Raw genomic sequence first — 72089 nt, forward strand, 5'->3', positions numbered from 1 at the left:
AGATTGGTTAATATGTCATGAAGAATCTCAAAGAATAGATCTCAGACTTAATGGAAAAATATATACTAGTAAATTAAATGATTCAGTTTGATGTTGTGATCAGATCATCATCATGACAGAAGTAAGGGTATATAGCACAGTTCAAATTGATTAGAAATGTAATGTATTTTGCCTACGCTACCAGGAAAAGCAAAAAAGAACTAACCTACTGATTTCACAAAACAGTTAATTTACCTCATTCTTTAAAATGACATCTCCTCCTTCCCCTCTCAATCAAAAATCCAGAATCTATGAATATGCAAATATTGTCCATTTCAAAAGTTGACCTACTGGATAAGCTGTCTCCTACTTTGTGTATTTGCACTGGAGGCTTCAATCATTGACCATGATTGGCTTGTGATGCCACAAAATCATGTTCGTAGGTAAACACCTTAAACTCAGATTTAAGGTGAGCTAGAAAATCATCCTCCTTTCAGATGAATGTGAAAACAAACTCTGCACATACATCATTCTGCACTGTGAAGAGAACAAAATCCAACTGAAGAAACAAGAAGAACACATTTTTGAGTGGAAGGGGACTTGAAAGAAATTGACGCCTCAGTGCTGAAAGCATCAATGCTTTATCCTCAACCCACAAAAGGTCCATTTTTCCAGGACATATGCAGGTGTTTGTGCATGCCCAAGAATAATTGTTAGTGAAAGCATGTTTTCCTGTATTTATATATGCAGGTATATTGTTAATGTTTGCCTTTGTGCGTGTACCCACATGTAGCGCAGGTGGGGATTCTTTGAGAAAACACAAGGCTGGATGATACGCAGGCTGCTCTTTGTAATCTCAGGTCCATCACTCTGAATGCTAGTCAGTTAGAGAAGGAAAAGAATAAGACCCAAATAATTACCAAACAAGATAATCCAAGCAATAAAAGCATGAAGGAAGGAACAATGGGAGGACAAAGGAGGGAAAAATGAATGAAGGACAAAAAAAAAAAAAGAAACCAAAGCAAGGAAGCAAACAAAAAGAAAACAAAGCACAAATAAAAAACAGCAAACATGCTTAATTTATTAATTGTATCCATTTCCAGTGCTAGTTATTGGTTGGCACAAGTTATTGGTTCTCAATGAAATGATGCTGGAGACACAGAACAAATGAATATCCAAACTATGGAGGATTCAGTGTGACACCTGTTGCTAACAGCATATGGATGAGAGCAGGTGTTCTGGCTGTGAGACTGGCCGTGCCTGCTGGTGATGAGCAGATACTTTGCAGGTCAAACAAAACACAGACATTTCTTTTTCCTCAGGTTGAGAAACCCAAACAAAATAATCATTACTAACAGGTCAGTAACCTTTATCACACCTCTTTTCTCAGGACTACTGATGGAATCTGAAGGGTTTAAACATGTGCTATCATGACAGCACGCCTTAGATACATGATTTTTGAGGAGAATATTTTGGCTGAAATTATGTGACATTAAAAATAACACAGACAGATCTGTGACAACACCCATATTGAGACATTACAAAGCTATGCGTTTCCACTTGCTATTTGGAAAAAGACCAAAATGAGTCTGACAGTCAGCCAACTGTTGTCAGTTTGTGTACTCTGTATCTCCCACAACAGCGCCTCTGGATATGATGGTAAAAATGAAGCTGCAGCTCGGTTTTAATCAGCTAGTTGTAAGTGGGAGATGTCCCAGTGTCTGTGACCAGCTGGAGGGTTGGACTCATTCCACAGAGTGGTGGATGTGCTGGAGCAACGTAAGGCTTCTGTTTCCTCTTCGGCATTTTTAATTTGCTGTCTTAAGCTGTCACTAGACTGTGGCCAATGAGAAAGCATAAATAAAATCTTGTCTGATAATATTTTGGTTTTTCATATAATAATCTTGTCAATCAAGGATTATGCTTAAGGCTAAACATATATAGAGTCATGGAGTTGGGTTTTAGGGTCGTACAAGAGCATTTTACAGATTAAATGTTGTCATGGCTCAGTATAAGAACAATGATGTTAATACCTGAAGTAAAGTTGTTCATCTGCATGAATTTCAATACCATGACCCCCTTTCCAAAAAGGCTAAAGGAACAGTAATTTAGTTTGACTGTTCTGTTCTAAATAAAGGAGAACTAAGTTTGATAGTATGTTTGCACTCAAGAGTTTCAAATTTACACTATATATGTTTATACTGTTTATACTTAGAAAAATTATGTTATTTATAGTTTTAAGAGAATATGTGACTTTTTAAATATGACTACAGGGTTAGTTGTTGTATTTACATTATTTAACAAGCCTTCAGTTGTAGTACAGCCGGCAATAGAGCGTCAAGATTAAGCAGCCAGGCTACGTCATGTTCAGGGGGCATGTGCTTGTGATTGGATTGGGAGGGTGTATGAGCGGGACCTCAATACTGCAGCTTCAGCCCCCGATCATTACATCAAATTACAAATAACATCACCAGTGCAAGATGGCAGCGCTGTGATATTTGTACAGTGGGAGGAAGATATGTGTCGTCCATCTTATACAGTCTGTGTGGCCATTGTGATCCTTTTAGGATTTTTATTTTCAAAATAGCACCTGCTATAGTGTAAGGTCCTGTTAATGTGTAGGGGCTTTTATTATTATTTTTTTAATTATTTTGTTTGTTAATGAATGTGTGGTTGAGTGTGTGTTAGTATATACTGTAAGTGTGTGTGTGTCTGTCTGTCTGTCAGTGCGTGTGTGTTATTTTGAAAATCTATCTTTTTCCAAAGCCCCGTGGTTTGCCTCCCTTACCTCATTGGGACTCTTATTGTCAAAGTTTAGCAATCTTATATCCTCTCAGTCTTGCTACTTTTGGAGGAGAATACACAGGCTGTAGAAACGGCCCGGTGACTCCAAAAACTACTACACACCACCACTGAAAATTTTCAAAATGTCAACCCTAGAGATAAGACAAGTATTAATATGATGCATGGAAGAGGTGCGGAATCAAAAAATAGAGGAGGTAAGTGATTTCAAGTTTTTAGGAATAATTTTAGATCCACAACTCAAATATGATAAACATGTAAAGAAGATTTCAAAAACAGTAAACACCATCACCGTCCACAACCAGACACCTCACTTATACAATCAGGCACTGAAAATAATGGACAAAAAGCCTGTTCAGTTGCATCACTGTCACATACTGAAAAGATACAATCTACTTACCTTTGAGAGCTTTACTCATTTTTGTTTTCTCAAATTAGTTTTCAAATGCATCAACAGTTTAGCCCCAGAGCCTTTTTCCAAATATACCCAAAGACAGAGTGAATGGCAACTGTAAAATACTACATCGCAGATCTAAATTTGGACAATCAGCTTTCTCCATAGAGGGCTGTCAACTCTGGTACACATAACCAACTGAAATCAAATTAATTCCACATATAAAATCTTTTACAACAAAGGTTAAGTGCTGGCTAAAAGCAAACCAGAGCTGTACCCATTTTTAGCTAATTGTATTGTATTGTTAATTTTTTTTTCTCTTTCAAACTACATCACTATCAATGTATTTCAATATGTGTATTATTGTACTTCCATATCTGTAGTGTATACATGTAAAGGCTGACATTAAAAATGTCTTCATGAGAGGAGCGAGCACAGATATTAGACTAAAGGTGCCCACACATGATCAGCAGTTCAAATTATTTCAACTTTGACCTCGGTTGCTGTTGACCTTTCAAAGTGCAGCCAATGAGATAACAGCTGTATGTGACGTAGCACCTTTTGATGACGTAAACCTGAGCTGTGCTTTGCCTCTGCACCAGGCGTCTGCACTATGCTCTGCGCCGTACCTCACGGTGAGCGAAGAGCAAATTTCTTATCATCTGAAGGCAGCTTAACAATATAATCGTTGAATTAGCCAATTGCAGACAGGTGTGCCAGTTTCTGTACAGAGGCTGAGTCACAGGTTACAATGATGGCGGGGGCCCCCTGCAGCAGGTTGTGTCTGTAAGGCGAGGCACACACACTATGGTCAGGGTATATAGGCAAAATTCAAACACACACTCATAGCTCTAAAACTATAAGTCCTATCTAAATATTTCTTCTGTTTGAGTGGCACAAGGTTTTACTGAAGACACTGATGTATTTTATGTGTATACATTCCTTAAATCAAAGGAGCTATAGCATGAGATGTTTTACCCACGTTTGTGTTTTCAATGATAACTTCTGCAGAAAGATTAAAGCTAGTTGAAGTTACAGTGAGTGACATCACTGACTCAATACACACTAATGTAAAAGTTTGAAGACCAAAAAAGCTGAAAATGTAAACAACGATAAGTCAAAAACTTGAAAAGACAACAAAATGCTGATTTAAAATTATAAAGTTGAAAGTCTCTAGATGCTTACAAAGTTTAAATGATGACCGTAACCCAAAGTATGAAGAAGTAAGAAGCTGATAAAAAGATGAACGTTTGAAGAAGGTTGAAAGGTCTTCCCACAGGAATCCATTAAAAACAAAAAGATGAATAAATTAAAGGGTATAAAAGGAAACAACAAGAAAACTAATAGACTGCATCACCTGAAGATTTGTTTTTACATTTAAACAAAGTTTCTACACCAAATGGTGCAGACGGATTTTACTTTTAACCAGTAAAATCTCATAAATCTCTTAAATCCACCTTCAGTCAGCAAGAGAATGATGGCGTCGTGGACAAGGATATAAAAATAGGAAGTGAGTAATAAATGAAAACGTTGTCACAATGTGCAGAAAAGGTAGCATGTTAACATCTGGTATCAAACGTCTATGATTTTGTTGTGACATTCACTATACTCAGAAAAGCAAATTGCAGCCATCTGGCACCATGATTCAGATAGTGCTCAGCTCAATTAATCCAATTATTTTACAGTTCATCTCTACTCTGATCAGATAAAGACCTGATTATGAATCATTCTCATAATAGTAACGCCATACACATTGAGACTCATATGGTAATTGTTTTTTGAATAGGTCCATGATTATATCTTAACACGTCCTCCATCCATTAAATATATTCTTAAGAGAGCTTTGAGATGTTTTTTTTTTTTATCTAATTGAATCATGATTTTAAAAAGACTAACATCTAGCTACTTTTGAATACTTTGCTAGAGTAAAAGATGTGATATGTGGAATATCCTGGTTTACCTCTGCCATGTGCAGATATTAAAATACCTCACTGTACAACAAAAGTAAAGAAAGTTGATGACCTAAAGGGAGAATTTGTGTCAGCTGAAGCTCAGTCATAGTAACTGGGCACCAACACTGACAGTTGCATCTTACAAACCAGTGCAGTTTCATTGAGGTCTATTTTTGTCTGCGTGACAACAGGGTGCTTGAAGCTTTCTTCAAAGAAACTGCAAGAAACAACCAATGCCATCAAAAAGGCTACATTGACATTCAAACATGCAAAGAATTTAATGGAAAAATAAATCCTCACTCTGTCTGTGGTGTTACTGTATGTGTGTGGCACGCTGAGCACTACAGTGTGAGTTTATGTGTACATAACCTGTCTGTATCCATTTCATACTCTATTTTTTTCCTTAATTAAAAAACAAAGACAAAGCAAGATCAGTGGGTTAGCCGGCTATCTTTGAGCTTCACTCACATTTTCCGGTATCACGTAACTGGCTCACTTTTAGATCACCATGGTAACCTACTGTACTGTATGCTGAACTGCTGACCTGCAGCTAAACAGAGAATCAGATCAAAACCTGCCAACGACCAGATTACTGACCAATCAAATCCCTGGAAACATGGTCATCATTCCTACAAGATCTTGACATGGACAAAAGTCCTGAGTTTATAATAATATGACAAGTGATAAAGAGCGATATAAACTTTAATAGATCAATAGAATCACTTTGCTGTTCCAGGCTTTCATGTGTCACTCTGGGTTTAAAACAGAGCTTCTTATTCCTTAACAGCTGCTCAGAATAACATGAAACAACTGTGTGATGATAATATCAAATAAAAACTAAATCCTCTGTTGTCTTTTTAGTAGAAAAATAATCCACACAATGTTAATTAGCTCCCACTATTATAAATGCAACATTTTGGTCAATAGGCCTCATCAGGCATTAAATATTTTTCTATTTTACACTTTGGCAGCAGAAACAGTGACAACTTTTAACTTTTTTATGTGCATCACATATTCAGAATAGACAAAAAATACTTACTCTACACTAAAGACACATATAATAATTCCCACACTTATTTTAAGCCTTGCCCTTACTTTTACTATTTGGAAATTATTTCTGCTGTCTCCAGTTGTGTGATCATATTGTTTACATTTCATAAATATCAGTTAATGCAGTCGCTGTAACCTCATTTATCTGCAGGTATCACCGTTTCATCTCATTTTATATGAAGTACTTCATTGATGGCTCTGATAATGTTGCTCATAATTAACATACATACACGTTGAAGTATTAACTTTGTGCTTTTCCATGAATTTTTGGACAATGAAGTCTGTATATACGAGAGTAGAAACCTTTAATTCAAAACATAGCATCGAGACATGAATTGATGTCCTTAGGTGGCATTTTGAAGTATTGGTCCATTGATATAGTAGTAAATATTACACCAAAATTAATTTAATTTGAATGCAGAGCAGACAGCTGTGAATCAGAAAATGTGCCGTGTCCCAGTAAAATCACTTCAATGTTCAGGAGATTTTCTTCATGTATTTCTATAGAGCAGTTCAGGGTTTCTGTTGAACCAACCATGTGCTGCAGAGGCATATGTCCTGACTCTGTGTATTGGGTTTGTTTCCTCTGTTGTTTGGGTATATTTCTATAGAGCAGTTCAGGGTTTCTGTTGAACCAACCATGTGCTGCAGAGGCATATGTCCTGACTCTGTGTATTGGGTTTGTTTCCTCATGACCACCCATCAGCAGCAACAACAGTGGGCTACACTGGAAGGCGGCATCTCTCGTTTTACGCTTGCGGAGACAGAGAGAAAGAATAATAGAGATAAATCTCTGTGTACTACTGGGCCTGAGCAGAGGCAATCAGTCATGGTTGAACTGTGCTATGACTTCAATTTCAGTGAGAGGAAACTCATCCTGCTATCTCATTTGATTGCACAATAGAGAGGCCCACTGCTGGGACTGCTGGGACTTTATCTGGTAAAATGGAGAAATGCAACATTTTTTGTGAATGATATTTCTTTGTCAGTGTTACAAAGAAATAGATACATGCTACACTATGTATAAAACAATGTATAAAAAGCTGCAAATGTTTCTACACATACAGGTCTTTGTACTTTATTTTTTACTTTTACTATTACAACAAACATGCAGAAAAACAATACCAACCAATACACAAACAGATAAAAACTATACTACTGCAAATACGCGAATATGAATGCTAGTTTACTGGGAACACTGAGTGGTGCACATTCGGGCTAATGTTAGCTCCTTTAGCTAAATTGTACTAACAGGGCAGGTATCACAATCAAGTAACATCAAACTTACCGAAATATTGCAGCAATCGTCTTACACAGTAGGAGCCTCGGAGCCAGAGAGAGCAGCAGGCGAACCAACTGTCAATCACAGCTATCAATCAACACCCACATAGCAGACATCAAAGCCTAATATAAGTCTTCAATCTTACTAATGGAGCAGTAATTTCCAAAATGACGACCAGCACGCTTATTAGAGGGCCTGAATTAAGTGCTTGAGACGATAATGACTTGTTGAAAAAAATAATTGACTTAGTAGTCCTAGAGAGAAGTTGACACTTTTTGAATGGGAGTAAATTGGAGCCAGGATCTATCAGCTGTCATTGGAATTGCACTTTAAGGTGCCTCAAGCCTCAAGCTGTGATAGTTGCTGCTTGGTTAAAAAGCTTGGTAAAAGTTACAAAGGTCTGGATACTTTTTATTTTAAGGTTTTATTATAACATCTTGATAGTGTAACTATGATGCCAACTTGTTAAAGGGAAACTTCAGTAATTTTCAATCTGGACCCTATTTTCCCATCTTTTTGTGTCTAAGTGTCTAATGGGAATAATCATTTTTGAAATTGGTCCAGTATCGAGCAAGAGCGCTGCAGCCGGCAGCTGCAAAATAGGCTGCAATGTAATCCGATGGGGCAATAGCACCCCATCAATCTGCGTCCACTAAAAGTGCTTGTCTTTGTCACTGACAGGCTTTGATTGTTAAAATAAGTGTCTGACAACATTATGGAAAGGACCATACAGAGAAATAAAGCATTTTTCTTTACCTTTCACTTGATCTGGTCTGTTTGTTATTGTGTCTAACCAAGTCTCGCTCAAGGAGAAGTCTCATTCTGAAATCACGCGAGAGTTGAGTTGTCAAAATCAACTAAATATTCAGCCATGACAGATTTGGAGAGAGGAGTGCTGGGAGGAGTTTGTTGTGTTGGAGTAAAGAAAACATAGCTTAGAGTTATCTAAAAGATTTTTAAAGTCATGGCTGAATGACTTTCAATTGTTTCTCAGTAGCTTAAAGTTCTGCTGAAGCCTTATAGACTGTTTGAGCCTTAATGTCATTTGTGCCTATATGTACAATAACAGTGTGGACAGTGGGTTGTCGGTCTACAACAGGAGGGATTTTTTAAACAATATCCGGTCTTGGCACCAGAAAAAGACTTCTAAGACCCTGCGCCTTATTACAAAATCGTACATACACATAAAAACAGTATGTTGTCTTTATACTGCCAACAACATCAGATCAGGTTGGACCTCTCCTGTACACATACTATTATACATATGTTAATTTTATCTGTCTCCTTATTAGTGAGAAATGTGGCCACTGGATCAGTGGAAAAGGATAAAATGCCTTTATAGTTCACAGCAAGTGTGGATGTTTTCCTTCTGTCATGTTTTATGTCATGCCAGCACTGTTTTTCCCTTTCCTTTTTAGTTCCCTCCCTACACATCTAAAAAAAACAAGCTCACACACTTTCACACACTTTCACACATGCCTGCTAATGGATGCCCGTTGCTGCTGTGATGTTGCTTGTGTTAATTGAGTGAAGGCTCACTGGTGTGTGTGTGTGTGTGTGTGTGTGTGTGTGTGTGTGTTTACTTGTGTGGTGCTGCTCTTATGATTCAGAGTTTGCAGAGCAAAGAGGCAGTTGACACAACACACACACACACACATACACTCTCTCTCTCTCTCTCTCTCTCTCTCTCTTTCACATACACGATAAATACTTGATGTTCTAGTATTGTCCAGCCACAGACTTGTACTATGTTCTATTTGCATAATGCGTTTTCTGTATGCAGTATGTTCGTAAAGGAATTTAAAAAAATAATAATAATCATGTTTTTAAAAAAAATGCATAGTTGAATGTGGTGTGGGTCTATTGTCCCATAATGTAATGAATATTGGAAATAAAGGACCTGTTTTCAAATGTGCCTTCTAAAAAAACGATATTATCGCTATAATAGCATCGAATGTATCTGTCTCACATTACATCATGTTCTGGGCACATGATTACTCTTCTTAATATTGTCGACATGCCTGTACACAACAGCTGCTTCTCGGCAGCTGCAGGGTTGGGCCGTAACGCGTTATTTATGTTACCTTTGTTTGACATTTTACCAGTTGACTTGTTTGCCATCTTAGCGATAGTGTGATAGAGAATTGATTTCAGTTTGATCTCTGAACGTTCAGTAGACAGACTGATCCTTGCTAGCTTGGTTTGTGGGCTGGAGGTGTAGGGACGGGGTTAGAAGCCACCAAAAGAGGAGAAATGCAACTCCAGGTAACTCAAAAGTTGTCTTGTTTGCATGTTGTTTGTCTTCTTCTTTGCTACATTTAGGAATCATTACTTCAGGTCAGAGTTGGAGAATGTGAGAACATGTGAGAACAATGCAGCTTCACTGAGAGAATGTGACTCTGTGTTAAATACCTCCAAACTGAAGGCTTATTTAACCACAACATCTTATTTTCTTTTTCCTCATATGTTAAACACAGAGGGTGTAACATGCTGGTGTGAAGACTTTAAAAGAGGCACCTTTGATGGAGCTTTGCTGTGTAATGAAAGCATAACGATGTAACTAATTACTTTTGACGTTGAGTAGTTAGTAAAATATAGTGTAAGTGCTTCCATTTTTTAAGTAACTTTCCCAACACTGGTTGTGTGCACGTGTGCAGCAACCACCTTGTGCATGTGACTAAGAAATAGAGAATAGTAAAAAGAAATCCTTAGTCTTTGGCAAATCACTCTGTGGTAATGAAAATGTATTCAGAAGTATATTAATGGGGCTATAACATGCTTTTTGTCATTTATATACTGTTATAAATTCTGATGTCTATGTTAAACATGGTTCCAAAATATTGGGTGAACATTTATAAAAATGTTGCCTTCAAGTCAAAAGCCAGGGCTTCAGCCTGCTCACAGCGTCACCTTTACTTCTCCACACAAATGTCTCTCTGTAGCCTTTGTTGCAAAGGTTGTTGCTAAGGTTGTTTGTGTTGATTAATCGCAGATTTCTGATCAGATCTCAGCTGGAACATGTATGGATGTATTTAAGAAGTTCACACTTTCAGTAAAGGACAAGAAAAAGAAGTGAAATCCTACTACTAGTGTTTCTTTTATGTAGCCTCCAGAAGTCAGCTGAGGGCAGCGTTGCCAGATGGGAAATGTTAAAGTATCGTACCAGAGGCTTAAAATTATCATATTTTGAGGAAAATTATTGTACATAACTGAGAGAACAAATAGGCGTTAATGTGTAATTTCAGAAACCATGTATTTATTGACACAAAGGACTTTTTGACTACACAAGTCTCTACAAGTCTAGCCACATCGTTGAAAAAAATAAAAAACTGCTGACATATTTATATGATGTGTGGACTCACATCGGGACTCACTCAAATAAAAATGTACCAACATCGAAAACAAAAGCATAGCTCATAGCGTACCTCACCTTCTTTTTCAGCACTCATTTTCTTTACTTTTTTTCACATGGATGCAAACTCTTGCGGGAGAATGATAGCCATGCTCGTAAGTCACGTTCATCATCACAACAAGCGTGATTGACTGGAAAGATGTCACGTGAGAAGAGATGCATAAACACAGACATAGGATCCATATTTTACTATACTGATCGTGTCAGGAAATTAATTCAAATGAGATAGCCTAGACTGATTACAACAACTAATACCAAGTGTCACAAAATGATCAAATTATCATACTTTATGTGACTTTTGGCATTATTGATCGCACATCGTACAGAGGGCAAAATTATTTTACAAATACAATAATTATGGTACATCTGGCAATGCTGGCTAAGACGCAGCTTCTGGGAGCTGATGGCAGGGCAGGGAGCTGGCAGCTAACCAGTCAGAACAGAGTGGACTCATGTGGAGGGGGTCCTTAAAGAGATGGGAGCTAAAACAGCCTGAGGCTGAACTGAGGGACTGCATTAAGAGCCAGAATAAGATAGATAAGGAGTTTTTTTGAAACCGTAAATCATACAAAGATATTTTAGTAGAGCACTGTTATAAAAATATAGACCTGTAAATGTGTGTATGTTCCCTTTAATGATGCATTCAACTCACAAATCATGACTCATGGCTCCCTCTTACATGATAATACATTAGCCGCTTTAGATAATAAAAAGTATCTGTATCTGTTGATAACGGTGATTCTGCCTCTGATGTTGGTTGTTGGTATCAGATTGGAACCAAATTTTGTGCGATCGCCCACCCCTGCCCAAAACCACATTAGATACAGAGCCCGACAGCGGCTTATGTAGAATCTACTATGTGTGTGCTGGCAGGGCCAACTGAGATATATCTTCTATGTATGGGGCCGAGGCACTAGCTGTCATCAACACAATCGATGCCTTGCATCATTTCTGGACAGAACTGTCCGAAAAGATTTCTTAGGCATGATTGTATATATAGAAAGAAACTTAAATACCTTCCTGTTTCTTGTCAGATCACCTCATTCAAACATTTTCTACCACGTATTGATGCTTTCACGTCAGGGAAATTACGGGAAAGACATCTGCAATTCTCAGTCCCTTGGCCATTGTTATCAGGTGTTTTGACAGTAATTCTCCTTTTCACCGGACATGAGCTTGCTTGTTCATTTGACCTCTGAGAAAGAGAGAAGATTATTCATGTGTAACCACTATTCTCCAGAAAGTAGCTTCATTGTCTCTAAACCTTTTCTCTCCCCCCTAATGAAATGACTTGATGGATTTTCCCTAAGCCATGGGCTCTTAGCTGGCTGAAACAATTATTGTGTGGATCAGTTTTGTTCTCTGTCCCTTATAATGGCAATCTCCTTACATTTCTCTTCTTGATTTCCTCTGCGGTTGAATCGACTGAGTGGAACAAGACTAGAAAATGACATATATGGTCCCGGAGATGCAGTCACATCCTGTTGCATTTAAACATCACACTCTCCACACATTGTGCCAATCAGCATTAGTGGATATTCTGCTATTTCTCCCGGGGCATGAAACTGTGAACACTATCTGTTAAAATATAACACAATCGTGAGTGGTGTCTTCACTTCTGCTTTACCTTTAACCTTCTCTGAGCTCTAACTTACCTTAAAAAAAGGATATGTCCTCCCTGTGTCAGTTTAGATGTGCCCCTCTTTGGTCTCAATTATTGTCTGATGGGATTTCTAATGATATCTCATGTCAGAGTGGATCTTTTTTGACACATTTTTTTTTTTATCGCACAGAGCCTTCACTGAGGCTGACAGCAATGTAATGAAAAAGGTGGAAATACCAGGCGGATGCATTTTATAGCCCCAACTCAGCCTGGGGTTTATCTGAGGGTTTATGGCAAAATGGCACAAGGCAAAGATACAATGGTGTGTTTATTTGACATTGGGGAGATAAGCAATGCGGTTGTGAATTGATATGACATTGAAAACAACAGTTTTCATTCAACAATTACATTATTGTAGTACCACTGAAGCGCTGATGACTCCAATTATTTACTGTGACAAATAAAGCCAAGAACCTTAAAACATCTTATAGATATCAGGCAATAAAAATGGAGTTAATTTCAATTTGAAACACTGTCAAGTCTAGTTACTGGATTTTAGCAAGTTGGGAGTCTGCGTGCAGTGTTACATCAATGAAGGCGGCTGTCTGAATATGTGCCTTGTATACTGGGCAGGACTGGTAAGCATGGGCAGCATGCTAACTGGGGACATGAAGGTCAGAAAAGACCAAACAGCATTTGCTGCGATAAGCCTGCTCAAATATGACTCAAAACACCTGAAACCAGGCGTTCAAATGCAGATGTGTTAGCTGATGATGATGAGTATTATTGGTTCTCAGCCCACTTTATATTACATGTGCTTTGATCACGTTTTAAAGAACTTATCTTGTTTTAAGGAGAAAACTGGCCTTACCAAATTCTGCTCCATAATATGTTAGTTCATCGCTCTGTATATTGCATGCTACAGCAGAATATTTATCTTTCTGCCACCCACACAAGCCCTGCAAACACTGATTTAGATAAATGAATCAGTAAAGCCTTACATGAGACCTACATTTCACCAGTGGAAGTCATATCATGCGGATATTACAAAGTAAGTCACAGAGTCTGTTATTTAATCAGTTTTCTATTGGATTTGCGACATTGTCAGAAGTGAAATCACTTAATTTCAAAATTCCTCCAAAATGCAATGTCACAATTTTGAATCATAGTGCTTTAATTATTTGATACCAATCAAAAAGTTTCCCTGGGAGCCATCTGTTGTACATCCAAATCACAGACTCACCAAAAACTTCCTCTAGTTATTGTATCTTCTGATCATTAAACAGATGGTTGGAAATGACTCACTCTGAAGACTGAAGCCACATACATCATACACTCATTAATTTTCAATAGCGCAGCTCTTAGAGCAGCTGGCACGGTTAAACTCACCAAAACATTACCACACCGACACTAGGACTGGGAGTAAATGTGGCCATGCAGGATATCACAAGCACTCTTGAGTATTCTTAAAAAGGCACTCAAATGCAAATCGATTCAATCTTTATTCATATGCAAATAATAGCTTTGTGGTTTCACCTTAACATGTCTGCAGTCTTGAATTTTGATCAGGAATAAAAGAAAAAAAATATGGAGCACTTTTACCCTCTGATCTATTTTTAAGTACAAAGTCTCTTAGAATTCCCTCCTCTGGAGTTTTGCTGTTGTTGGATTCAGGGCAGCATTACTCAGCTGTGAATATGACTCAGACATGAAGCTCCACTTCTAGGAGCAGCCAGTGTCTGTACCTCAGCTGAGCGGTACGATGCAGCTGCATGAGAAGGCACTTTCTGTTTGTTTATTTTATGTAAGTAAAGTGCCTCATGGCTTCATTTTCTCCTAACATCTGTGTGTCTCTACTTCATTTTACTATATTACATATCAGAAATTTACCATCAAATAGTGACTACATTTGAAGATTTCTAGCACATACTACACACCTGAGATGTGTAAATGATGTCATATCTTAATTACCAATCTGCTGATTTTTCTGAAGCAATTGCGGGTTGCTAGCTGGCTCTTTAAAAGGGGACATATCATAGTTTTTGTGATTTTCTACGTTAAACGTGGTCAAAGGTCCAAAATTTTAGGTGAGTGTATGTAAAAATGCTCCCTACAAGTCCAAAGCCCAGGCTTCAGCTAAGGTTGTTGCTTAGGTTTTTCCATGGATTGTTCACGTTGTCCACTCGCATATTTCAGATAAGATTCCAGCTCGAGCATGTACAGAAGTACATGAGAAGTTTCCATTTCGAGTAAAGAACGAGAAAAAATAGTGAAATCCGGCTACTACTATTTGTTCGCACAACTTCCTGAGCCACCAGAAGTCCGCCGAGATGCATCCCCTGGAAGCTAACTACTCAGAATAGAGTGGGCTCATCAGTAGGTGGGGCTTAAAGAGACAGGAGCTAAAACCGCCTGTTTCAGACAGAGGTTGAACTGAGGGACTGCATAAAGTACCAAAAATTAGTTTTTTGAACTTTAAATCATGCACAGATAAACCAGTAGAACCCCAGAATATAATTACAGACCTGGAGAGGTGCATGATACCTTTAAGCTGTTCACGTAAAGGCCAGATTGGATTAAGTTCCTTTATTGCTTTGAATCTGGAATGATCCGGTGCTTAGGTTATGCAGAGTGCTGCCAGGGGATTATTTATTATTGCACAAGGGAAAAGCTGGCACTTCTTTGATTGGTACTTCTATGAAGTGCAAGAAAACCCAGATCATTAATGTACTATTAAATGCACATGCATGTGTCTGTCATGAGTGGCTGTGCTTATCTCTACATTTCTATCACTGAATGACAAATAGAGTAATTGGTAAATTGTCTAATTTTGAAGGAAAGAGGTCAGCGTCTATATAGTTGCCTGTGTTCAAACACATACACAGACACATATGGAGTAAATGTTTACCAGCTCAACAGATGGCTGCAATATTATAGACTTGGTGATGCCATAGTATGTGATTGACATTTTTGCTATAGACATGGAGCATATGGAGCAGAGCCCTTATGGTGGATTACACATGATATGAAAACAAACAAACAACTCCCACCATTGCTATTTATTAATGTTGTCATGTGAAAACCCTCTAAATCCAGTTTTGATGACTGCGTTCAGTTCCTAATAGAAGTGACAGCACCACTTGGCGCTTATAAAACCTTTTTCTGAACATGTATAAATCCTAAAATGCAGGACCAATATACAAAAATCAAGGCTGTTTGCCAAAAGCCCCTGAGGGTCCTGAAAACTGTATTTCATGGAGAAAAGTGGTTTTCATCTAAAGGAATTGATGCACTTTTTAAAATACTGCTGCAAATGCCTTTGAGACAAAAAACAACAACAATATTTTACAGCCCACAGCAAAAACAAACAGAGCATTCCTGGACAGAAATAGACAGTTTTCTTGAGGGCATGGGGAATACCATGACATTTTAGTCCAACTTTCCCATGATTCACATTATACGCCAGTATTCAGCCCTATAGTTTCACTGGCAGAGTTATGAACAAGCCTGTCAGGCTGCTGTTTAAGTAAAGCTCAGACAATAAAATGTAAGGGCATATCTCCAGTATTCATTATCACTGGATGTTTTGTTTGCTGTGATCGGAATTTGTGATGTTTGAACACCCACTAATGTGTTACACCTGCAACACATTTATGTGATTAATGAGCAAACCCGAGGGAGCTTGCAGTGAAACACATTGTTTGCTCTTTTGTTGGCACAAAGAATAAGAAATTGAAATGATCAATCAGTTAAGTTTTCTCAGTGTGCGGTGGATGATTCATTATGTATGAAATTCAGTTCCTGCTGCTGATTAAAAGAAGTTGCTGTGCATGAGTGACTTCTGTCGCTGTGGATGTGACAGCTTTACTGTAAATACATATCATGTACATCTAGCTTTCCATCACTTCACCTTCCTCCTGCTCTTAAATTCTCAAAATAACTCAGTAGACACATATTTGGTCTATCCTGACTTGTCTTCTTTTTTAGTAGGGTTTAAGATTTTGCATCATTTTGCACATGATGGAACCCCTTCAATAAATGGTAAAATACACCAGATGCACTTTCTTCAACACTTTCTTCTGTATTACATGAAACATGAAACATATCCAATCTCCAATGAGAAATTGTGCTTCATCCAGTCTTTGATTAATATTCTACGGGGACTACTTTTAGTCTGTGAGACTGGGAGAACCACCCGCCCTGACATTGGGGTTGTGTGATGTCAGCCAGTGCACTCGTCTTCCCTTCCTCCCTCCTCTGCTTTCTTGTTCATCCTACGCTCTGTGGCTTAATCACAAGGTCTCTACGCAGTGTTTCGTGTATGGCAGGTTTGTGTCTGCCTCTCACCCACTCACTGAGTCTCCCAGGGAGATGAGGTATACACACACCTCCAGACTGGGGATCCTTCCAAACTTTGTGAATACTTTCCACTAATTGCCCTTGGGTAGCTCTGTGAATACATGTAATACTGTAAATGCAGATTTGACCCCCCCTTGGGGAATTATAAAAGTCACTGGAAGCAGCTTTGATTGGTGACCTGACTGACCTGACTGGTCATGACTGTTTCTTTTTGATGGAGACAATCCAGGCACTTACTATCAAAGTGGGGAAATGGAAAGAAAGAGATTAACTAGCGAGCATGTGTAGGATAGATGATGGAAATTCATTTTATAATGAAGGTGAGGAGGATGGAGAGGAGTTGCCAGGATAAATGAGGAAGATACAGATCCCCAGAGTGTTTCAGCACTATCACAACTATTTAAACTTGGTGAGGTGCTACCTACTTTTTCTTGGCTCCTTTTCTTCTTTTCCCACTCCTTCTAGCAGCTCTGCAATTAAGAAAGCCTTTAACTCTCAGCCCTGATGCTTTTGTAAAAAGTCTTTGTTCTGTTGCCACATCAGCTGCAGCAGTGGTGGGTGGAACACATCTTAGATGATTTTTCAAATTAATTATTCTCTTACTCTTTGACTTAATCAGCGTGGGAGAATAAAGGTGTTAAGATTGGGCAGACTTGTCTTGTGCTCAAGTGAAGACTTGCGTAACTGTCTTGTGATCCTGGTTTGGTGCCAATTATTTCCAGTCGGATAGTAGTGAACACACGCATAATAAATGTGTGAGAACAAAATTGGTGAGGTTTTTTTTAAAATGTCAAAATGCACAGCATTTATTGCAATAAAATCACAAACGTATTTAGCAAAAATCAGACACAGTTTTGACAAAAATAAATAGATTTTACGCCTCTTACAGGCTTTATACTCTCACAGTAAATTTAAAGACAACATCCTGATTTGCTAGTGTTGTCAAAATGAATCGTTTTTACAACCCTGACGTCACATAGCTGCTCACATGGCATGAGCTGGAATGTTAATTGCACATCACTGAATAGTTGCTACCACATTCAAATAATATTTGACCCTGTTTTGCCTGATGCAACAATACAACATGGTGGTATTACAAAGTTAACATGACTTAAAACTTTCTTACAATGTGACCCAACAGGCTCTATTATCACATTTAACCACAGCACAGAATACCAAGAAAATGACAGAATGTGAAAGGTTTCCTTTGTTGTGTTTTGATTAAATCAGAGAGTTCATAAAGTCTGAAAGGCACTTTAAAACTCAGGCCTTACAGCTACATCATAATCTCAAATAAACTGTCAGTGAGGTGCGTGACTGCACTGTCAAAATGTGTTTTATATTTTCCCTTGAACACATACAGTACTTTATACAGCTAGAGAATCATCTTTGAGGTCCGAGGTTATATGCTTCAACTTTACTGACAAAATTCTGTCGTTCAGTTCAAGTGGGAAGTAAAACTCCTTATATTTAAAAGGTCCAATAAGTGATTTTTGAGACCATATAATTTGCAGTTTCTGTCATATATATATAGTATATATATGACTGAGGTAATGAAAAGACATCTACCAATCTGTGTTTAGTTTTATTCTTATGTTTATACATTACTGATTTGACCAAACCTTAAAGGACCAGTGTGTAGAATTTAGTGGCATCTAGTGGAATGGACTTGGCAGAAATGGAATATAATATTCATAACTAATATTTTAATTAGTGTATAATCACCTGAAAATAAGAATCATTGTGTTTTCATTATCTTAGAATGAACCCTTTATATCTACAAAGGGAGCGGGTCCTCTTCCACGGAGCCCGCCATGTTGCACCGCTATGTTTCTACAGTAGCCCAGAACAGACAAACCGTGGCCACCGTAGGTTCTCCTACATGCATGGAAGGGGAGGGTGGGGGAGTATTCATTTGGTTGCAATCCGCAACATCACTGCTAGATGCCACTAAATCTTACACATTGGTCCTTTAAACTGCATCAGAAATCATTAATACTTAAGGTTTAGTTGTTAACTTGTCAATTTGGGAGTGATAGCACGTTCCTGTGTTGTGATTTTAGAAGTGGGGCATTTGGATCAAAGATTGTGCCTTTAACGACTGCTAACAACTTAACCACCAAAATGATGTTATTTGACACAAATCTACCAGTATGCTACAAAATTCATTAATCTCATTGGAGACTGTCACTCTTTGCAGAAAAAAGACAGTGTTATACTTGTACTGAAATACTTAATGCCATACAACTTACATACACAACCTACAAAAGTGGTCGTTCTATTCTTCTTTAACGAGTAATTAGGCGACAAGCTCTGACGTTACACCATCACAGAGAGGTCAATATACTGTCATACCCCTCGTCTCATGAGTGTATACCTCGAAGTAAGATGTCAAATCCAAGACACTTTCAGTTGGGGAAAAAATACCCTCCTTGTCTCTGCAGGTGATGACCTTCACTGGCTGAGCGGCTTGTTAGCATTAGAAGGTGGTTGGATGTTGTTGGTGGCGTTGGAGTTGGCATCGCTTCTCCTTATGCTGCTCTCCATCCTGAGGGAGGAGGAGTTGAGTGGACTCCTCTTGAGGACTTTGTTAGCCAGGAAGCTGCAGGTCTTCCTGTACTGGTGACGGAGCAGCGAGTAGACAAACGGGTCGCTTGCTGCCTTGCTGTAGGCCAAACATTTGGATAGCACGCCCCAGTGAGGGTTTATGGGTCCTGGGGAGAAGAGCTCTACAATTCTAACTCAAATAAAGCAAAAAAAAAAAAAAAGTCACACACAATGAGAAAAATAATGCAGCAGTGCAGCAATTGAGCCAATTCTTAGATCAGTGCAACTGGAGTGGAAGACATCTAAAGCAAATGAATATCCCCCAGTGCTTTAATATTGTGAAAATGTCACTGAAATGTCATCACTGAGTTGGGGAATGTGAACTGATGGGTGTAATTTTTGCTGCTTCTTGCAGATTAAAATAATTTTACGATACATCCAGTGCCTATTTTGTCCTAATAAATCAAATTATAGCCATTTATTATTGAGCATTGTTTTGTTGGTAATCTGTCTTCTTAATTAGTGTGATCTCCTTAAGTCTTACATGTCTCACCACCAAACGGCTTCTAATGTGCTTCCCTTCTCTTTCCATTCCACAAATCTAGCAGCTTTTGGCAGGTTGCCGCCACTAATACTGGGGCTAATACTAATGACAGCCAGTGATACGATCACTGACTCATTTTCTATCTCTCTCTTCCTCTGTTTCTCTCTCCCTCTCATCTTCCCCAGTTGTGGAGGCTTGGTGACAAGGATTAGAAATGTGTGTAGAACCAATAAGCTATGACATTCTGAAAAAGGAAGCAGTTAAAAATGTGAGATAGCGAGACAACATTGAAAATAATTATCGCCATCTGTATTCAGACGATAAGCCACATTAGCAACCACAACAAGGTAACTGAAAAACCCAGAAACACTGTCAAATCGATTAATTCTTGGGAGATTTGTTCTACAAATTAAGCTGAACGGACAAGCTAATTTAAAACTTTTCTCTATTGCTGAACAAAGACAAAATGTACAGAATTCAACTGTAGTTAAGTGGGCTGTTTCATCTTTTAATTCAAAAGACAGGAAACCTTGAAATGTTTTGATAGGTACATGGCATGAAATACCTCACATTTTTGCATTCTCTCTCTCTCTCTCTCTCTCTCTCTCTCACACACACACACACACACACACACACACAAAACAGTAAATCATAAATCTGTGCTCACCTTGTAATGACATAAGGGGTGAAGCATACCACAAATGTGCCGATGAATGTACTGATCTTCTTGGTGGCCCTCTGCCTCCTACGCTTCTGTTCATCCAAGCATTTCTGGCGCACACTGCCAAAGCACACAGGTACCATTATCTACCCAGGAGGCATGATCACAGACACGCGGACATAATGAAGCAGTCCGTGGAGAAAGCGTGTGGGATGGACAAGAGGAATGCAGTGAACCGTGCGCTTCTATTGCTTAAATTGGAGAAATTTCACACTGTACAGATGTCATTATGCAAATTACAGCAATTCAAAGTTGAATTGTTTGACCAGAGATCAGAGAGGATGTCAAATGATGGAAAGGAAAAAATGAGAGACAGTTGCTGACCTTAATAACAAGTAGTGATGGGTAGCAATGTAAATGACTGATTGATAAAGGATTGATAACTTTTGTACTCATTTGTGCAGCCCCAGAAAGTTTTGCCTAATCTGTATATGCTGCATCTTTTCAGTTAGTTCACACACTTTTCATAATATAAAACAGAGCTGCAACAAACAGCTATTTCCATTGTCAATTTTCATTGCCAAAAATTTAGATTAATGGTTTGACAAAGCCCAAGATGATTTCAAATTGTTTTTTTTAAAGCAACAGTCCAAAATCCAAAAGATATTTTCTTTAAAATGCTATAAATCATCAATAAATCATCATCTGCATTTTTGGTTGATAAATATGTACAGTCATTATTAAAATAAAAACAACAAATCAATTAATAAATGAAGCCTTTCAGCACTGCAAGAATAAGGAGAAGAGCAAGTATTGATGGAGTATGCTTCACATACTGGACAAAATGAAAGGGAACAGACAGACATTTCAATGAAAGACAACTGCATTAAAAGGACAAACGGATTAGACCTAATGCACCTCTGACTATGGTTTACCTGGGGTGAATATCCACAAGCAGCATCAACGTCTGCATGGTGATCACGTCGATGCGTTTACAGTGAAACCTCGCAACTTTCAGCACTTTCAGATACGTTACACACATCACGATAAGTGTGAGGAGGAACGTGAGAGAGTGCAAAGCCACGCTGAAGATGATGAACTGCATGCCGGATCCGGTCGCCCTCACATTGCAGAGGGTGCACGACGCGTAAAGGTGGTTGTACCCGACCCAGGAGCGACAAGTGGCCACTGTGGAGAAGCAAAGTGAGTGTATCCACGTGTATCCCAGCGCTATCACTGCATCCCGGTGCCGTATTTTTGAGTGGTAGCTCAGTGGGAACACCACCGCCACCCATCTATCGATGCTGAGTGCTGCCATGCTGAGCATGGAGTTTGTGGTGAGAAAAGTGTCGAGGAAACCAACAATTTGACAGAAGCCGCTGCCTCCGGGGTAGCCCGTGGTGATGAGCCCGACCAGAGTTAGTGGCATGTTGGACACGCTCAGCAAGAGGTTGCAAAACGTCAAGTTGAGAATGAAAAGACCGGGTACCTGTTTGCGGATCTCCGGGTTGTACAGAAAGCAGATCAGCACCACAACGTTGGACAGCAGCGACACGACAATAATCCCTAAAACCAACACGGAAGCAACTATGTCCGCTGCGTGCATGGTGCCCCCCTCTTAAATATCCAAACTTTTGATGAGTGCATCCACAGTCCTGATGCAGACGGTCATCGTGAGTTGCAGTCACAACATATATGCGTCCAGTACATTGTCATGCTTACCCTCCCCAGGCTCCAAATATCTTCAATAAACGCAGCAGTCTCTCCAGCGGTTACGATTAGATCGCAGGGGATTCATAGAGAGGATGCTCACCTGATTATTATGAGGAAATTTGGAAGTGCGTTTCATGGGAATTGGGTCACAGCTGGAGCATTCCTCCCGTGCGGCGCTGCGGTAGTTTTCAAGCACCCTTCTCCTGCTACTCACCGCTCAGAGGTTCTTGGCTGCGCAATTGCGCATTGACATGATGGGCAGCTTTGAAAAGGACATAAAAATACTTCACGCTTTCGATCTCTGTTGCTACTTATATTGTCTCATCTGCCAGAGTCTGATGAACGGCGGTGCACCACAGTTCAAAAATAGCTTTTTTGTGTAAAAATAGAAGCAGACGCACGATTGCGTGGCTGGTGATAACGCTGATGTCACGAGCGTCACGTTGAACAGAGCAGTTTTGGTAATGAGATGTTTTGTGCCATTAACACATACGTTGATCAAGTTTGTGAATATTAAAACCAAACAGTGTGATTCGTCAATTAATGAGGAGTCAGTGCCTGAATTGATTGAATCACATCACCATCGTCACTTTTTTTTAAAAATTAAAATCTATTAGAAGAAAACACTTCAGTTCAATCCACAGCTCAGATATCAGTGCGACACAATGGAGACAGAGCTTCATCGGTGCAGTGTTTAAAGCCTTATATGGCGCTTTTAATGCAGTTAGTGAAGCTTAACTCCTCCATATTATTAGTCCACAATACAGCAGCACCATATGTAACACTGTATGCGTACAGCCTCCAGCCTATAGGGAGGGCAGACTGTGTTTTCAGTGGACCATGACCTGAAAATATGCTGATGTGAGTGTGTATTTGCCAGGAGCATGTGTACAAGTGGAATAACAATGACCAACTGTCATTTTTTTGCAGGAGTGCACACAAGGGGAAAAGGTCAGTAGGGGTCATAAGGTCGTAAATAAATGAATCATATGGCTCTGTGGCTGTGTAGTTCACTGCCAACCATTCGGTGACCTTGCTTATAAGTAAACACCGGTTTCCAAAGGTTGATGCTCTATAAAGATAGCATGATTCCCCCCTTTTTGAACGTGTGCCCTGTGTGCAATAGCAAGTAGAGCTTCAGTTTTGCTCAGAAGAATTAAATATTCAAATTGTGTCCTCCTTTCAGTTCAGTTAACAACCAACTAAAAAAAAACATTTCAGAAGGAATACAGTTTATGCTGCAATAGTCTCTGCAGTAGTTCACGTAGTTGGTGGTTTTACAGTTAAATTTCCCACATATTGTGTCAGACACAATATGTGTCAGACACAATATGTGGTAGTATTGCTGACTGTTCTGCATGGTGAACACCTTTAGAAAATACATACACATGTGTTTTTTATGGAAGACAGGATACATTCATAAGAGACAATAATACGTATATTTTTCTGTGATTCAAGAGAAGATGCAGTGGCTCCAGTAACAAACTATTATTTGATCCTGTGACAAAGGGGGTGAGACCACACATTTTGCCTTTATTACACTTGTATGTACTGTATTTCTTACCTTGCTTGTTTAGAATTTGCATGATTTCTGCTTTTTTCTTTTGGCTTATAGTAAGGAATATGTAAAGTATTTGTTTATGCGGACAGTGTGGACTGATACAAATAACATGGTCGTTTAACTGTTATAAAGGGGGAATTGGTGTTTGTTAGCGAGAACAGAGAGCAGAGAAGGAAGAAAGAAGGATGTTTGTGTAGCTGTGTGCATGTGATACAGCCAAGTGTGTTAAACCAGATTAAGTTAAATTTGATTTTATTGTTGTTTTCATCTCATCGTTTTGGGGTTAAACAGTCTAAATAAATCCCTTTTTTCTTGTCATTGATCAATCTCTGAGTCTTCTTCCTATTACCTTCCTAGCTACTGTGGCTAAGCTTCCTCATAGATTCATGTCTGGTGTCGTGTCTGAGGCAGAGTGTCTGCTGATCATCCTGCTGATGGCAGAGGATTGTCTGTCTATCTGGATTCACTATAATGTACTTTGGGTGGTGGGAGCCACAGTGCAAACAAAACAGCATCAACTTTTCTCTGTCCAAGCCAACTGATTGAATCTACAGCCTGAGCCTTTTCATGTGACAACTGTGATATATGACCCTTATATTATATTAGTCATGTAGCAGTTTCTAGTTTCACCTACTCTTTGAATACAGAATAGACTCATTTGCCACTGTCACAGACCACCATACATCTGAGATCTTTGAAAATTTCAATTAACATGCTCAATGAGACCCCGACGCCACCCCCCACCCCCCCAGTTAAAATGACTCATTTGCAAAAAAATCATTTAGTTCAGATTAGTTCCAGGACCAAAATTAAAAGCATGGGTGTGATCTATAGTGTTTAAATGAAAGAGATTTCACCAGAGTCCAGCTACCAGGAAAAGAGAAACCACTGGTTACATGTTCAGCTGTCTAGCCATCCTATAAATTATCAGTAATGACAAATTGCCAATAGTGGCTGAAGGAATTTTCTAATTAATTTCACAGAGAGAGAGAAGTTTTTCACTTCTGCCCTTTCCACACAGTGAAAGAACAGATGGTGAAACTAGATTGGATTTTTTTTTTTTTTTACACAGCATCAGGTCTCTGCAGTGCGGGATAAAGTTCAACTTCATTTACTTACAGACTTTGAGTTAATTAGGTGAAAGGTGACAACTACACAAAGCTGTACTTGTAATCCTCCAAAAGGTTTTGTAGACACCTGTTTTTTTTCGTAATTCACATTGACATTTAAATCAGATGTATTTTATTATCTTAATAAACCAGAACTTTTGTTAGATTTTGCAGAATATAAGATGCTTTGATCAGATAAGGTTTTTTTTGTTTTTTTTTTACAATAAATGTATTATAAACACCTAAAAGTCCACGCATTAGGCTTGTACCCAGTTACTATCAACATAACATTTTGTACTCTTTAGTTAACTATTTTTCATTACTTGTTCTACATGACAGATCAAAAATAAAACCGGAGACCATTTCTAGTTCTAAAGCAAGAGAAAGTTTAATTTAATTATATTATAATCTTTATAATTACGTTCTCTGAGATTAGTGTTTTAAAGCCACTATATGTATGATTTGAAGATTTCTGTCTTTGGCGTCACCTAGTGGCAGGATAAAAAAAAATACATCACATCACGATGACTGTGAGTAAATAACAATTTTCTCAAAGATTATATTATTTCTACAATTAAAAAACTTGTGCTATTAGAATAATTTAAAAGATGATTTAATGAAAATAAAGAAAAAAAAAACCTACACAAAAACTTTAAAACAGCATTACCTGATTTGTTTTTGTTTTTTTTGGTTTTTTTGTGGTCACTTGCCCAGCCCATTTTACAGTATGAGCACTTAAAAGTAACCACCTTTTCCACTGCAATGTGGTTGCAGCTCCCCTGCGGAGTTGCTGCGGTATGCATGCAGTTTCCTCCAACTCTGCTCCAGCCTCATAAAATCCAACATGTTGTTCTGTTTCCTGCAGTGAAGAGTCCCAAAGCATCTTGTGGATTCTCTTACTGTATTTCATATCATTCAGGTGCTACGCTGGATAAATATCATAATCCATGACACACAGGTTTGTAGATATTTAGTCAAAGATATATTAGGACACGGTTGACACAGTGCCCAGTCGTGTAGTTTCTAAACATAATGCACAGTTAAGAAGATAAGATCTCAGTGATAACTCATCAGTCAGACAACATCGGAATGATAAAACCAGCAGCTTGGATGACATTTGAGCTGCTAAATCATTGGGCTATTGAACGAATAGCCAAACCCAATAATATGAATAAGGGTAGACTACAAATTGGAAACACCTCTCAGTATAACCCAATACAGATCAACAGCAGCACAAACTACAGCCTTCAGAATGACCATAAAATAAATTAACACCTTTTAAATAAAAACTGAACATTGTAATCTTTTGAAGATTTGATTTATTGCAGGGCTGTTTTATTATACTGCTTTTGTTTTATCTAGGCATACATAATAAACTGCGTTTTCCTCTCTTCAACAATGTCTATCTTCTATACCTATAAAATAAAGATCACACACCCGGTGTGTTAGATGCAGAACTGCTTTCATCTTTAATGATTTTACTGTAGATCCAAAGGCTGTGGCTTCTCCACTGGCTGAACCTCAAATGACTGGTTGTATCTTGGCTGTATTTAAATTCTAAAAGCCATTCCAGGCTCAGTTAATCATGCTCACCCATCTGCTTTGATGTCCTTTCGCTGGTAATAAGTGTGACATCGCTGTACACAAGCATGACAGTAAGCAGCTCCCAGTAGTTTTTTAAAAGGAGCGGGGGGAGTGTGAGTCTTAATGAGAGATCGTGATGGTGCATGTCAGGACCTTCCTACACTGGGCATGTGTGTTTTGTCTTTAAATGTGAGTCTGTGATGCATACTCTTAAAGCTTACTGTGTTTTTGTGTGTTTAACCTTCTATTCTTGTTGGAATTAGAAGTTTCTAAAAGGACAAATCTTATAAAAATCCTCCGTGAAAAATATCTGTCAGTTCTTGATTTGAAAAAGGAGCAAGTTATTTAGTGAAAGCAAATGCTGTGTATGTGATGCAGTGCAGAGCTAGCAATAGATGACTCGTGCCTGTGGCTGAATGAACACACGCCTGGCTGCAGCCCCGACTGGCTGATGCACAAATTCAGAGGCTGTCTTTTCATATTATTCTTTGTTTGTTTGTGCCTGGACAGTCGTCACACTTGTGTAGGGTGAGCTTCACATGCACATACGTGGCCAGTCTGCTTGTCCGTGTCATGATTCATACTTTCATATACTGGTTGGGTGACTCAGGGGAGAAACAGCTCTAAATCATGAGCATGCATGTATGTTTCTGCATTTTAATCTTGAGGGGACGTTGTAAATGCACAGTGCATGAAGGTCAAAGACTATACAAAGTGTTTGTAAAAACTAATTAAAGGGGACATATTATGCTTTTTGTGATTTTCTGTTATTTATATACTGTTGTGATGTTGTATATTTATGCTAAACATGGTCAAAATTCCAAAACTTGAGGTTAACGTATGTAGAAATGCTTCCTGCCTGTCAAAAGCCCAGACTTCAATCCACTCTGAATGCTTCGTTTGCGACGAGCTGACATCACGCATGCCCATAAACAGCCTTCGGTTCCGTAGCCTTGGTTGCTAAGGTTGTTGCTAAGGTTTTTCCATGTGTTGTTTGCGTTGTCCGTTCTCATATTTCTGATTGGAATTCAGCTTGAACGTCTATGTTTTTGAGAAGGTGACAATTTGAGTAAAGAACGAGAAAAAGTAGCGAAATCCTACGACTACTTTTTGTTGCATGGTTTGATGACGTAGCCTCTGGAGCTGGCAGAAGTCTTCCAAGAGCTGGCCAATCAGAAAAGAGTGGGCTCTCAGGAGGGGGGGCCTTAAAGAGACAGGAGCTAAAACAGCCTGTTTCAGACAGAGGCTGAACTGAGAGGCTGCATAAAGGGTCAGTATAAATAAGGATTAAAAATATAGACTTGTAAATGTGCATATGTCCCCTTTAAATCAATCTTATTTGACAGATACTTATACTTACGATGCCATTCTTGCTAATATGAGCGGAAACAGAAACATGATGTTTCCCTGATTTTCAGAGAAATTGTGCAAGTGTATAGTGTTTTTTACATATAATTTTGTCAGAGCCTAATATTGGTCTTTCCTCTTCCCTTTTTTTTATAAGCACCTTAACCCGAGATAATGTTCGGGCAGAATTGTTCATTTCACACCTGTTACATGAAATTAAACACCTCTGAAGTTCAAGACTTACAGGTTACTGTGCTTTAAATTAACAAAACAACCTTTCCTTCCCTGGCTGATCTCCCCGCAGGAGGTGAGATCTCTGATTACAAGGTGTTGTAGTTGCTATTCCTCCACTCACTTTAAGTTATCAGAAGAATTATTGGTCTATAAGGTCAAGTCTTGACTTGTAGCAGTTACATTTCAACACCTCTTTCATTTGTCAAAAAACAGATGTTATCACAGTCTATCACCCTTGAAATGAAACAATTTTTCCCCTTCTTGTAAGAGTGTTGCAGCACTGTTTTGGCTTGTTGTACAATTTCAGAGAGAAAATTGTTTACCTTTTCCATTCAGGATGTGGGATGATGGCTTCAAATGTACACTGCTTTTTATAGGTAATTGGAAAGAAGAATAGTTTTTTTCCAGAAATCTTAAGGAACATTGTCCACTCAGAGAGGTACAGCCGGTACTTTGAAAGAAAAAAAACATGTCAAAGGGAATGAAAACATACAATATTTTTTGACTTTGGTAATGTTTCATTGCAGGCTGTTCCCAGACAGCCATTACAATGCATTATAACTCACCGTCTTCCTTTACTCTGACCATAAAAGCATGAAAAGTGAGGGGAGCGTGAGACTAAATGTGAATTGAATGGCTGAAGATTGCTGGTTCACTGATTCATCAGTGAAAAGCTCTGTTAAAGGCCTCGTTTACGGTGTGTGGAGGAAGTTACTGTGCCCCTTTGCGGGGATTGAGGACAGCGGGATCTGTCCTGTGCATTTGTCTACTCACTGTGATAAGAAGCAGCCACTGTTGTCACGCAGCAGTGGCACCAATCATCACACCCACCCAATCTGGGGCGTGGGTGGATGGATGCGCTGATCTGTCGGTCCCCTGTTCCTCCCTGACAGTCAGGACTGCTGCTGCTACGAATCATTTCACTCACACACAGTGCAGCTGTTTGAGCCGATGGTATCTTTATAAAATTTCAAGAGAAGCTTCCTAATTTTGAAAAAAAAAAACTACAGACACTAAGAGAAAACGGTTATTACAACATTTTATAGACTTTTACTGTAACAAATGTCTTTACAACCTTTATCGTATAGCTTCTGTTTTAACACTTTTGATACAGTGCTTCCCTCTAGTGGAGAGGAAATGATATAAAAGAAATGACTCTGATAGCTCTTAAATAGTAATTGTATGTCAACATGTTTTTATTATAAAGCATAATTAAAAATCATTACATTTTTATTTTACATCTTATTTAGTAATTATATGTTGAAACCCTATTCTACTATATTCTATTCTGTTGACCTTGAGGGTATAGACACACTCAAGTAGTTGTTATAGTGCTTAAACAGTTTGATTTCCATGTGTGATCATTTACATGCAATAGAACTCTTTATATTGGCAAGCGACAGAGACAGGAAACGACAGGGGGAATTTATTTACTGGAGCAACCCCCCACCCCCCCCCCCCCCCCCCCCCCCCCCACCCACCCCCCAGGCCTTGTGGCTATCACTTCCTGTTTTGACCACTTGAGGGCACTCTCTGCTCTCCGTATGCTTTGGCTGCTGGTGGAGGTGAGCTGATGCAGTGCTGTGCAGTGTGAGCTGTCAACACTCATTAGTGCTGTCTCATTAAAGAGATGTCAGTGGCACTCCATTAGGAGTAAGATGAACAGCTGCCCTGCCTCCAGGACAAGTTAACAAGTGAACTTTGTTTGTCAGCCCGCAGGTTAGCCTGCTTTAAGTAGGAACAGAGAACAAACTGTCATTTGTTTTGATTTGCTCAAATGGTTTGCAAAGCTGTTTTAGGTCTAACTGTAGAGTATGGACTTGGATTAACATGATTTATAAATCCAAGTGAGATTTAATAGGATACATGCTCACTTGCCAGTATATTAGGTACACTTGGCTAAAATGTTTGCAGTCTAATACAACAGCCCTGCAATAAATCTCACCTTCATCAAGGTTGTAATATTCAGTGTTTGTTGAAACTGAGGTGTTGACTCACTTTAACAGTTATTTTAAAGGCTGTAGATTATGGTGCTGTTGAACTAAGTGAAGTTTCACTCACACATTGAATATCATTTCAGTGCTTGACATGAAAATTGTGACTTCTGTCTGTTAGTTACTTCATTTAACTTTCGGTGTAATCAGCACAAGAGTGAGTAAATCATCTTTTGTGTCAGTTGTCAAAGCAGAATGTAATAATATGGAGAAGAATACATGAAAGTGAGTAAATGCATCTTTATCAGCCCAAATATCAATGTGGCACTGCATTTGAGAAGATCATTTCCTGCCCTATTAAGTGTTATATTGTAGGCTTTCCATAATTGCTATAATGGAGAAAGTTGGACAGTGGACACTTTGAGAAACTGAGATCAAATGTGAGGAAAAATACAAACTTACACAATACAAACAGCAACATGAGAACATTCACTCCAGAGAAATATGTAGTCATCAGTCATGGAAAGTAACTAGTAATTTGAAATACTCTCAAGCTGCAACTATGATTATTTTTATTATTGATTAATCTGCTGATTATTTTCTCAATTAATCAATTCATTGTTTTGTCTATGAAGTGTCAGAAAATAGTGAAAAATTACAGTTATTATGTCTAAGAGTGAGAGAGGCTTTAAATCCTCACATTTGAGATGTTGCAACCAGCAAATTTTGGCATTTTTGCTTAAAAAAATACTAAAATGATTATTCAATTATCAACTAACTAACCAATTAATCAATTAAAAACCCAGTTACTTGATATACTGAATACTTGAAATACTTCCATTGAATACGTCCATTTTATGCTACTATATACTTTTACTCGAGTACATTTCAGAGAAGAATTTTGTACTTCTTATTCCATTACACTGATTTGTTGAGCATAGTTACTTGTTACTTTGCAGATTCATATTTTAGAGCCAAACATGATCAGCTCATAAAATATTGTAACATTTACCCAGTAGTATATATAGTATTTAAATTGGCTCCACATTGACTAACTCTGACATTAAAATGCTGTGTACATGTTAATGCATCAATAATAATAATGATGATAATCTGATAATTATGATATAAATAATAATGTAACACTTTGAAAGGGGACATTTTGCGTAATTAATACTTTTACTTTTGATACTTCTGATAGGTAATGGACCTGAGTACTTCACCACTAGCAGTCACCAATATTTTACCACTGTTATCACTTTTTTAAATGTTTAGATAAATCCCAGATTGAACAGGCATGTTCACATCAGTTTACATGAACTCTTGATATTGACATCAAGATTTTTCAAACTGTTTCCTCTCTCTGCCATGTGGGGGCACCAGTGTGTGAAGTTGCCCCATTTAGGATGTTGTAAATAAAACACCTGGGGTAAAATGGCTTTAAAAGGTAAATAATAATAGTTCCTGATTGCCTGAGTTTGAAACCTGTGTTTGAAAACATTTGAAGAAAACATCTGATGTTTTGAAACGTCCCAAGCGCTGAAGGCAGACCACACTTTAGCTCTTTTACCATCATCCACTCTCTCTCTCCCTTGGCTCCTTATAACCCAGCACATGCTACATGTTAGACAGCCACTCAGATAGACCATGATCTGAATGGTATTTGGGGTCAAAACCACGATATCCCCCATTTGCCTTCCTCCATTAATGGCCTATTTAGCGTACTGCCGATGGCAGTAAAGAGATAGCTGGGCTTTTATACTTTCTGACTGGATATATTAGCAGGTAATGTCCTTAAAGAGGATTAGTGAATGGAAAGAGAGGAAAGGAGAAAGAGAGGGAGAGTGGTGGAAAGCGCCGTAGGGATGGCATGGCAGTAAATAGGCAGGTGATAGCAGGGGGGGCAGGAGAGCTTATGCTGCTGCCTTGTGCAGCCTCTGGCTATGGGCAGGGGATTAGCAGTCATTGTGGATTCTCTGGTATCCTGAGTCATGTTGAGTCATAGCTGTTTAATCGTAGAAAAATAAACTTGCCTTCAAAATACAAGCAGATAAGAAGTTGTTTGTTCCAAAATGTTGCGCTATCCTCTGCTTTCAGTGTGTATGATTGTTGGGAAATACAAAGTATCAGTTGTAAAGGTCAAGAAGTGGTTTATGCAATACTGATCTCCTCATGGTTAACTGTTCCTCCTGATCCTATGTAGTCAGTTAAGGAACATTGTCCACTCAGAGACAGTTAGGCAAGAATGTGCCGTGGGTCGAGGTCAAGAGTGCAAACAAACCAAAACAGATCATCCTGTTTATGTCGTTCAGCATTTAACCTGCTTTCTACTTAACTAAATTTCTAAACAGGCATGGCAAACTTTAAGGGTGACATTTTATGGAGGTGAATGGCATGTTTGTGCTTATGATATAGAAATTATGAAAAGGCAAAAACAGAGTCACTCAGTCCCTCTTGCAAAACACATTCTCTTTAAGGCTTTAAGGATATTGAACTATTGGTGTAGTTTAAATAATTTCCTCATTGTATTTTTATTATGTTGCTTGGATACTTATCTTTTAAAAGAAAAAGAGCTGACTGACCTAATAGGTCTAGTGTCTGACTCATTATCATTAGAAAATATTTCCATATTGGATGATTCAGCACTTCACAATCTACATCTATTGCCAGTGTTCATTGCCAATGGAAGAGGTAATTTTCCTTTTATATATAGCAAAGCAGAAAGTAAGGATGTGGAGGTTGGGGTCGTGGATAGGCATGTCCAACTTTAATGCAGTAGACCAGAAGTCTCGACCTTTCACAGACTTGCAATTAAAATGTGCATTTTTATTAACACTAACCATAATGTTTCCCTAACGGTGAGTGTTGTTGTTGCCTAAACCTAAATATGCCCATACCATATTCTATTTGCCATAACCTCAATTGTTATCTAACATTAACCTTACCATGGTTGCCATGCGCAGCACAGATATTTCAGAAAACATTAGACGTAAAGAAAGTTGGCACTGAACATAATCCAATTGTCTGCCAATAGCGTTGACTTTTATCCAGATGATTAAATATGTACATACATATCTTACCTGCTGAAGATATGCCAAATAAAACCTTGTAATTCGCTGAAGTCATTTGAAGCAGCCAGTTCTAGATTCTCCTAAAAAAAAAAAACACTTTTGAATGAGCTTCTTAGTCTAATCTGCTCCTCCCATCCTCCACTGTTCTAACGCCATATGACTAATGTCTCAGACCTGAGGCCTTGGCTCGACCCAGCTAAGCTGTTTTGGGGGGATTTGATCATGCATAGATGACATTGAGTTAGAATGGGTCACTGCAGAATCTGCTTTAGCCACAGTCTGTTGGAAAGGAGTCAAGTGGAGGGCAAGCACCTGGGCTAGCTGACCTTTACCTGGAGAGAGGAAGCAGAGAGGGATCAGGAGGGGAGGTTGCCAGTTTGTCAAGAGCCGGTTTCAAAATTTCAGGGATGAGTAAGTGAAGCATTTAGCAAAGCATGCAATCCAGTCATCAAGACCGGAACAGTATCATCCCTAGTCACTCTCTGTTCATTTCCACTTCTCAATATGTGCATGTCATACATCTTCATGCTTGCTCAAGTTTCCTAAATCTTGAAAAAGTGTGAGATTGCACTCTCTCCAGGGCAGTTATGTACGAAATCTTGTCTGTGCCAAGACATCCCTGTGACCATCTCTGCACTCAGCAGCACCAAGGATATGAAAGGAGCATTGTGTGCTGCTTCACGCTCCATGGCCAATTGACTTCTTTTCCCATTAACAAAATGCACTGTTTATCTAATCTTTCATAGCATTTCAAAACCATTAAAACCAAGAGGATTATCCTAGTATTTCTGACGGTGTTCCTTTACCTCAGGCACAGGTGCTCCCTCATTCGCTCCTTCTACCACTCTTCCTCAGTCTTCCCCCCTTTATCACTTTCTTTTTCCTATTTTCACTTTCTCAACTTTCCTTTCTCTCCCAAGGATTACTTTCTACATTATCTAAACTCTTAAAAGTGCAACCTTTCCATCTCACCAGTGGACAGCTCTACACCCAGCTCTGAATAAATAAAGTATTATTGTCCGATTAAAGCAGATTAAGTAGATGGAAAGGGAGTCAATCTGAAATTGGGTTTAATGCTGCACTTATCTGAATTCTTGACTGCTTTCATAGTGTACACTTTTGTGTCTTTGAGCAGGAAGTTGGTGTGGGTTAGAGGGGCTACATTTCGGAGAGTGTATCTTACTGTAGAGCTAAAAGAGGAAATTGTGAATTGAATTGCACTTAAAACCCCTCTTTGTAAAACTAGACGAAGCGCAAAGCAAACTCACATGCCAGAACGGTTGGACAGGATCTACAGGTAGGTGTATAGGTTAGAGCCCAGGCTGCGCTGCGCCCTGAAGCTGTGGGAGCCTGTTTTTACCTCCTTTAACCAGCAGACAACTGAGTAGGGACAGTTTGATTTCAAAAATAACAAATTCTACCTTCAGTATGAGATTTGATTAAAATAAACACAAACTAGACATCATAGGAAATGGGTATATGTGTGTTAGATTGTACACCCAGCAGTATCCCTTGGAATTATGTCCATATTGGATGAATTTGCACACATTATGTCAAATGCCAACATTCAGTGCCAACACAGAAAGAAGTGTTTGAACATATCACAGCATTGTCCGAAATCCAAAAGGATTTGGCAGCTACATTTACTTCTACTACTAGTTGCTTTGTAGATTAATATTTCACCTATCAGGCATATATTCTATCAGATCATAAAATATTGTCATATGTAAAGCATTTAAATTGGCATTGACCAACTCTAGGAAGAGTGTTTCATTTATTGGTAATTGGGGCTTTTGTAGAATCGTCCAAAATCAACATTCTTGTCTGGCAATATAGTTGCTTTATTGGGGTACTCTGGTTCTTTGGTGTCCCACATATTATCTTACTCTAAGTGGCCATTAGTGTAAGAGAAACACGCATCTCTCTACAAATGAAAAATAATGTTAATTTCTGGGGGCATCAGATGATTACGTGCATAAACTTCAGATGATTTCCAATTGGCTGTTGAGTTCATTAACTGAGGTGTCTGTGGGAAAAATTAACAGCATGATTGCTTTTGCTAAACCAAAATCTCTTTAAAATATCAGTTTATCACTACTAAAGGCTGTATAGTCTTATGAAGTGCAAGTTGTGTGTATAAGAGTGCTTTCACAAGTGAGTTAGTCATGTTGATTGAGTGGCCACTGATGACACTGAGGGTTAATCTGTATTTAGTTGGTCCATCCGGATGCCTTAGAGGCCATCTTATTAAAGGAAATGAGACGTTGTGAGGCCTTTTTCAACAGACAGTTACTCAGCTCTGCATGCATTCCTTCATGTCTCCTGCATAGTGGATAGGAACAGCACTATCCACAGTGGGTCCCGACAGAACAAAGCTAGACAAAAAGGCCCTTGTGCTGGTACACATGTTAGAGAGGACATGCCAGTGTGTCAATCCGATGCAATTTTGAAAGTTTATCTTAACAGAACGTGACCACCGTAGACGGCTGAAGTTCTGAGCTATTTGGATCAAGATAGCTGAAGAATCTAGAACCGTAATGCTTTAAAAGATCGCCCAACCCCTCCAGTTACAGGGCGGAGGTTGAAAAAATGGGGACCTGTTGAAATAGACTAATAACGTCTTATTCGGGTCATTTTTTGGCTTGCCAAGGAGTTGACTGTACGTTTAGATGAAAGGGTTTAATTGGAAATGATAACCTGCTGACAGAAGGGATCTGTCAGCCCACAAGCCCTAGCTGTCTGTCTGCCAGTACTGCAACAATATCCACAGGGAGATTGGCAGATAGAAGCTGCTGTCAACGCCCTCAAGCTCAGGGTTGCTCCAGCATAAGCCCAGCACTTGTGTTTGCTTCGGCTTGGGTTCGTGGCACTATTGCTGGCTATGTGCAAGTAGCACAGCTAAACACATACAACAAGCAGCACAAACAAATTTTGATCATTTTACCAGGATAAAAGGATAAAGACACAAGGCAGATGAACATCAAGGACAGCAAGGACTCAAATGCTTTCAAACCATCAGAGCAGTTCAACAAGATCCGGGACATCAAAGCCACTTAAATATTTTTCATTCTTGGGGCTGCAAAATGCAGGATGATGTGACAGACACACAATAGGCCCACAGTTTCCTCTTGGCCCCTGCAGTGGTGTTGACATGAGTAGAAATTAAGTTATCACTCCTTTTTAAAGTCCGGACGGCTGTCAGACAAGGCCCAGTGGCACGGGGGCAGTGGGCTGCTTTATATGGAAAGTCACATCTCAGTGTGCTTCTCCTTTTCTACTCGTGCTGCACTGCATCTTGCTTCCTGCGTGTGTATCAGGAATGTTTTAATAGCTGACTGATGTTAATGGTGGGGCTTGCATCTCAATGTTTAGACCACAGGAAAAGTTGCTGTATAAGATGTTCATGAAATATTATTGTTTATTCCAAATACTATTGAGTCTTGAGTAATTGAGTTGTCATTTGAGAATATATGGTGCTGCAGGGTTGTTAAGTTTCTCCCTGGGCTGGCAAATATTTTGGTCACTCATGTGAATCCTGTGGCCATGTCAGACCTCAGTCCTGTTCCTGTAATTTCTACCTGACCTCATTATTTCTTGCTGTCTGAGTCTTCTTTTGCATCCTCCTCAAGCAGCCCAGGGGTGCACCTGTCCTTCTATCCTACCCCACTCAGCTTCTTCAGTCCAGCTCTCTGATGTCTAAACACCTCAATGTCTCAGATTCCTGAGTTCAACTTCTAGTGAATCTGTTGGAGAGCCACCTTGGCTTTTCATCTTCAAGGGTCCATATTGACATTGAGCCCCCAGGTCCAACTGTGATACATTAACGGGACTAAGGTACAAAATAGTTCTCCAGGCCCTATTCAGTAGCCTATTTTTCTTTCTCTGTACCAGTTTTTTTAATCAGTCATTTTTATGAGTGTTTCTGCCTGTCTACAGCACCTGAGCAACTCTTCTCACCTGTACGAGCAATCTCAGCTGTCTCCTTGTCCCCCTCTTAAGTTGTTCCCAGCAGTCCACTCTCACTTTACCTCCTTTGGCTATGGGTTTAATTGTCCTCCAGCAATGTGCTTCTTCAGGTTCAGTCACACAGACTGGCACATCTTATGATCTGGATCTTTACCATTGCTAATACCAGCATCCCAGCGTCTGTGTTGTCTGTGTGCTGATGTTTGTCCAGGTATACTGATCTGACTCAGCAGATGCTGGATTATGGTTCTGTGTGGACCACCACTGGTTACTACTGTGTGGTTCCTTTAAAAAGCATTTTTGTGACACAAACTTTCAACTTTTGAAAGGCCTGCGCTCCACCAACAAAGATGCAAGGCCTTCTTTGATGTGTCGCTCCCTGTTGTCATTTTTTTTAAAAGATGCTAACAAATTCAAAATAATTGTGAGTGAACACAATCCAAATAAAAAAAACCCTCATATCCTATTTACCTCCTGTATCCTCACATATAAATGTAGTTACTGTAGCCAGCAAACTAATTTACCATGACTGTGATTGCAGTGCCTCTCTCAAAATACTTTGGTCTTTAGAATTAGCACAATACATGAATAACCGCAAGTGTTGTCTCTGAGTTTCACACCGCTACTCACAAAATATCAAATTAGTTGTGGAACTCTCAAGTGCTTTACCATTGGTGTGTGCACCTGCTGAGGGTGTATTATAAAACATCCACTGCACTACAACTGGTTAATACCCAGTCATGTCCACCTGGCAAATAAATATCTGTATTTGCATAGCTACCAGAAACTAGGCAATCAAGAACCGAGAGGGGAGACAAGTCAAGCAGTATAACAGTAATATTATACTGATACGACAACCAAATAAGCAAAACAACACAGTGAACAAACTGTGGATTTAACGTGTAGTTTGGTCACATGTACAAAACTTTCATTGTGTTGACTCTTTCAAAGGTTTGCCCCACCCTAACAGAAACAAACGTCAAGAGGTTCTTGCTTCAAATGGGGAGTCGCTCGCCATCAGAGGGCCACCATTTAATTACGACACACAGGAAATTATCCCTAGAATGGGCCCAGTGCTGATAAGAAGTCCAAGCCCTCTGGATGACAGCTCTAGAAACCTGAGAGAACTTATCACCAAAGTGGGGGGTGGGGGCCCACGACTGGGCGCCTGACAATCTGATTGGACTGTCATCCCCAGGTCATAATTAATATATTTATCAAATTAATAACTGAAAAGAAAATCTCAGCGTCATTGGCGCTATTGTAAAAAGAGGCTTGCCCTGGCCCCAGAGGTGAACAGTGGCCAAATTCATGTGGCGGCCGCTTTCCCTTGTGCCTAATAAGACTGCTGTCAGTATAATGGGGTGGAGGGGGGCAAAGTGAGCTGCCTCTTTTGGAAGCCATGACAGATAAATTGCCCCTCCCCACTACCCCCCCCTTACACAGAATGAAACAGAATTTAGAGGAAGAAAAGAAATATGTTGCAGTCTACTGACAACCACATTGCCAGTCTTTGCATATGAATACTTTTTATTGTTTAGAAAGTAACACAGAACATTTACTAGACATCACAACATATCAAGTGATTTGTTTTTATGTTTCTAGGTTTAAAGACTGTAGAGACTGTTACCTGATTTCAAAGCTCTCATTACTTAATTTATTTTAAAATTATATAGGATTTAATTTGAAAGTATGTGTACTCAGTTGATTGGCATACACATATATCAGAGCAGATTTTTTTATTTCTATTTATTGAATTTTTTAAAAATATATTTAAGAAGAAATAGTTAATCAATGAAAACTGTTGACATTAGGGTCTGAATTATTTTGTAAATGTAATTTTTAATGCTGTGATCACCGTATGAAATTCCATTCATCTGTATTGTACTGGGTGGAGAAAGATATCCTGGCATGGTTAAATACCACAAGTGGTAAGTGAGTGAAATATACATTATATATTATTTTGTCATTTGGGAGAGTTGACCTGGGAACCAGATGAATCTGCGAGCTCATGTTTTATTTGCTCTGGCAGATACGTCTGGCCCCCCTCCCGTTCAGAGACTTCCAGCCGACCTGGCCCAGGTTGAGCCAATCACATCTGTTTATCTAATATGGGATGGGTTTGATACAATGACTGTACAGAGTAGCGCCGTTGAGGCATTTTCATAAACAACCAAGGTGACTGCTGCTGATGTGGAACAGTTTGTTGGATCTGCTATCTCGACACTATTAAACAAACTGGACAGTATATTTTCTCCGAAAGAAGAACAAACTTAAAGCTTTTGTTGATAAGAAAGATTTAAAAATGCTGTACTTCATGCTGTAGTCTGTTAACATTTTTCCATCACTCAGCGCTGTAGGTCCATCCAATTGGGTCCTGAAAAATTTTGGTCTGCGCCCATTGATAATGCCCCTTGGAAACTGAAAATGAACTGAGAGGTTCCAGACTAATTCACATTTTCCTATTGGTCTGGCGATGCCAGGCTACCTTAAACCTGCAATAATTAATTTTTTTGGCCACTTGGAGGCAGCAGAAACAAGCTGTGAACACAATATTGTCCTACAGTATCACCTTTTAATTGAGAACTTATAACAAATATTTGCTTATTTACATATCCAGCTGATTTGGAGCAACGTTAGCATTCATTTGCACTTGTGTACAGCTGGCAAATGTAACTCCTATATTCACTCTCCTTTTAGCTCTGTTTGATCTCCACTAACTCCTGAGGGAAATATTTGGTTCTTTAGCTGCTAAATGCGCCCACTGTGTTCAGCAGCTAGTTGCTAGCTGTGTCTGTCTGCTGTTTCACATTGGACAGGTAGCATACAGTTGGTTTTTAGAGCTTTTTCACCAAAAATAGCTGCCTGCTGCAGCAGAAAATGGCACAATTAGAGCAGTGAGAGTGAAACAAAACAATAAAGTTGTGGGCCAGAAAACCAAAACAATGAGCTGAAAGAAGTGACTAAAGCTCTATAGGGTCAGGTGATAATTTGCTGTGGGTTTTTTGCTAAAACAATTTAATTAATATTACCCTGTAACTTTTGTCAGTGGGTAAAATCTTGCAAGATCCCCATGGGGTTGCATATTAATTCTGACCCTGGACCACTGCAGTATCCTCTCTTGTGCAGGTGGAAAGCCACAGTGGGGATACTTTGATCGGGCATTCCAAGGGTACAAAACAGGAAGGAGGAGAAGCCGAATTGTAAAGGTAACACAATCAGTCGCTAAAGTAGTCACAGGAGTATCAGTTTCTTTAAGCTGCACTGAGCGCGGCACAAGATTAAGATGTGGATTACTGAACATTTACTTCATGTCACACAGAGAGAGGCATGTGGTTTGCTCTATAAAGTGATACAGCACCCTAACCCTCTTGCAATCCTGTCACATGACATAATTACCCAAAACGATGTACTCTTAATATCTGTGCATTTAATTGTGAAGTTTGGATGCAGCTTCTCTACTGTATGACTGATTAAATAGATCAAAAGCAAATTACTGAAAAAACCTATATGACCATGAATATATTTAGGATTAAAATATCTTTTTAGTTCAATTGACGCATGTAGACTGTGAGTTAGCAGTAATCACCTAAAGATCACCTCTGGGATCATAAAAAAACTACTCCTGCACACTCACTAATTTTTTCCCCCCTTATTTCACCCATAGAGTGGAATCTAATCCTGTGGGGCAGACTTCACCTTTGACTCTTGTACTTGACCCTGTACCTTGGGAATGAGTTTGTGGAAGTAAGACATGCTCAGACTCTGTTATGCATCTCCGCCTGAACACGCCTGTGTGCGTGTGACAGAAAGACACAGAGAGACAGAGAGATTTTAATAACGGACCAACGACGCGCCTTTATGGTACATATGTCCCATAAATCTTCATGGCAGTAAACATGTATCATAAACATGTGTCATCAAATATACCTCAACGGTAGATTTGCTCTTCAGAGTAAAACATTAATCTCTAATTAGCTGTCTCTGAAAAAAAAGAATCGAACACACAGTTGCCAATAAATGGTGTCTAAGTTAAACCTGCTATGTGTCACATGTCAATCACCTTTTGTTCAATGTCTCCTGACCCTGCATCCACTACCGCTCTGTGTAAGTGAGTGGGTAGCACAGGTGCACGTTGGCGCACAGTTACACAGACCCCCCCCTCGTGACCTGCTTGCATTGTGTCCATTTTCTTTAGGCCCATGTTCCATAAGGGTAACAATATGTGTGTTTCTAGCTTTCAAAAAGGCCTTTGAGATCCTACCCACTACCCACCTGCCCTAGTCCTTGTTGCAAACAAATGTTCAAATCAACCTGGGGGAAATGTGGGTGAAGATATAGAGTGAGCAAAGGAGTGAGGGTGAGTAGGGATTGGGCCACCCCCCACCACCACCACCACATCCCCTACTCACCAACCCACCCTACAGACTTTCTTTCAGGTTCTTGGTGTAGAGAGAGGCCGGCTGGCTGTCCCAAAGCGTTTCGCCTCTGTGAGCACGCACAAGATGTCTATTCATGCCCCATGGCCCTACAACTTCGCCGCTCCCTCACTCCCTCCCTCCTCTCCCTCCTCTCCCTTCAACTCCAGCTGAGGCAATTCAACTCGGGCCAGAAGCAGGGACCTTTAATCTAACAGAATGTAGCAGGCACCTGAACTACTTAACCGCTGTGCTTGTTCAAGGGGGTGGGCACGGAGGCTAAGGTAACTGGCATGTAACAAAAAGCCCCGAACTTTATCCCTGGCCAGGATGAGTACATTTCCTTTCTGTTGTTCCCAACAAAGGCCAGCAGGCACAAATGGTCTGCTATCTGTGTCACCGGGAAGTGGAGAGCAATTTGTTTCTATTAAACAGGACGGTCCTCATCTTCCCCAACTGACCCCCCTCTCTTCCCTCCCATATTGATTCAGATGGCTTTTGTGCTGCAGGTAAAACGCTGCCAGTCAGTGGGTTTCATTTGAGCTCACCTTGACCAGGTGGAGACCTTGTAGTCTTTAGCAGGGGCCCCCTGAAAAGAGTAAAGGAGGACCCCCTCATTTTGTTGTGAGAATTTATGGGATGCACATGGGGCTTTCGGGTAAAATGAACACTAAAGGTTGAGGGAGAGTGAAAACTTGACTGCAGCATTCAGCGAAATGTTGCACTGCTGCACCTGCTGTTGGTCTGTCCTTTCCAGTTCATGGCTGGGCCTCTGCAATTCAACCCCCCTGCACACACACAAAGCACACACACATACTCTCTACAGCATAACCCATCCCTATGCTTCCTTACTACATCATATCAGTGGCAGCTTGACCTCTTTGATTTATCCGGATTCCTGTAGAGGGCAGAAATACAACAGTGAGCCACTGTATTTCACCCGCACTGGTTTCAATACTACACAGACCCATTCCCCCTGCATGACAGAATCAAGATGGCTGCTTTCATAAGAGGGTGTTTTTCTTTTTTATTTAAACCCCAGTCTTGGCCCATTTATTCAGTCCCTGCTACAGATATGAAACCTTTTGAGTATGATTGTATATCAGTCATGATACGATACCACAAATCAAGCCACAGGTAACCTTGCCATTATTTCTGTGCAGTCTAAATGTATACGCTGCTTATGAAACAATGCAACTTGGTTATAGCTGGATGCCTTTAGGAATAAAAACATATCAAACAGTGTTATTCTTGCCATTATTATTGTTTCTCTAGTTTCTTTTTGATTTGATTTGTTGTATATTTATAGTTCAGGAAATCATTAGTATATAAAATAAATGTGTAATCTGAAAGAAATCAAAACTACAGAGTGATAATTGTGTATAAGAAAGTTTGTCATATTGAGATTGCCATGTAAAACAGATTAAGTGTATTCCTTTCCTTTCCTTTCCTTTCCTTTCCTTTCCTCTCCTTTCCTTTCCTTTCCTTTCCTTTCCTTTCCTTTCCTTTCATCCAGTTAATTAGGAATTGGACACATATGGTTCAATTCATTTAGTTAATGAGCACCTCTAAATGGTTAAGGCGAGACACTATCCGTCCTCTATTTCTCTTCATCTGTCTTTCCGTTTCTTCACATTTTCCTCCCTCATCCCCCTTTTTTCACCCTGCCCCCCTCCCCTCCTTTGTATTGACGCCCTGGGACCCCATCTGGGCCCTTTGGAGGCGTGAAATGCACAGTAATTATTAGTAATCATCACACACCATCAGAAACGGATCCTAGTGCTGTAATTACATGATAAATGTCTGCCTAACACATGCCCTCTATTTAGCAGCCCCCTGGAGACTGCGGATAATAGACAGCTAACAGGGATCCGCAGAATGGGCCTTTCAGCGCTGGCCAGGGCTCATTGTCTACGCGCCAATACACCCTCACCCCCCGTTTGGCAACAACGCAGACCCCGATCAATCCCCTGCACTGCCCCCCACCTCCCCCCCAACAACCAGCATGCTGACCCCTCCCAATACACACACACATCCCTTGTCACTGCTAAGTAGACAACAACGTCAATCATTGGCATTACACTGCAGTGCTAATGGCTGCCAAACAATTTCACAGGAGAGAAAAGAGAAAAGATAGAAATTGTTCAGCCATTTATCAGGTAATGGTGACTTGGTTTAATGCTGTTGCCTCTGACCCCTGAGCAAAATGTGATAATTGGCATTATTATCATCAGCATGTCTTTTGTTGCTTTTTCATATATCGTTCTGATCAGAATGTAGCTGACATATGACTGTTTTTGATTGTGTTCTGCGGTCACCTACCTAATTGTTTATACTCAGCACACTGAGCCCAAAGGATTATGACGTGCTTTGTCTGCATAGTTTGTTGGCATGCCAAGATTACATAACTATCTACTATCAAGAAACATCTGTTTTAGTTATTCAAAAGCATTCCCACAAGACTTACAATCATCTTTTTATGAGCAGATTTACATTGACAAAATACATGCATTGGGAGCCAAAACATAGGACTTGATTTTATTTAAGATTATCACTCCAGTAACACTGCAAAAGCAAATCAGGATGAATTTTACAGATACAGGTGTGTAATTCACTCTTAAAATCTAAATTATTTATCTATATACAGTAGCATCATCATCACAACAGTTATTACTTTCAATGAAAGCACTTGATACAGCACATATAGAACAAGCATTCTGTACAGTACCGTGGGCTACCGTGTAGAAACTGCATTTAAAAACAGTCAGTCCATTATTTTCTGTACTTTTGTTTCATTCAGCAAACGTAGTCACTGCTGACTTCATGCAAAGTCACCCGCAGGTTGGGTGTGACACAGAAAGCAACAGTCAGAGCTGACAGTGACAGTTAGGAGAATGAAAGAGAGGGGATGTCAACTCAAGCCACAAAGCCTAAATGAGACTATCTCTCTGCAGTTTTTTAATGCAAATAAGGCCTAGGTGAGTAAATACAGATGTGCACAGCTACTTTCATACAACACTTTCACAGTATTTTTCATCGAGTGCCTCTGTGCTTGTGTAACAACAGCGATGGGGAGCATCGCACTTTGAATCTACATATTGAATGATCAGATATGCATGCAAAGAAGTATGCTCTTATCTAAATGCATAGAGTGAAATGAGGAATCATGTTTGTGAACAACAAGGGGAATTTGCCTGACATTTGCCTAGCTGGCTCTAAACAACGGTCGACTCTGAGGATATTTTATATATTAGCCAGGCGAGGCCACAAGGATGTTGGCTGTTAAACAAATTTTTTATATTCTGTATTACACCTTGTCAAAATATTAACAGTAACAGAAATCACTTTAAATTTTGGCATGCTTGCTGTTTATTTCTTGTTCCTGTTAATTCATGAATACGATACAACCGATTTACTGGCAGAAGGGTGTCAGTTGGTACCACAGAAAGTCCACCTGTTTACTGCAGATGACAGTTGAAATTACCTCTTCCAGGTAAAGGATTGTATTTCAATAAGATGAAGGCAGTTTTGGTTCAAACCAGTGGCACCTATAGCTTATCTGCATCAGTGGAGACTCAAGGTTTGCCATGATGCCCAAGTCTTTGATAATTCTGACAATACTTCATTTTACCTCCAGGTGGCAACAATTTTCCTGTTCCCTGTTTTTGAAAGGAGGATTTCAGAAATCAAAACAAATAAGGTATGACACTGTTTCACTGTTTACTAATGTTTTATCTATGCATCAAAGAACTATATCTGTTCATCAATATTTATTATTTAATTGGTTAACTCTTTATCATCTTTGGTTAAAGCCTGTGATCGCCATGCCAAGACCACACACACACACACAAAACATAACTTTGTGCAGCTCAGCCTCAGCACAAAAACCAAAAGCAGACATTGAATGAAAAGCAGTGCAATCTCAAACAGAGTCTGACAATAACAGACATATCAACTATCCCCTAATTGATACAGCTAGGCGGTCAGTCAGTCACTTAATGAATTGCTAATAGCCCTCAGCAATGCTATGAGTGACAGGGGCCAAGCATTCCTCCTGGTAGAGGCTGCCTGGGGACTGCGTTGGATGGGGATGCTTCTCATTAATGGAGGCGGGATGCCTGGCGATTGTTCAGTCTTGTGTAGAGAGGCCTCTTCCACACGGAGGCCACGCTTCTCCCTCAGCTAGCCCCCTTAACGTCAGACAGCCCAAACGACACAGAGTCACTGATAATGAAGACTTGATCAAAGAGACGTGGCATTCCACTGGGCCTGGCTGAGCAACCGGACAGGATGAGGGAGCAGGGCAGAGAGAAGGACTGAAAGAAAGACGGGGAGAGAAAGGAACAGAAAGAAAGAGGGGAGGATGGGAAGAAAGGGGATATACTTCACTCTGCATAGTAATGCTGCATTTAGAGCATTTGCAAAGCATACTTCTGCTGGTAAAAGAAATGCATTATCTGGAAGTCTGGCCATAAAGATTTGGAAAGTGCCTGATGAAATAGGTTGAAGTGTAAATTGTTTTCAGTGGTTAAAAACTGGGCAAGGATGACTGCATGTCTATCTACATATATGGTTGTAGATATAGATTTGCTGTTGCAATCAGTCAAAATTTGCAAGTATTTTCAGTTAAGTGCACATTATAAGCACATTCAGTGATTTTTCATGCAAAGAACATATTGATTATCATACATCAATGCATTAAAAACGTATATCATTAAAAAGTGACACTGTTTTAAAATCTAAGAATAATTATACACATTATGGGTAGAATTAGAGGTACATATGCTACTCATTCATTTGCTGCACTTGCCACAAGCTGCAGTGTTATTTATCTTAATGCATATAACAGCTAGCCCTTCAACTGACCCATAATTTGCTACTAATAACTGCTGTGGGCGAAGTGATTATAGCTTTTCATTAGTGCCGGCAGCTTTTACTAGTGCTATCCCAGCTAAAGGGCCCTTGCAGTAATTGTTAGCCATTATAAATATAGTATGTTGAAAGTATAGGGGTGGGGTGGGGGTTGTGGGGTGTGGGGGCACTGACGCCTTTTTGTTAACTGCTGATGATTGAGCAATTAAACTTTGGCAACTTAATTACCTCTCCACAACAACATGGCTATGAGGCATTAAGACTGGCATTATGGTAAACATCATTCAGCTCGGCCTTGAACTGCATGATGTATGAGTCTGTGTTTATTGCCAGCTGCCATGAAGGTAAACAAGAGGTAAACTAGAGGTAAAAAATGCTTATAATAGGTTGTAACTAACAATGTTATCAAAATCATTTCTTTTAGAAATTATCAACAAATAGTAATTATCTTATATGTTAAGATAGTATACATGAAATGAGAGTAGTGGTATTTTGTATTTGTGTTAGCCCTGCTATTATAATATTCATTCATACCTGACCACCAGCCTGTTAATTAACTGCCTACTTAATGTGACTTATTGTATTACGCTGATGCACGTAAGGTCAATTTGAGACTAGATTATTTCTTCATGTTTGAAAATGAGATTTCAAAGGTTACAAAATGTAAAATATTACAAGCAGACCATGCACCAGTCATAATGGAATTAAATTTGAAGAGGGAACAAGGGGAAACTGTACGGAGGATTAAACAACTCCTAACTTGGTGATCAGCATTTCAAGGAGAAAATAAATTGTAGCATGAAGTCTTACTTTGAGATAATGATAGCAGAGGAGTGGCATCTACTTTACTGTGGGAAGCTGCAAAAGCAATAGTACAAAGAGAAATAATAGCATATTCATCCTGGAAAAAGAGGCAAAGAGAAAGAGAAAAGATAGTATTGGAAAACAAAGTAAAGAAATGACAAGAAGAGCATGAAAAAAGGATGACCAGAGATATACAGATACACTTGAATGTAGCTAAAAAGCATTGGAAACAATAGAAATACAAGAAATCAAAAAGAATCTCATACTCTGTAGGTAAACCTATTATGATAACAAGCACTGAAAATATTAGCAATGAAATTAAAGAAACAGAGAGAGAAAACTGCAATAACCACCATTATGGACAAAAACTCCACATATAAGAGAGGGAAAATAGCATCATGTTTTAGGGATTACTATCAACACCTCTAAACTCTAGAAGTAGTAGGTGTAGACACAGGAAGTTAAAGAGTACCTGGAATTCTTAAACCTTCCCTGAGTGACTGATAAACAAAATAACATCTTAGTACAGCCAATAGTAGAGACGGAAATTCTAAATGTTATGCAGAAAGGTAAAATCAGAAGGAGTTCTGGAAGTGATGGAGTTACTAATGAAGTTTACAAGGAGTTCAGATATCTAGTTTCTCCCATCCTATCTAGAGTTTTCAACAAGATCCTATAAACAGTGCCCAGACACATGGAATATGGTAATCATTACTGTTATACCTAAAGAAAGAAATGACTCAACAGAATGTTTATCGTACAGACAAGTATCCATCCTAAACATAGATCAAAAGCTATTCACACCAATTATAGCAAACTGACTTTCACATATACATGACTGACTTTCATATATTAATATACATTAATATAATTAACCCAGATCAAACAGGATTAGTTAAAGATTGCCTTTTAAGTGACAATGTGTGGCGTACTATTAACATCATTGATTATATAGCAAAAACGAAGCAACAAATGTTGACACTGATGTTAGACACTGAAAAAGCCTTTGACTGGATGTCATGGCCCTTCTTATTCAGAGTATGTGAGAAGTTTGGATTCCATCAAACCTTTATTAAATTGATTAAGGGAATGTATAAAGAACCAAACGCAAGAATAAGAGAGAATGTGATGCTTTCTAAGACTTTTATCACCTCAAATATTTGCTTTATGTATAGAACCCTTAATCGAAAGTATTCTGAAAAATAGGAGGTTAAAGGGTCTCACAATAAAGGAAGACGAACATAACCTAGTGCTGTACGCAGATGATATCATAGTGTATCTCACAGACATAGTATATAACTCACTACCTGTGTTATTAGATGAAATTACAAACTATGGTGTCCTGTCTGGCTATGAGCTAAATTTAAATAAAATTGAAACTATGGAAGTTGGTGCCCACCTGGACAAAGACTTTAAAAAAACAGTTTGACTTTAAATGGGACCAGAACAAAGTGAGAAATCTGGGAGTAACCACATTTAATAACTTGGACCACCTATATCACTGTAATTATGGAATTATACATAACACCTACATGTTTTAATGTTTGGGAGGGGCTGCTGAGAAAATTTATATGGGACGAAAAGAAGCCAAGAGTCAAACTAAAAATCCTGCAACAAAAGAAAGTAGGGTGACTTACATTACCTAATTTAATCCATTACGCAGCACAGGTAAAACCAATCTTAATATGGATGAATAATGAGACAAGCCCAGAATGGAAGCTCCAACTTGGTGGAACCACTCAGCACATTGATTTTCTGCAGTTATAAAAAAGCACAGATCAAAATACATAACTACTCTATATATGACACATTTAAAATCTGGAGAATATGTGAAATAACCAGAGTCAAGGTCTGTCTAAGAGAAATAGTATGGGACCCAGATTTTACTCCAAACAGTACTGATTATGTTTTCAAGATATGGGAAGGTAAGGGCCTCAGAAGATTTTTATCAAATTTATAATGAAGAAGGAGTGATTCTTTGAAAATATAGCAAATAGATACGGCTTCTCTAGTGATTATTTCTATCAATATTTGCTAGTGAGAAGCTATTTAAGAGACAAAGTCCAAATTAGAACTCTTGGAGATCTCCACCCCCTTATGGTAAAGACTCACCAAAGCCATAATCTCAAAAACACAACTGGACAAATCTACCAAATACTTCAGGAAAGCAAAATTTAAGATTTATACTTTATTAAAGACAAATGGGAGACGGAACTGAAAACAACTATACTAGATAATGATTGGAATAATAGCTTTAAAGATATTTTCCTCTACCCTCACCCTATTGGCAGGAATATGCTTGGAAGATGAATATAAGATACTTTAGAAAACTAACGACCATATCCACAAAACATTTCCAGCTGCTGGAGGGGATGTGGGGAAAATAAAGCTGACCATACAAATATATACTTTACATGTAAAACAATATACTTTACATGAAAAACAAAATATACTGTTGGGAACACGTCCAAAGAGCCTACAAAAGGAAGAATTATATCTTTTTTGGATCCTGAGAATTACAGCACTCAAGCAAATAACAAGAGGTTGGAAAAAATTGGAACCTCCTAAGGCAAAGTGGCTAGAAACAGTAGAGGACATATATATTATGGAAAAGGTAAATTACAAAATCTATAAGAATAAATATAATAAGTTGTTGGAAAAAAGATGGGCTTTCTTTAAATTAAGTAAAGGTAATTGACTAACTATATATTAAATAAATATTAATGTAATATTAGACAGATAATGCTTTGAGAAGTTGATTTAAGTAATACGTATAAAAGTGTAATAGAAAACCATAGTAGCAGTAGTAGGCCTTCTTCTATAATTTCTTCCTTTTAATTATGTGTATGTTTATACATGTGAGTGCATGGATGTATGGATATGTATGTATATGTGAATATGTATGGATATATACACTATGATCAGTAACTTCTATACAGGTACTTACTTTATTGTCTATGTATACACTGTGTTTTCTGTATGGGTGAAGGATAACAAAAAGTTAAAAGGTCAAAAATTGTAAAGATGTTTAAATAGCAGGAAATGTATCAACAACATGTATTGACACAATAAAGCATAAAAAAAATAATGTGAGTTATTGTATAATACACAGAGAGAGAGAAAAAATCCTGGCCCCACAAGCACTGTCCCAGCTAGTTCTCAGCATAGAAAAGGCTAACAGATGTTGTATAGAGCAAAACAAAAAACACCAGAATAAAAACCAACATCCATTCGTCAGCCTGAGTAGGAATCACACTATGCAAGCTCCTCATTAAGTGGCATTAAAACTGTGAAGGTCTATAATTATCGAATAAATCCTTTCCCACATGAATGGATTCATCTGCGTGCCATAATTCTTCCCCGCACAGAGCAGCTCTGGCGGTGAATGAGTCTTTTGTGCGCCACTGTGGGAAGGCTTTTGTGAAATTACACTACCGCATAATGATGCTAATCATAAATTAGCATTTCAAGATGGAGCAGCATGTTTGTGTGTGTGCATAGCTGTTTGCGTGTGTGCGTGTACGGTATATAAATTTGACAAATAAAAAATTTAAGCGATCTAGTTTTAATTTTCATGACCAGTTCACTCAATTTCAGACTATCAGAGAACACATAATCACATTAGCCTTTTTTGTGCAATTTTTCTTATTTGGCCACATTCTTGCACTTATAGAGTCAATCCAAATATTTTATTGTGCAAATACATTACTGGAGTCTTTAGATTAAAAAAAAGGTGAAATGTGTCAAGTGTGTTCAAGTCTAGGTAAAGGTTCCTTTCCTTCACGCAGCCGCAGATCAGAGAGTACACACTGCAGACTGGGAGAGAAGTTGAACTAAAGCCTGACCTCTCTGCTCCAATATGAGTTTCCTCTGCTCTTTTATTCCCCTCTCTCTCTCTCTCTCACTATATCTCTCTCCTCCATCTCCGTCTTCTCTCTCTTAAAACTGCAGCACAAATACAAGCATGCCCACTGCGTCACAGACAAAATCAACACAAAACATGGGCATTGTAAACACTAATAGAAGGCACATGATGGTGATATTAGATTCAAGTTCCTTTTCATTGCCTGAGAGTAGCAGGTGTGTGTTTCATTCCACACCAAAGAAAACACGAGTCCAGTATGGGCTTCTTAATGTAGGGGCTTGACCCTCTAATGAAAGCAGACAAAGGAGACCGATCTAGAGGCAGAGCCCACTCTGTGTCCACTTAGCACCAGGCTGGAACCTTTGCCAATTAGGACCTGTTTGTTTGATGTGACAATTAACAAGGAGGTGCTTGGTCATTAATCCCAATATGGTTTCACTCTGCTTGTTATCAAGATGTCCATCCTTGTTACAAACATCCAGGGAAGAGCATGTTTAAAGGAAGAAGCATGTGAACATGAGTTTTCGTTGATGGATTTTGTGTGTATGACTATTTAAATTATTCCTTTTCAATAGTTTACTGCCTCAACATTAGCAAATAAGTCACATTATTAAATATAGCCCTGCATAAAAATGTAAATGGACCTGTCGGCTTTGTTTGGATGAACACCTATTAGTGACAAATGCTTCAAACTCACAGTGGTCATACAGTAAGGTGTTGATATTTACTCATAGAGTAATAAACATTGTTTTCGATCATTTGAACAATGAGTGTAAATATGTGTTACAGTTAGGGAGAACTTGTTCGCATGAAAAAGATGTTTGTGGCCTTAGAACAATGAGACATGTAAATGATAACTGATACAGCATGTGTCATAAAACAAAGGGATACTGATAGGTATCCACATTTAAATTTACCTCACCACAGCTTTTCTCAGGAAGGGCATAATTCCAAAACACATTGTTGTTCATTGACAGTAAGTCCAGGCCTTTGTCTATTTTCAGTACCCTTATTCCAGGTCATTGTGACCACAGTGCTTTGCATCTTTCTTTGCTCTGCCAAACAAATGGAGTTTATTTATGCAAAACAAATGGCTTTTCACAGATAGGACTCACAGACAAAGACACCAGAGAGTTTCCTCAACACCACCATTGATGCTATGATGTTTTCTAATCTGATTCTTGAACAGAGTTTGACAAACAGCTGAAATCTGTATGTTTCTGATCAAAGAACATGTTAGTGATTTTTAAAGTTTTATCAGTTGTGAGGGGGAGGAAGTGAAGCAGCTCACTTTACGGTGTTTATTGCTTAATGCAGATGTTTAACGCCCACTCCACCATCTATAGCACAGTTACATAAGATCTGGACCAGGCTGACAAAAAGAAAACAGGCTTCAAAATGCAAATGTCCCTATAGGTGTAAAGGGCAACTAGTTGAAGTCGTTGCAGATATTTTGTCAGATATTGCTTGTGTGTTGAATGTATTGTGTGTAAAATATAAACATAAACAAAGGTTTCAATGGAAAGAAAGGTGGCTCGAAGCTGTGGCAGTGACTGTACACTAGGTGGTGCCCCATCTCTTCACCAAGACAAAACCACATTCTGGTCCTTCTTTGCTAAACCCTCCACTAAACTTGTAATGAGCGTGCTGTGCATGTGAGCACAGGAGTGAAAGCTATAGTCATAAGTGACAGAATAAATAAATAAATAAACAGCATTGACTGAATTTGTCAGAGAGTTTGTCAAACTATGTATTTTTATATATTTTGTGACAAAGTGAAATTTTTTGATGGTACACTTCAATGATAAGAAAGAAGGAAAAAATGTGCCAGTGCATGAGCACATGTGCACAGATTCACACGCATAAACATGTCTGCAAATGTATGAACACACACACACACACATACATTCATGCACACATATATAATTGCTTACAGCTCTGAGCACTCTCTCTCTCTCTCTCCTGCTCTCTCTCTCAATAACTCATAATAATGTGATCTGAGGAGAGAAAACTAGTGCTGGTTGATGAAGAGGGATTCAGGTGATGAAGGCTCCAGTCTCAGTGCTGAGGGCCTATAGTTTCAGCCCGGCCCAAGGCAGCAGCTGGAAGCATAATTACACAGGCTGATTTATACATCATTAAGGCCTCCATATAAGTCACCCCTTTTGAAAAGAGCAGTTAAGCTACTTATACTTTTCACAAAACAGCAGCAATTCTGTATAAAATGAATGTATGCCGTTCCTCTGAAAGCATATGGTATATTTCTCACCTATTAATAATTCAAGTTGAATGAGCAAAAATTAGTTGGCTCAGTTACCGCTGCGTTTGTCCCACATTAATTTCACCGACATTTTGTAAATGGGGCTATTACGCTAAAAACAAAGCAGAGTGAATGACCACGGTTTGACGTACTTAGGAAAAGAGAGGGCCTCATTCGTACACCTGTCATTTTCAAACAAGGCACCATTATGGTTTGCAGAGAGGGGATATCACACCTTTCATTGTGGCTGTGTCCCTTCTGTGGAAAAGCAGTCGCCTTGAAATTGTTGTGAGAAAAAGGCATTTGTAATCTGAAAATCCAGACATTTGCTTTTCGCTTCGGAGTCTGCATTTAGGTCAGCGTTTCAAAATGAAAGAAGCAAATAATTAGCATTTCTACTGAGGCAATCACAAAGCCTGCGTGCGCTTTACTCTTCACGTTCTTTCATTCTACACAATACACGTATTGAGTTTCTCCTAAACTCTTAAACTCATAACTAAGGTTTGATTGATATCAAATGAAGCCCTCATTATTTGGGTAGCTGCAGAACACACAAGTGAACAGGTGTTCTTTTTAGATATATCAGAGCATATACATTTTAACAACCCTTGACACCTTATACACACACTGATTTTGAGACACACACGCACACACATACACATTCACCATCAACACAGAAGGAGCAGCTCAATGGGGCTGAGCACATTGTTGCTTTAACCTTCTGCGCCAGTTATCCCTCTCAGAGCTCCAAGCCTTGGCAGCTAACTCTATTGGCTTTTTGTCATGGAGCCTTGGCTTGTACAGTGGCTGAGGGTGGATAGCAGGCGGGGGTACGGGGGTGGGTGGGGGGGTCGATCGGGGGGAGAACAAAAAAAGCAAGAAAAAAAAAATCTTTCTTTCGTATTATTTCTGAAGTGAAGTGAGTGTGAGCAGGGACTAGAGGAGGCCTAGTCAAGGCTTGTAGAGGCCCCGTCGTCTTGGGGTCATTATGCTTGGCAGATCATTAGGCTTTGAAGAGGAGGCACACGACACGGCGACCACAACCTTTCAGCTGTGCCGCTACCCCCGCCGCCCCCCCCAACCGACCCCTTCCCTCCCTCAGCAAGGCTGAACGGTGAGTAAATGACCTGACCTCCACCAGCCCCTCTACTAAATGGTTGTATTCTGGCATCTGTATGGCTGCCTGATGCTGAGACGGATGAAGGGATGCAGCAGACTTCCTCTCTAATCCCCGTGATAGCGTAGGGTGCAAAATGGGTGATGAAGTGGGAACACAGGTTTCCTTTTGTCCCCTTTCATCTCCACTTGGTGACCTTACACACTGTGCGGTTGGAGAGAGTTTCGTGTTAAGGGTCAAGTGAGCTAACATGGAAATAACCAAATGAGGAATTCAACGATCACATGTGCAGACTGAACGTGTTTGTGTCATTACAATATTAAAACATGATGAATTCTGTCCTTAATGGGCCCATTAGCGTGCAGGAAGAAACCAGTCATAGAGAGGTCATATCTCAAATGGTTTGCAGTCATAAATAAAAGGCCAGTGACAAGTGAGGAACTGTTAGATTCGTATTGGCTGATACATTTACAAACTCGGCCCTCTCCCTGTCGCTCTGCTCTTTCCTCCCTCACTTATCTCTTCCTCCTTTGCTTGAATGTCACCACTCTGTGGGAGGATTTAACGTTGCTTTTAACCCTCGCCGCCTCATAATTACCTTGACATTTACCCTGCATTCAATCAAGTTTTTAACAGCAGATTTATTGCAATGACTTTTTTGTATTGCAGAAGGCAGCAGTAATTATGCAGGTTATTAAGAGTCTTCGTGTTAATGCAGTTTTACATCGATAATATTCTGCATACTCTGTTTTCCTGTATGGAAGAGCGCAGTGTCAGCTGCATTAAGACAGAGTGACACAGGAAAGGACAGAAATACTATTAGATGAAGTATCAGATGACTTGGGGTATGAGGAGTGGAACAGGGTAGCACTGCCTCTCCCTCCTTTATTGCTCAGGTTATTATCACAACTGCTGGGGAATTGTCGAGACGGGGAGATAGGAGTGGCAACGATCCATCCGGGACTCGTTCATCACCACACGCTGCAGCCCCCCGAATAGAAATTACATCTGCATCTGAATTAGTAACATTATTCGCCAATTTGGCTCAGAGTGAACATTGTTCCATTGAAGGTGGAATTAAATTAGAAAATGAGTGAGTCTTTAATTTTCAGATTATAAATCAGGGAATATAATTCACCTCCTTGTACCTTAAGGGCAATCACATTATCCTAAGCGACATTTTATCCTCAGCCCCCGCCAAGTGATCTCGTCACGACGCGCAGTCACACACCAATCACGCTTCCTGGGGAAGCAGGAAATACATCTTCTCCTCCAGAATTAGACATAAAATATGAGTGTCTTCTTCTGCATGAGAGCTTATTTTACATGAAATTTGATGGTCCTTCTGAACTCATAAACACTATAGAGAATTACTTCAAGTTCAGGTTCAAGTGATATAGCTTCCCTTTTTCAGCACTGTAAGTGTGTAATTTTGTTAGTTGAAAATCAGGTGAACATACAGAATATCTCATTCCTACAAGTGCAGGAATTAGATTTTAGCCTAGGCTTGAATGAATCTATAATATGGCACTTGAAGAGTTTTACTAATGGAAAAAAAACGTAGCAATCACTGAGGTTATTTAAAGGCAGTGACCTCAACAATATGGATTTGAAACCACCGAAAAACAGCATCTCTTTTTTTGTTGTAGGATTAAATCTCTTTGAACAATTTGCAGCCCTTTGAAACTTCCTAACAGGAGAAAAAAAGTCTTTTGCAATAGCAGCTGAGCTTTAGCCCTTTTCTAAACAGTTCTGTAACAGTATAGTGAAAATGCTGCTTGGTTGTAATAAACAACTTAGCAACATATAGTAGCACATAACCTGGTCAAATTAGAAAGAATGGATCGACCTTTTACTGCCAGTCGTTGCTACAGTGGCCCAAAACTCTCTGTCTGTTCATTTCATTCTGGCCAATGCCCAGACCTCATTAAAAATGAATGCACTCCTTAAACCCCAACACTAGGCCTTTTCCATTAGGGAGAGAGATATGAGGGTGATAAACATTATTTGTGATCGGATATGAATCGTGCGAGGATTGGCTGCAATATTGGAAGCCACATTGAAAAGTGATTGTGCTTGAATTCCCCCATGCAGTTTCATGCCATATCACAGCTCTTGTAATTTGATTCCTATTCATTTTGGCCATTGTTGTGTATTATATTGAAAGCCCTATCAAGCTGATCTAGACCAACCAATTTGGATTTTTGTTATTCTGTCCCACTTGGTTGATTTTAAGCTGATCAGGATATTTGCCTGGCACTGTCTTGGGCATTCTGAATGGCCTTATCTTACATTTAATTACCATACTGCCTTTGTTGAAGCAAAATTCATCTATTTTGGTGTGTAGTGGTGGAGTGGGGTTTCTGTCTGTGCACATAAAAGAGGGAGGAAAAGAGATGGAGAAAGAGCTTGTTTGGTTGTCTTTTTCACTTGCTGTCTGTAGCTCTGATATCACAGCTTCTTTGATATACTGTACAGGTGTATTTTCATGGAAACAGTGCGTTGGTGGATCCCCCATAAAAGGCAATAAACCTTGACAGGCTATTGGAGATTCACCCCTGAGCGCTCCACTGACAACCTCCCAGACATATACATTTAATATTCCATTGATTGATTGATTTTATAGGACATGGTTAACATTATCATCAATACAGCCCTCGGGAGCAAAATACCAACTTAGTCTGAAAAGAATAGTACTTGTCATTGATTATTCATGGTAAGAGGCCTGATAAACACCGGTATGAAGGTTTTTTTTTTTTAAAAACAGTGTACCTTTTTATGTTAGTGTGTGTACATGAAGACAAGTGTGCATGTTTCTGAGCTTTGGTGTGTGTGTGTGTGTGTGTGTGTGTGTAGACTTCAAGCATGTATCCATAAGAGGATGCATTTCATATGGAATTGCAGCACAAATAGATGCACATCATCCAAGCACGTTTTACTGTATCCTCCACACTACTGGTGATTTGAGCTGTATTAGCCTGACTGTTTGACCCCAGCACGGTAGTCAACGTGCCTATCTTACTTTCCTCCAGGTTCACTGACAGTCAGAAAGGGATGATAATGGTCGCCCTTGGACACTCTGCACCATAGGGCAGGGATGTGATGGGCTGTAGCTCAGGCACATATTAATATTAATACGTATAAAAGCCGTCCGGCTGGCACAGAGTCATCAGCTGTAGACACACACACACACACACACACAGGCGTGTATAAGTGTGCACATGCAGAGACACATACACACTCAGATGCACATCTGCATGCTTGCAGACACACACGTATACACAAAACCAAGTAAAAAGGCCCATTATTGATGTAACTGCGTTTGCAGATGGACCGTTTCCCAAGGTCAGTTTGAAACATTTGCCAGCAGGAAACCTACACAGAGTGCCGGTTGTTCACACCGTTTGGGGAAAACACACATTATGTAAATGATTCTTCTTTTGGAATGGAGCGCACACAACTAGAAACAGTGTGCTAATGGCTACGGTGTCAGCCAAAGCTAATGGTTGTTGTGTGTGTTTGCTTTATGTGTGCATTGTACTGCATGTGTATGTATTTTGCACTGTCTTGCATGTGAAAGTGTGATTCACTTAATTAGAGCCACCTGATCCGTGAACGCATAGAGGAATTAAAATGCAAAAAAAAAAGGAAGTGAAAAGCAGGCAACAAGGAAAAAGTTTTTCTTGCTTTACATATTTTTTGGCTACTATAAAAGCAGAGACGTGCAGAACGAGCATGCTCATCTGCAGAGGCAATAACACAGCTTCATTCGGCGACTAGGAAGGGTGAAGGTATACAATGTCACCCCTGTCTCTCAACTAAGAGAAGGTAGTGTTAGTAATCAAATTCTATTTGCATATTTACTGTATGTATCAACTGATAGTTTGGCAACATCTACAAACAGTCTAAAGTAATGGTGCATAGAGACAGTTCATTTTGCATGCATAAATTGAAGGAAATGTCCGATTTTAAAGTACAGGGATAATACCTGTTCTATGTTTGGGTTAGAGGCCATGACGTTCAAACACAAGGGCGACAAGGAAATAAAACTGATATGATTTGGAAATGTAGTTACTGAGGGGTGTCTCAGTCACTGACATGTACAATGAACTGAAAAGCAGATTTCAATGTCAATAAGCAAATTGAGGAGCCAGGTTCTTGTTTTCCTCTACATTTCAGACACAGGAGATGTAACCGCTGAAAGGGAAAATTAAATAGCATTCTACGCAGCATCATGGCAGGCGCATAATGTTCATCATATGTCACTGAGTTGCATGCTTGAACTTTATGAAATCTCTTTGGAATCCAGACTCAGATAAAAAATAAATGCATGCCATGAAATATTTTAAAAAGTATTGTTTAATCGCAAATGCCACAAAAGGGATTAGCGAAACAATGACGCTCTCAAGATTAGGTAGAGTGAATAGCTTCAAGAAAAGACTCCCAATGCAATTTGGAGTTGGAGCCATTGAATTTGACCTCCACCTGGATGTTCTTGTGTCCAACTGGTCATTTGTGACTTCTTATGATCAACATGGGCTGTTAAGAAAGGATGAGCACTGTTACTATCTTAATACCTGGCCTATAAGGCAACACAATAAGGCCATATTCAAGTAAATCCCATCTAAGAGCACTTTTTGTAGGAGGAAATTAAACCATAGCTCCCTGGGGCTTCCTCCGTGAAGATACTTGACACTGTCGCTCCTGCTAAACAGAGATGCATCAAGACCTGTGATTACTCTAGAAGATTACGCTCCATGACAATATAACTGGATAAAAAATAACAGAAGGAAAAAGAAGAAAAGGGAAGTCTTAAAACAAGATAGATTAAAAATGAAGATAAAACTTCATTTTCATATCATTTTTTTGCCTCTATACTGACATAATGAGACAAAGAAATGGAATCTGAATGGCTGTTTTGAGTTATACCTCCAGACTAAAGAAAACTCTCCAGAGCAGGGGGTTGGGCTGGGACCGCTCATATTTCACTGTCAGCCTGACTTGCCCCAACAATGTGACAGCAGGTGACAAATAACCTGGCTCATGATTGAAATCTGACAAAATAACACTGTGTTTTATAATAGCGTCCCCAAGCAGAAATATGGCAGTCGCAAACTAAACAGTGCTTCATCACCTCCATGCCAGTCCCAGCGGTTCTCCATTAAGGGCCAGATCATTGTGTTTTGCCTCCCCCCATCCCAGCTGACCGCCGAAGTGACAGCCCCGGCTTGCTACCGTGACATTGAAAAATATTTGTACTGACAAGGCCACAAATCACACGCCGGCAAGTTTTAAAACTCAATATTCACTCAATGTGCATCTGCTATATTCTCGTTAAAAGTGTAATATGGTAGTCTCTCTCCTCTACGTTCTTTTATTATTACGGTATTGACAGCGACTATAATAAAGTTGTGCTGTTTTGATGCCAGGGAGGGAAGCGCGGGAGATGGAGAGATTGAAGGAAAAGGGGTGTATGGGAGATGGGGGCTGGGGGGGGATGGGGAGGGGGGTGCGAGACGAAGAGAATAGCTGGGATGGTTGAACGCTCACACAGCGCTGTGACAAAAGTGCTCCATTTTCATGACAGAACTTCATCTGACATGTTAAGTTTGATGGTCTACCTGTGGGTTTCTTGATAAGCCCACCAGCCTACATGATACGGCGTGTCCAAACTTTTGAAGCATCAGATGTAATATCTTACCCAATATTCACATCTAAATCATTATTTAACCCTATTTTCAACACTGCTGTCTTTCATTTTGCATATTATAGCTCACTGGAGAATAATCAGTATACCCTTTGCCCGCTCTAGACCTCTATGCTCTACTATACTAGTGCTATCGAGCCAATGGTTACTCTAATATCCCCTTAGTTTGAAGCCTTGTCGACCATGTAGGCCCTAATGTGTGCCCAGTGCGCACGAGTAAGTGTGCTTTAGGCTCATTGTTAACATAAGGCCAAATCTGTAATATAGCACGGACAATTAAGTGCACAATTTTTGTATAAATGCAAAATCCCTCACTGTGAATTATTTAATTCCCTCTCTACAGTTCATTTAATAGAGCCCTTTTGGCGGGCGGTTTGAGTCACAGAAAACTAATTTGATTCTGCTCCTTGATTTAATTAGATTTTATGATGTATGGTATTGCTAATTCGGTGGCTCACCATGCGTTGTCGGCGCCTGTCCCTTGCACTGGCGGTGAGCTGTCAGAGCCCCATTTTTAACAGTATTGAAAAATTCAAGCTTTATTATTGCCCCCTCACTCATTTTCTCCCATCAGGGGGAAAGTAATGAGCTTTTAGTCTCTCCTCTCTCTGTCGTCTCTCTTTTACTCGTCTCTCTCTCCTCTCTCGTATTCTTTTTTTCCCCTTTCTTCTATCTCCATCTCTCTATAGCTCTTTCTTTTTTCTATTCACTTTCTCCTTTTCTATCCCCCCTCTTTGAAAACAATAAGGGTGGATAAAGTGTTTGGGAGACCACAGGGAAAGAACTGTAAGAGCAGGGAGGCAGAAAGTAGAAATGATGGCACCGAAAAGCACGATACAATAGGAGGAACACTGAATGAAATGAACAAATAAGATAGCAGGACAGTGGAAGGATGATCGAGTAAAAGAGTGAGAGAAAAGAATAAATGTGTCAGGGAGAAGTGGAATATGAACACAGCGGTGATAGTGAATATGAGATAGGGGAATCGTGTCGAGTTGGGGAATAAGAAGCAGTTAGAGAGAGAAAAGGAGAGAGGGAAAGAAAAAAGAGAGGAAAATGAAGGAGATCAAGGAGGAAAGAGGGAGAGAATGAGAGAAGGAAGGGGGGGGGCAATGGAGATTGTGCCATACGCTTACAGCGCTCCAGGCTTGCTGCTCCGGCATTAGCGCACTGATTCATGAGTTAAGTTTCCCAAACTGCCCACGGCTATTAGCTTTCAGTTCCTTCGGCTGTCATTTAGACTCCAAAGAGTCTTTTGGTTAATGCACTGTTTTAATGAGAGTGCACCACTCGCTAATATATTTGACTGTATGAAAGGTCACAACAGGAAGCTAAACAGATTGAGAGAAAGGGAGCACAATGGCGGCGGCGCTGTCAAGATGCAAGACAGGTTTTCCAGCAAACGGATTAGAGCGGGGGGCATCAGGGGTGGGCGGTGGGGTTAGCGTTAACCCCGTGAAGCAGCCCGCTACAGTGTCACTACTCCACGCCTCATACCCTCTTTACCCGGCATCCAGCTGTGCATAATAGGCCTTGGAACTGATGGGTTACTGCCTCCTCTAGTTACGCCCCATCCATCACCAGCTTTAACCAGAGAGAGAAAGAAAAGTTAGAGAAAGAGATGGAAGGAGACAGGCGATGGAAGGGGCAGACACCGAGAGGAGGCACATGTTTCATTACCCATATAATCACCAGTCTGATTGCCACACAAGCAATATAAGAGCGTCTTGCAGCAGCCCCAGGAAAATTTATAGCTGCCCAACTATGAGATTCCCACCAACCCGTTAAATATCCCTGGAATGCTGAGCCGATATGGGAGCAATGGAACAAGCTCAGTTACAGAAATATGGAATAAGATTCAATAAAAGTTCTGAGCATTTATGTATGTGAGTCTTTCCTTTTTTTCTTCATGTCTTTCTTGACTGTATCAACTCTAATCTCAAGAGGCGTCACCCTTTATTTCCCATTCCAAGGTATTCTAAAAATTTAAGTTCTGATGGCAGGGAGCAACAGCATTATCAAACATTTTGACAACTCTGCATAAACAAGCATGGCCTCCGCCCTCCTCCCCTCTCGCTCTTTGTCAACATGCAGCCTCCATTCTGTCACGGGACACCCGTAAGGGACTGTCTCCGAGTAGCGGAGCCGTGTCTAGGTTTGGGCCCCAAACCCGATAATCTAACAGTAATCCATTCAAAACTAATCAAACATTTACAAAGGTGCCATGATGGGGAGAGAGCTCTATTCATCAGCGTCCTCCATCACCAACACGCAGGCCAACCTTGTTACGCTCGCGGCGTCTCAATCTAACTATGCAAATGAGACAGCAGCATGCAGGCTGAGTGGGGGACTGACAACCAGACTTGTGTACAGAAATTATAAACAAATATTCATCCATTATGGGTGGAGTCGCTTGCGTCGGGGAGTGCTGGCACTGAGGCATACAAACTCTTCTTCTGTCGGACAATTTTTCACCGAGCAGGAAGTGACAGTGTTGTCAGGGTGAATTAGCAGCATATGTCAAGCTTTTGTTATCAATCTTGGCCTACTGTAACCCTTATTTCCCCCCTCTGCAATGTATGTACACGGTTGATGATATATCAACACAGCTCGGTGATTAATAATTCAGCGAGGGTGATTCCACAGGGGGAGTTGTGGTGAGACTTGGGACAGGCCTTGCAGTGAGGGTTGAGGGGTTTTTGGGGGTGAAAAGTGGGCTCCTTTCTCTATAATCCTCTCCTGGTGCCTGTAGGCCCTGGATCTTTTTCCCCCCATTACCCAAACCATTTGTTTATTGTGCAGTAATTACAAACCTTCAAGCCTAAAGGCAAACAGGCGGAGAGGTGCTGTAATGATGGAGACATTTATAACAATATATCATAACAGCAATGGAATCAAACAATGAATCGATGTCAGAGGATATCAATACCAATGAACAACAAAACAACCAGGTGGTTATTACTTCACAGTAAGTCAGGGCTCGTTGGAAACAGGAATATGCACTTGTTAAGGTGGACTATTATTGATTTGCGGTGAACTGCATTCCCCTTAAAAGCAGAGTCTTAAGAGGGTAATATGTTGCATTTTATTTAGCAATTTCATGCATGTTTGCTTCACAAGGTTAAAAACTGCAATCTGTTCTGAGACAAAAAAAGAAAATTTTCTCATTTTCAGCACTCCAGAAGCCATTTAATGCTCCCTGTGTAAGAGTGGCAATCCCTATTACCGCTGGATAAAGTGTACCCTTTTTTATTTGAAATGAAAATGTCAGTAATTTCTTTTGAGATTGATGACTCCTTACATGCGGGCCCAATAAATGAAAAATTGATGAGGCTCAGTTCTCTCTTTTAATATTTAAGGCAATATTAAAGTCTCTCTTACATCTCATGGAAATAGTTTTATTTAAAAGGAATAAGACCATTGGGCATTGTTTACTGAACACCTCATGCATGTTTTATAAACCCAGTGGCTCTTGGAGGAATTCAAAGGCCCTTGAAATCGTTACTGTTTTGCAGTAAGTATAAAACGACTTAAGAGGAAGTCGAATGGCATTGGCATTGTTGTGTATCTGCTCCCTTGTTGTTGGATGTGGGCTGCTTTGATGAGGACTGCCATTGGCACCGCTAGTGCTAGAAAGGGAGGAGGGAGTTGCACAATAAATGGCTAAGATTTTATTTCTTCTATTGGGTCGTAATGTGTGCTCGGCGAGGAAATTGATGTTTAACGTGGCTGAGCGGACGAACGGGATGAATTGCCATTTAAAACAAAGACCCATGGGTTGGAAGCGAGGGAGGAGGGAAAAAGAGGGGAAGTTAGAAGTAGGACGAGGAGAGGAAGCTACTTGAATTGTTCTGATAGTTTAAAACAAGCCAGAGGCAAGGAGAGTCCCATGCAAAGGCAGAAAATGATACCCAGGTATTACCGGCTAAATTGTCTTGGTTCAAATAGTTCGTAAAATGGGTTGAAACGGGGAGCTCATAGGTATGAAAATACACAATGGACCAAATCAAGCAAAGGAATTCATACCTCAGAACAAAGCCTGACCTATGATGACTTTCATGGCTTTTATACACATAAAAAAACTAAATAGTACTGAATAAAGCTTTGGCCTCCAGTTAAATTACTGACCTCAAAAATATTTTAAAGGTAGATGGTGGGAATTTCAAGGAAACAAAGCCCCGACAGGATCATTTATGTCCTATTTATGATGCCACTGTTATGTATGTGTTGCCAGGTGAAACTTTTGAAACAACAACAAAATTTTGATCGAGATTTAAATCCAGTATGTTGAAGTATCAATCTTTCTATCGCACATACACAAACACAGACATACGCAACATGCTCGCACACATATACATGCACACACACACACACACACACAGTCAGAAAACAGCCTATAGTGGAAAACCTCCTATACCAGCAGGACACAATCAGCAGCTCCAAGTTGAGGAGCCCATTACATTGTAGTGGTGGTTAACAGGGACATTCGAACTGAGAACCAAGATACTCCAGCTCCCATTTAGACAAATTAAATCAAGTCCCATAATGCTTTATGTATCTGTTGCCTGGGTTACACATCCTAGCACACCAGGCCCCTTGATGGAGGGCGGAATGAAGCCTTTTATATCAGATGCTTCGACAACAGGGGGTGACTACTACCTGCCAACTATTATCAAAGGCACTGGTTTCATAGCCCTGCCATATTTTTTGATTGATCTAAATTACACATCAGTGAGTGCTGCAGTAACATGATCTATAAAGAGATAGCGACTACTTGTACATTATTAAACTCCCCGAGCGGCTGCTCTGCTTTTGGATTGCTGTAATTATCTGTGCTGGAGGCACAACAAGTGGCCCAAACACAGCTGTTAGCCTGCCTGCGCACGCGAACACTGGTTGGCATTAATTGTTTCTGAACAGAAGCTACATTTGGCAGAGGTTAACATTAAGAGGAGGGGTGCATGCCTTTGTGTTTGTATCTAAAAATGAAGCATGCATACAGTTTTTGACTTTTTTTTATTTCATTTTTTTAGAGAACAGAGAAACTGAGAATATTAATCAGAGTGCAAAAAAAAAAAAAAAAAAATCTTGGAGTTTTGGGGAAAGGATTGGTTGCAGTAGTTTGGTCCCAAGGTGAAACACAATTTGCTAGAGGGATCACAGGATGTGCAGCTCAACTGATATTCCTCTTTACATCTTCTCTCCAATATCCCATGAAGAGAGATTAATCAGCCATTGGTGCTTTATATCTTTTAAAAGATATAATTCCAGAAATTCCAGTAAATCCTCCTGGCTTTAACAGTAACTGCCTGTGGCCTTCTGACATCCCATATATCCCGTCCTGTAAGAGAGAGAGAGAGTCAACCAGAGAGGAGGGCATTCTGGGATACCTGAGGGACCTCTGTGGGACTCTGGTGTGGGTCATGTGACTCACGGTGTCCGACACCGTGGCACCAGCCAGGGTTTGTGGCCAAGTGCTGGTGTTGTGGTGACAGAGACGGTAAACAGGACGTATCGGTTTTACCGCAGCGCCTTTCTTTACCTCACCTAACTCTCTGCATTGTGGGTTCATGCTATACATTTTTCTGCTTCTATAGCTGAAAAAAGGGCATGAAAAAGTGAAAACTTATTGCCTGCAGGTAATAATAGTTCTATTAAGGATCCTGGAAATCACACAATCATTTTGCTATAAGGTTGCTCTGTGGCAGTTTTATGTAAAGGCAGAACATGCATGTAAACAGATTTTTTATTAAAGGAAAACCATATACAAGCCCCTATAATGTGTTTGTCTTGGTTTATTTCATCACACACCATCAATGTCTTTTGCTTGCAAGCCTTATTTCATATGTTTCACCTTTTACGAGGACTGCTTGGGAGTGGAACAGCAGATGCAGACATTGAATTCGAATTCATACAAGGCAGACATAATATCAGGCAATATAGAGGCAGACAGAGAGGCTATTGAAATGCAAATAGACTGCTGGGGCCACGGCAGCAGGGAAAAGAAATTGGCCAGGATGACAATGCAAGTAAACCACTCCAGTTTGTCAAGAAGGCCACGCTTTGTCACAAAACTGGGAATGGATTTCAGTACAAGTGCTGCTACAGCACTAAAAAGAATAATATTCAAAAAATAGGAGGAAAGGAGGAATAAAATAGTTGCCCACTGCACAACTCTCATGTTAAGATTGAGAAATGCCTTTAAAGTTAACGTTTTTTAGTTTATTGCTGTGTGTTTTCTAAGGGACCCTCTCGTGTGTGTGGCTTTATGGTGCAACCATGAATGTGAGCGATGTCGAGGGCGAGAGGGATACAGAGCGCATGCATGTGCGTGCTGGCGCTGGCGTGCGTGCACACTTTCTTCATGCTTCATTCTCCTCGGGCGTGGCCTTTCAGTGCACCGTGTGTTTTGTTAGTCAGGTTGGCACGCTCCATCAGGAGGAGGGACACAGAACTGGGAGGCCTCACCGGACCCTCAGCCATAATAAATTACCTACAAGTGCTGCAGAACAATAACACAAAAAAGTGCGGGCCATCCATTTCGCCACCATTTACAAGAAATCAATATCAATACTTAATGCAACGCGGATGAAAAATGAGCAGAGATACAGGGGCATAATACAAGCTCAAATGAAAGACCTTGGAGTGCTGCTTCCCAAGGGTTTGGGGGATGAGGAGGGAGGCAAGATGTGAAAAAAACGGAACCATAAGAAAGATTGCATTATGCCTTTTGTTTTTGTCCCTCATCTGTTTTTGTAGTTTAAGTTTCATAATAATCTCTTTTCTCAGCTCAGTTGTTTAATTGTTAATCAATGTGCAATTTTGGCTCGCCAACAACCCAGGGCAGAACATGCACAAACATCTATTTAAAATATTCCATCTTTAGAAAAAAAAACAAAAACTTAAAGCTGTACTATTTTGTACTTACCACAGCAGGGATGAAGGTGACCATAAACTGGCTGAGTAGATCAGTTGATTACGAGGACATTTCCATAGCAGTCAGTAGAGATCTCTTCACTATGTCACAAATTAATCATCTGTTAAAGATAAACATGATCTATATTTGTCCTCGAGGCTTGCTGCATGATGTCATCTCAGCCTTAACGTCCCATTTCATTGTGGTGGTTAGTGATGTATTGCAGATCTTTGTACGTCGTGTAGAAAACTCCTTAGCCTTTTCGACTGAGGGATGATAATACTGACACTCGGTTAAAAAAAAAAAATCTTGTCATATTAAAAAAAAAAAACATATGAATAGATCAAAAGGTCACACAGAGCCATGGAGTCTTTACAATATGTTTACTACCAGGAATGTCCCTGAAGACAAATGTGTTTTGTTTTTCAAATTCATCTGAGTGATGCATGTTGTATTATGCATGCATAGAACATGAGTTGTGTCAGTGGGGTTGTCACATGACTGAAGGGCTACTTTTAATACCAGGTGCATGACAGACCTCAATTGGACTTGCCATTCGCAGTGAAAGGCCTTTTTAAATGGTGCTTTTGTGTCAAAGTTCCCCATGTCTTGTGGTTTGGTGAAGTTTAAACTTCTCTGGTTCCCAGGAGGGCTTGCTAGCAGTTTAGTCAAAGTTTATATCCTTTTGTCATCCTCCTGTCTCCCCCGCACCCCTCCCCCCTTTTAGTCCCTGATGGCATATGCACTATTCAGCGTATGAACCACAATTGTGTGGGTGAGATATGGTCTCGCCTACACAACTCTAAAATGACATTTTTTTGCTTTGGATATGCATGCTTTTTGCTTTTGAATGAGTGGTACATTTTATGCAGTTTGACCCACAGGGGAAAAAAAGATATAACAATGTAAAATCTGAAACCTGCTCAGCTCAAGTATGAATCCTTTTACTGTTTCTGCTGTTTGTTTCCATGCACCTCCTGCTTCCAGAGTGTGGTCTCGTCTCAGCCCCCTATAGCTTCTATCACCAGTAGATGGCACTGCAGCCAAGTTGTCAGGCCGCAGCCACCAATTTCACCTGCCAGCTCCTGCTGCCAAAGAAAAAAGTGCAAATGTATTTGTTTCACCCTGGCTCTGAGGGCTTTTTCAGCCGTTGTGTTCAGAGGCCAGATGCAGTGTGTGTGACACAGAGAGAATATCAATAACCAATATGCTCACAGGCCAGTGGCCGACGCTTCCAAGTACTCTAAGCACACAGCGGCGATTCCCCTTTTAAAGTCTGTCCCTATTCAAATTACACTCTTGTTGCCCTGAAAACACAAATGATCATGGCTTTGGTGATAAGCAACCAAAAACGAAGGATTTTTGTTGTCTCTCTCTCTTTGTACTCCAGTTACTCAGGTTACAGGCCATCAAAAGCAGTGCGTATATTCTTTACTATTACGTCTGCCTACCTCTGACTTATCAAAAGGCGAATAACATCAATTAGTCTTTGGAGGATAGAGTATTTTTGTATTGTTGAAGGTCTGGTGTCGAGTTCTGAAGGGAGCCATTGTCCCTTCTTGAGCTTGAGTCCTTTAGAGTGCATAAGTGTTTATTGAACTCAATAGAAAGCGCCGGGACAAAGGGACCTGATATTCTTTACTCACTTGCTGCATAGTTTGTATCATAATTTCACTATAAGCTGTTGCAATCGTGGCGTTGTGTGAGGAATTTTGGCAGCCATTCAGTGTGGCTCTTTGAACCCTCGCTGGCCCGGTTGTATTGTGGGTTCCACCTGGGTACTCTTGAAGACAAATATTAACCGAACAATGGCGTTGACTTCGAGGGCATTTGGGATTTCATGTGTGGAATTAGGAGGTTATGTGGCGGGGTTGTGACGGGGGTGACAGAGTGGGGTGAGCGCTGAAAGGATTGCGGTTTGACGTGACATTTGAAGGCTGTTGTTCATTGTTGTGATGTGGAGCTGCAGGCTAAGAACAGGAGAGAGAGAGAGAGAGTGCTTGGGTTTCTTAGGATTTTGAGGAGCCAAAATGTTCTTCATTATACAGAATTTATATTGATGACATCCATTTGCCTCTGTTGGAGTAATACAAATAGCCATTAAATCTAGAGCAGAGCAATAGAGCAGAATAGGGTAGAGTAGAATAAAAATCCATCCAAATCATCTTGAAATAAAATCAACAAAGTCTTCAATTCCGTATGCATCCTTTGATAAGAAATCGGAACAAACTTGGAATCAAACATGTCTGTACATTACCCTCCCAGACAGTTAAGTAAGTGATATTGCAGTGTTGAGTGTGACAAAGTTCACTCTCGTCCCTCCGTAGCCTCGGGCTGGATGAGCTCATGGGCTGTGCAGTGTGGAATCAAAGAGAAGTGTTTGGTTGAACTGAGGGTGGACCTCGGTGTCACGGTGTCAGCACTTACATCAGTAAAACACACACACATTAGTGTCACTCTCTATCGCTTTTTTATGGCAGTATCTCTATAACTTATAATTCTTAAGGGAACACTTCGACATTTTGGGAGATATGCATATTCACTTTCTTGCCAAGACTTGGATGGCAAGATTGATACCACTCTAATATCTGTTAAATATTGACACTGTAATCAAGAGGAAGTTAGCTTAGCTTAGCATAAAGATGAAAAACAGGGGGAAACAGCTAGCATGGCTCTGTCCTAAGGTTTAAAAAAAAAAAACATCTAATGCTCACTGATTAACACAACATATTTAGTTTGTTCAACCCTATTAATATAAAAGGGTGTGAAAAGGACAAGCGATCAGTTCTGGAAACTGAAGAAAACAAATAAGGGTATATCCCAAAATGTTTAACTATTCCTTTAAGGAGCAGAGCAGACTGAAGTGGGTGGTCTGATGAAGGGAACATCTTAGATATCTTCTTAAATCATGTCAAAGAATTCATCCTAAGTCGTTATTTTTCACAATTTCATACTCAGTGAATGTAGCTGAAGACATCAATACTCAAAGTCTATTTGTTTGTGTTACAATTTGAGATTAAGTGTTAAGGTTCAGCGTGTTCATTCTGAAGTGGTCGGTGCAGCGTATTACAACTTAATTGCAAAAATGTAGCTTCATGTTGAGTGATATTAATTTCACTGATGTTGAAATTTGGGGTCATAAAAATCAAAAATTCAATGACTGAAAAGGTAAAGGAGAAGCCTCGTATCCACTACACCCACTCAGCTTTTTCATGCTCCCTCTTTTCCTTAATATCCTAAACGCTGAAGCTCCCTTTCTGCCTCACCTATCCACATCTGTTCGTCCATTGCTCCTTTCCATCTCTCCCTCCCTCCCTCCTTCTCTGGCAATGATTTTTTAGATCACTTCCATTAACACCCGCATGCCGAGCTCTAATTACTCACTCACTCAGCGTTCTGGACTGCCCGCCGCTCGTTTGGGTAAGCAATGTGGCCCGTTAGCAAGATGCTTGTTAACTGAATGCACTTAATTATATAAGAAGATAATTACATGTAAATGTTGCATCTAAAAGCAGCCATCCAGCTTCGCTTGATGATTTAATAGGCACATGTTTAGGATCCCTGTTTTGTTTATTTTAGAGTGAGGTGATTAATTGCCTGCTCTGATGAATCTGCCGGATATTGTTTCCATGGTGGCACAGGCCCAATTGCACAAGGTTTATGAATACATGTTTATTTGCCTTTGTGGATGTGGGATCACATGCCAGTGTTGCTTGTACAACATGGGATGTACTGAACTAAACCCAGAATTTACAATAAAGTAATATTTAAGTCTTTTACCTTAAACTGGTGATGATTAATCTGCATGTTACAGTACAAACAAGAAAGATTTTTAAAAAAAGGCTTTGCAGTTCTCAATGAACACATAAGATAGCAGCAACATAATCATGAGCCAAAACAGGAAAATAATTGTTAAATAATTACATATTCGGCCCAATACAACTTGCATCTCTTTACATCTTTTAACCCCCTTCTAGCCATAAAAAAGGAAAAAAATCCAGCAGGACAATGATTCATTTATCACTATTCTATTGTCCGGGGCAAATGATGCGGCTCTAAGCTGAATTTCATTCAAGCCCCTGTCAAATGAAAGATTATTTAGTGTGTTTTAAGAAGGTGGAGTGCAGGGTGGAGATAGGGGTCAGAGTTGGAGGGCTCCCTAGGGAGGTCCTGGGGGTCTAGGGGACATCAGTCGTCCATTATGAGCTAATCAGGAGGGGGGAGTGTGTGTGTGAGACCATGTATGTCCGTGTATGTATTGAGAGGGGGGAAGGAAGAGATGGAAAGAAAGAGAGCCGCCACGTGTTGTGTGTATAATGTGTGTATATGCGTGTGTCCGTGTGGTGGCAGGTGTGTGTGTGTGTGTGTGTGTGTTGGGGGGAGAAAATGCCTTGCCTGCATCTCTTAATCTCTTAAAGCAGCAGAAGGCGGGATCCCCCAGGACGTTATCTGTGGAGGCTCCATACCCTCATGAACATGGGACAGACACCTCCGGCCTCCAGATGCTTGCAGTTCGATACAGGCCCCAAGACTGACATCCACCCATACTCTCACAGGGCTCTTTGCACAGCCCAGGGGACCCGCTGTGTTAAGAACATGATATAGTATTTACAAAAAAATATTTGTAAATGGAGGCCTTTTGGCTGTCCATAATGGGCCTGACCGTGCTACTGTTTCCCACCCTGCCATCTCTGGAAGGATGGCTGGAAAAGTAAACCAGGAGGGATAAATGCCAGGAGATGTATGCCCCAGACGCCCGTCCCAGACTGCTTCTGTCTCATCCAGTCAGCCAACACGTCCACTCTGCGACTTTAAATCACTCAACTAGAGACAAGCTAACAGCTCCTTCACTTACCGCCACAGAAATGAAATCCCCGAGAACTTTGATGACTGAAAGTGCATCGAAAACATTAAGTCATATTTCATTTCATGCAGCTTGTTGGAGCAACGCCGCAGCGGATGTGAGGCTGTGAAATTTCCAGTAAAAAATGTGCTGCTTTTTTTTTTTTTTTTTTGAACAAGCACT

The 72089-nt window shown here is 39.9% G+C and overlaps 1 protein-coding gene and 1 long non-coding RNA gene across 2 annotated transcripts; both read right to left on the minus strand.

The window, feature by feature from the left end:
* Positions 1 to 18742: 18742 nt before the first annotated feature.
* Positions 18743 to 24164, minus strand: LOC122997122 (G-protein coupled receptor 26-like). Its single transcript, XM_044373118.1, has 3 exons — positions 21521 to 24164; positions 20592 to 20705; positions 18743 to 19570 (listed from the first exon to the last, which is right to left on the minus strand). The coding sequence occupies exons 1-3, from the start codon at positions 22189 to 22191 to the stop codon at positions 19288 to 19290; spliced, it is 1068 nt and encodes a 355-aa protein (XP_044229053.1). The 5' UTR covers positions 22192 to 24164; the 3' UTR covers positions 18743 to 19287.
* Positions 24165 to 65216: 41052 nt separating this feature from the next.
* Positions 65217 to 69672, minus strand: LOC122996833. The gene is made up of 3 exons (XR_006407087.1): positions 67983 to 69672; positions 67076 to 67329; positions 65217 to 65488 (listed from the first exon to the last, which is right to left on the minus strand). It is a non-coding gene; the product is annotated as an uncharacterized LOC122996833 (long non-coding RNA).
* Positions 69673 to 72089: the final 2417 nt, after the last annotated feature.

This window comes from Thunnus albacares, chromosome 14 (assembly GCF_914725855.1).
Source record: "Thunnus albacares chromosome 14, fThuAlb1.1, whole genome shotgun sequence".
Lineage (NCBI taxonomy): Eukaryota > Metazoa > Chordata > Actinopteri > Scombriformes > Scombridae > Thunnus > Thunnus albacares.

Bases quoted from the DNA above. Each gene is read 5' to 3' on its own strand.
- LOC122997122 (XM_044373118.1), bottom strand. From the start codon at position 22,191: ATGCACGCAGCGGACATAGTTGCTTCCGTGTTGGTTTTAGGGATTATT. The intron at 20,706-21,520 runs GTAAACCATAGT...GTGCTTTGGCAG, and splicing joins CTTGTGGATATTCACCCCAG to TGTGCGCCAGAAATGCTTGG. The intron at 19,571-20,591 runs GTGAGCACAGAT...TATTTGAGTTAG, and splicing joins ACCCCTTATGTCATTACAAG to AATTGTAGAGCTCTTCTCCC.